The 60,948-nt window shown below is 43.6% G+C and overlaps 6 protein-coding genes and 1 non-coding gene across 11 annotated transcripts in view; 5 read left to right on the plus strand and 2 right to left on the minus strand.

The window, feature by feature from the left end:
• ptgfrnb (prostaglandin F2 receptor inhibitor b) overlaps window positions 1–3,806 on the plus strand; it is a 36,562-nt gene extending 32,756 nt beyond the window's left edge. The window contains exons 13-15 of the mRNA XM_068719859.1: window positions 65–183; window positions 276–326; window positions 1,007–3,806. Coding sequence (XP_068575960.1) covers window positions 65–183; window positions 276–326; window positions 1,007–1,119 — 283 coding nt within the window. The 3' untranslated portion in view covers window positions 1,120–3,806. The remainder of the gene's footprint in view (window positions 1–64; window positions 184–275; window positions 327–1,006) is intronic.
• A 16,604-nt stretch (window positions 3,807–20,410) lies between these two features.
• On the plus strand, window positions 20,411–23,570 carry LOC137878868 (sodium/myo-inositol cotransporter-like). Its single transcript, XM_068719331.1, has 5 exons — window positions 20,411–21,059; window positions 21,167–21,362; window positions 21,692–21,819; window positions 21,905–23,082; window positions 23,436–23,570. The coding sequence occupies exons 1-4, from the start codon at window positions 20,420–20,422 to the stop codon at window positions 23,014–23,016; spliced, it is 2,076 nt and encodes a 691-aa protein (XP_068575432.1). The 5' UTR covers window positions 20,411–20,419; the 3' UTR covers window positions 23,017–23,082; window positions 23,436–23,570.
• Window positions 23,571–27,101: 3,531 nt separating this feature from the next.
• LOC137878867 (ATP-dependent RNA helicase DDX3X-like) lies at window positions 27,102–41,722 on the plus strand. Of its 3 annotated transcripts, XM_068719327.1 has the most exons (20): window positions 27,102–27,419; window positions 28,431–28,482; window positions 28,848–28,895; window positions 29,315–29,371; window positions 29,543–29,749; window positions 29,853–29,955; window positions 30,083–30,208; window positions 30,400–30,499; window positions 30,591–30,726; window positions 30,840–30,937; window positions 31,080–31,178; window positions 31,259–31,419; window positions 31,582–31,726; window positions 31,815–31,959; window positions 32,360–32,410; window positions 33,519–33,700; window positions 33,876–33,993; window positions 34,097–34,250; window positions 34,337–34,461; window positions 34,544–41,722. In XM_068719327.1, the coding sequence occupies exons 1-20, from the start codon at window positions 27,375–27,377 to the stop codon at window positions 34,621–34,623; spliced, it is 2,232 nt and encodes a 743-aa protein (XP_068575428.1). In that variant the 5' UTR covers window positions 27,102–27,374; the 3' UTR covers window positions 34,624–41,722. The 3 variants fall into 3 exon arrangements, with proteins under 3 accessions (XP_068575428.1, XP_068575431.1, XP_068575430.1); XM_068719330.1 differs by lacking the exon at window positions 32,360–32,410; XM_068719329.1 differs by lacking the exon at window positions 28,848–28,895.
• A 72-nt stretch (window positions 41,723–41,794) lies between these two features.
• Window positions 41,795–44,804, minus strand: LOC137878869 (dTDP-D-glucose 4,6-dehydratase-like). The gene is made up of 12 exons (XM_068719332.1): window positions 44,621–44,804; window positions 44,203–44,269; window positions 44,011–44,079; window positions 43,814–43,904; window positions 43,566–43,714; window positions 43,391–43,489; window positions 43,238–43,297; window positions 43,113–43,156; window positions 42,871–43,036; window positions 42,747–42,802; window positions 42,571–42,668; window positions 41,795–42,231 (listed from the first exon to the last, which is right to left on the minus strand). The coding sequence occupies exons 1-12, from the start codon at window positions 44,665–44,667 to the stop codon at window positions 42,125–42,127; spliced, it is 1,053 nt and encodes a 350-aa protein (XP_068575433.1). The 5' UTR covers window positions 44,668–44,804; the 3' UTR covers window positions 41,795–42,124.
• A 569-nt stretch (window positions 44,805–45,373) lies between these two features.
• gpr180 (G protein-coupled receptor 180) lies at window positions 45,374–48,855 on the plus strand. Of its 2 annotated transcripts, XM_068719501.1 has the most exons (11): window positions 45,548–45,567; window positions 45,660–45,797; window positions 45,887–46,030; window positions 46,113–46,207; window positions 46,297–46,402; window positions 46,716–46,896; window positions 47,000–47,049; window positions 47,221–47,378; window positions 47,472–47,669; window positions 47,758–47,835; window positions 47,924–48,855. In XM_068719501.1, exons 3-11 carry the CDS (start codon window positions 45,970–45,972, stop codon window positions 48,077–48,079), a joined length of 1,083 nt encoding a protein of 360 aa, XP_068575602.1. In that variant the 5' UTR covers window positions 45,548–45,567; window positions 45,660–45,797; window positions 45,887–45,969; the 3' UTR covers window positions 48,080–48,855. The 2 variants fall into 2 exon arrangements, with proteins under 2 accessions (XP_068575601.1, XP_068575602.1); XM_068719500.1 differs by lacking the exon at window positions 45,660–45,797 and having other exon boundaries at window positions 45,374–45,567.
• Window positions 48,856–49,043: 188 nt separating this feature from the next.
• On the minus strand, window positions 49,044–49,125 carry trnas-cga (transfer RNA serine (anticodon CGA)). Its single transcript has one exon. It is a non-coding gene; the product is annotated as a tRNA-Ser (tRNA).
• Window positions 49,126–50,266: 1,141 nt separating this feature from the next.
• Window positions 50,267–53,589, plus strand: ccnyl1 (cyclin Y-like 1). 2 transcript variants are annotated; one of them, XM_068719708.1, is made up of 10 exons: window positions 50,267–51,009; window positions 51,138–51,212; window positions 51,352–51,386; window positions 51,563–51,666; window positions 51,799–51,834; window positions 51,988–52,039; window positions 52,154–52,273; window positions 52,379–52,545; window positions 52,655–52,817; window positions 52,908–53,589. In XM_068719708.1, exons 1-10 carry the CDS (start codon window positions 50,847–50,849, stop codon window positions 53,022–53,024), a joined length of 1,032 nt encoding a protein of 343 aa, XP_068575809.1. In that variant the 5' UTR covers window positions 50,267–50,846; the 3' UTR covers window positions 53,025–53,589. The 2 variants fall into 2 exon arrangements, with proteins under 2 accessions (XP_068575809.1, XP_068575810.1); XM_068719709.1 differs by having other exon boundaries at window positions 51,566–51,666.
• The last annotated feature ends 7,359 nt before the right edge of the window (window positions 53,590–60,948 follow it).

Genomic DNA, 60,948 nt, shown 5'->3' on the forward strand with positions numbered 1-60,948 from the left:
TGTGTGTGTGTGTGTGTGTGTGTGTGTGTGTGTGTGTGTGTGTGTGTGTGTCTGTGTGCTCCAGTGACAGTGGGGAGTATCACTGCGTCGCCACGCCCTGGTACCTGTCGGCCTCCACAGGAGCCTGGACTCAAGCCGGAGAGCTGACGTCACCTCGAGTCTTCCTTACGGTCCGGTTCGCCGGTGAGATAATGGTCTGGTTTTTACAACAGAACTAACACTACGTGATCTGCTCCTATTAACCAACACGTCTGTCTTTCTCTGTCCCTCTGCAGTGTGGGAGTCCCTGAAGCTGCCTCTCTTATACGGATTCGCAGCCTCAATAGGTAACCATCATGCATTTATTTTCTTAGTGACACAACTGAACGTTTGCAACCCACCAACATCCGGTTTCACGCCGTTCTGCTCAACGAAATGTCGAGTTAGACGACCGAAAAGTTTAAATGCGCCTTCCAGCCAACACCGAAGTGTCACAGAAAATGTCTAAAAGTGAGGGGGGGGGGGTTTTTTGGCTCACTGACGCTGATAGACGAGCTGACGGTGCTGTGCTCACGCTTATTTAGGACACATGTCTGACAGCTGGCACTGTCGGTGCACAGTGGAATTAAAAAAAGACAAGAACCTGAATTTGTTTAGGCTTAAAATAGCCAATAACAATCAATAAAAGATGCCTTAACTGGCACTGTAAACTGGGGACGTCCCTAGTTGCTATTCATAAGGACGGTCTTGGAGGCAGCTGTAGTTGATGTCGGAGTCATTCCGGTGCTGTAATGGCCTCTAATAACGATTCTAGTGCCACTTTTACCGTGTGGGGGAAGTTGTAGCAGCTGTAACTATTGTCTCAACTGGGCGGATGGATAAACTGTACATTAAGAAATAGTTCTAGCTTCCTGAAACTACAAATTGTCAGCAGTGGTTACAGATTAGCAGTAGCATTAGTAGAGGAACTAGTGGTGTAGGTAACATGGTGTCTCCTCCGTTGTTAACCTTGTCCCGTGTCCCCCAGGTGTGGGCCTCTTCTCTCTGGTCCTGGGTCTGGTTTGCGCCCAGTGCTGCTGCCGCAACACCACCCACACTCCGCGCTCGCGCAACAAACTGATGGACCTGGAGATGGACTGACAAACACTTTCCCCCGCACCCACCCACTGCAGCGCTCACAGGAAACACCAGGCACACGGCAGACACACGCCCACAGACGATTTCTGGGACACCCAGTTGTTTCCGTGCGATGGACGTTGGGAATAAAAAAATTTAAAAAAAAAACGCCACATCGTATCGGAAAACTGCAGCCTGACTCGTCAATCGCAGGGTTTCCTCAGCTCTGCAGTGGAGGAGCAGGGGAATTTTTTATACAAGCACCAATGGGACTTCAATTTCTATGAAGATCCGTTGAAATATTAACTAAAACCATAGCACTACAGGGAACTCCGAGGAGTTCAATTTTTGAGGAACGGGAGGCTTCTGTGCCATCACTGCCGCTTGGGAATAAAGGACCACTAAACAGATCTGCTGCCTCTGTAACCACTAGGGATAACACGTGGATGGACTACTTTTTGTTTTCTTCCGATGCCAAGCGCTCCCTGCAAAGAGCAACCAGACGAAGGGCACACCGGCGTAACCCCGCTGAGTTGTTTTTTTTTCCAGGAAGCACGGAAAATTCAAGGGGGTTTGGGTTTCGGGGTTTATCCCCGTTAAATCAGCAACCTGAGCCTTATCGCTGTCGCGGAGCGAACGCAGCGTTCGTACGGGCCGCTGAAGTCTGAGAAAACGAAAAGTGGTAGCGCACTACCGCCCCAGAGTATTCCTTCCTTACCGAAAGGACAAGATTTATCCTCAGCTCTAGTTTTTTGCAAATTAAGAGATTTTAAAATGACATTTTTAAGCTTTACAAGGAGATATGCAGTCGGTGTGTTTGTGTGTGAGATATACTCTACGTGGTGCCAATGTTTGAACTGACCGAGGTGTGCTTGGTCGGTATCGCCAGGTCAACACTTGAACAGCCACTCAAAGTGGTGACAGCAAGCACTCTTCTTTTCTAGATATTCAGAAATGTATCCTGCTGTTATTTTACCAGAGTCTTGTGTGTGTGTGTGTGTGTGTGTGTGTGTGTGTGTGTGTGTGTGTGTGTCAGTGTGAGTGCTCTGCTGCAGTATGTGAGACAAAGAGTTGCATGTACTGTTTTATGACGACAGACTGATGTCTTTCATGAGCAACACAAGCCTTTTTCCCGGGTCACGTTTTTAGGACATTAACATCCTGATTTTTAAGGTGCAAGAAACGTTTTAACAGGAAAATCACGCATGTTTCTCAGTTTTTAAACGTTTTTGGCAAATAAGTTTACGTGCCAAGATGAGACGATCTATATCAAGAACAAGTCCGTGCATTAAGTATGAAGCCGGAGTCAGGATGTGGTTAGCCTAGCTTAGCATAAAGACTGGAAGTGGGGGGGGACAGCGAGCCTAGCTCTGTCAAAAGTGAATTAAAAACTCTCCGCTTCGCCTTCATGCTAAGCTAAGCTAACCGTGTTCTGACTAGACGCACAGACATGAGATTGATCTTCTTATCTAACTCTAAAACAGGAAGCAAATAAGCGTATTTACCAAAACGTTGAACCGTTCTTTGAAACATGACTTCAATGAGTTTTTTTTGGTAAATCCTTTTGGTTTTGCGAGGCTCTCGCTGGCAAAACGAGCAGTTCTCAAGAAATGTCAGACTGTTAAAGACCTTCAACTAGCTCGAGACGTAACTAGAAAGCGGTCCAACACGAGATTGTTTGGACTTGAAGTTGTACCGAAACTGAAAATCACTGTAGAACAAAAACATCACCAGCTGATTTCATGAAAGAAGCGTTTTGCCCCGACGCGTTCCAGCTGACATCTTTTGAGTTTCTGTGGTGTTTCTACAGCAAACGGGTGAATCGTTGTATCACGTCGGCTGCTGTGTGAACGCACTCTCACAGCTCCAGCAACAAGTTTGTGTCCAAACAGACCTGTGTGTGTGTGTGTGTGATCCGATGTGCCAGGCTGCGTTTCCTCCCTCACTGACTGGGCATGGAGAGGCCTTTTGCTTGCTGTTTTTTTTTTTTTTTTGGTATTTTAAGCAGCGATCCGAACTTCATGAGCAATATCAGGCTGTAGTCAGGTCACAGCGCGTGTAACGCTGCACTCGGGACATAAAACGGGGGTCGATGACGCCCGCTCTGCTCCGACTTCCAGCACAAAACCGCCTCTTAGAACTTTAAGTTATTATCCAATCAGAACACAAGGCCCGAATCCATGAAGATCTCTGACCGATGTTCGTGTACCACCGTCAGCTGACACATGTGGCCATCCTGCTACGATTAAAGCAACACCCACTCATGGAAATATTGAGACGCGTGTGTGTGTGTGTGTGTGTGTGTGTGTGTGTGTGTGTGTGTGTGTGTGTGTGTGTGTGTGTGTGTGTGTGTGTGTGTGTGTGTGTGTGTGTGTGTGTGTGTTTTGCCTTGATTGATGGTGACGGTTGCTTCAGAAACTTCCAACATGTCTCCATAAAACCCACTCCACTGTATTCCAAATGGGTTTTCGGCACTGTCATGGACACACGTTCACCGCGCTGGAGCACACAGGTGAACGATAGGGCTCCGTGCCTGATGCTCTTAAACAGGAAACGACGCACACGTAGCATCGATGCGCACCACTGAACATGCCACTGCAAGCTTCCTCCAATGTCCTCTTTCATTTTGTCATTTTGTCGCAACCAGTATGATGAATCATGATGTTTTTTTTTGTTTTTTTGTTTTTTTTAATAAATAGATTTGTAAGATGTATGAATTTTGTATGTTTTTTTTCTTCACTGGTTCTGATTTAATTGTGTTTTTCTTTTAAAGGCGATGAGATGTTGATATAAGCTTAATAAGCGGAAATCTTAAAAAAAAATACTCGCAGCAGAGATTTAGAGACGGTAGAAAAACGGTGTTTCCGTCACTGCCGAGCTTGCATTTTTTGTGAAGTTCAACCCACAGAGCAGCTCTGATTATTATCACTAAGTTATTAGGCTATAGTGTGGGTTTCTTATGATCACGCCGCTTCAGCCAAAGCAACATTTCCGCGTGTTTCTGCTAAAGTTATTGTCTGAATAACGGCGGTGTAGATATTTTGGCGTGGCCCTGGCTGGCCCACATTTGCCCTCTTACTGTTGAGAATGGTGCTGCTGAATGTATTTTTTTTTTTTCCCCTCCACAGGATCTGATCAGAGTTCTTGCTGTGCGACTTGTGACAAATGTGGGCCAATTTGGTTTTTCTTCTCCGTCTCTGGGCAAGCCATCAATCAGCTTTTCCTATGCTTGCAAACAACTTCAAAAAACTTCTATCAGAATAAATGTTTTCTAATTCGACATTGGACCGCAGCTATATCTCTTCCTCTTCCCCCTCCATGTCTTTAATACTGTGTCACCCATCCCCTTGTTAGTCTTATGGGATTTATTTTCTGTCTGTTTATAGTCTTTCTCTCTCCCTCTCTGTTTGTCACCTCTCTCTCTCTTTCGCTCCATCTCTTCTTCTAAGATTCTCTTTCGCTTCCCGTCGACACGCTCGTCTCTCTTTCACTCTTCATTAGAAATGCAGATGAGTCGAATCCTTGGTCGCTCTCTTGGGTTTTGATTTTTTCTTTTACACCTCTTAAACAACACTCCATCCATGTCTCTCTCTTTCTCTCTCTCTCTCTCTCTCTCTCTCTCTCTCTCTCTCTCTCTCTCTCTCTCTCTCTTCCTCCATCACTCGTTCTCTCTCTTCCGCCATCACTTTTTCTCTCATCTCCACATGAGATGGAGATGAGAGAAAAAGATCCGGTGTTGACTGGCTCGGGTCTGTGGCTTTTCTAACTTGCACTCGTTCTCTCTCTCTCTCTCTCTCTCTCTCTCTCTCTCTCTCTCTCTCTCTCTCTCTCTCTCTCTCAGGGTCCATTTGACCCAGTTTCCTCATCTCTGTGTGTGTTCGTGGCCTCGTCACACCATTGTCTTCCTTAATTGACTGGGTGGTGTGCATGTGATTAAAAAAACAACAACAACACTCGATATTTTCTGTTTGCCACCGTTCACCCCTGCTGTGTCGGAGATGGCACATTTGGTGGCGTTGCCCACCGGCTCCGACTTGTCTCAGCTTGAGGGTTGCTCCACATAACAAAAGAATTTCAGATGGAAAGATTTAGCAGCGCGAGGAGAGCGACAAAGCAGCCTGTTTTTTCCCCAGAGTGTACCAGAGGCGACACGTTTTCTCGTATTCGTTGTAGTCAACGCCGATGTTTACAGCAGCTCCAAACAGCAAACAGCCTCGGCTCCATCACACCAGTCTGCTGTCTGCCTCTCGCGCGTTTAAACGCCGTAGTTTGGTGTCTCCCCCCCCCCCCCCCCCCCCCTCCCAAAAATACTTGGATCGGATACAAGCAGTTTATTAATCAGATTTGTCTCCTGATGTGCCAACGCTCCAAAACAGAAAATGCAAATGAATGATTCGATTTTCATCCAAAAAACTTTCACTTGTGATGCATCTTATCCATTTTTCACTCAGTTTTTATAGAGATGGTACTCCAGAGATGTACAGTAGTGTTGCGCTTCCATAAAGCTGCCAGAGTTACGAGAGAATGGGGTCATTATTGCAGCTACAATTGCGTGATCCCTCACTGGCTTCCCACATGTCAGCATTTACACGAGTTTCCTGCAGGATTCAACTCCAAAAACCTTCCGATAAATGTCTTCTTTCTATCATTGTCTGCTACTTTGAATAATACATATTCATTTTAATTGATTCCAGTATTTCCTTCGGGAAGTGGAAAGTGCTTTAAAATCCTTTTTTTTTTTCTGTCTTTCCAACACTCTGTCATGAGGCTGAGAGAGCTGGCGGAGCAACGCGATTGGCCCGAGGTGAGATCTCACTGACGGGGTCCATGTGGCCGAGTCAATCGTCACCAGCAGCAGGAGGTCCACTTCAATTAACTTCCAACTCCGCAGTGGTGAAGTCGTCGCTGTTCTTTGTCACACCAACGCTCATTTCTTCCTAAACCCCCCTACAGGTGCTTCTGCACCATCCGTTCTGGCTCTGACCGGTGGCCTCGGTTTACCCACAATGCTCCACTGTGGCTCCGAGGCATAAGGTGTGGGTCTAGTCTGGCTCTTATCGAACTATTTCCGGAGTAACTAAACAATGAGAGTTCAGCACGGTAGATGTATATCACGTTTCTGTTTTGCAGGCCTGAGCTCATTTCATCAACACTTCATCAGTTATTGCTGTAGAGAAAAAAAGAAAAAAAAAGGGCCCAAAACAAACAGTAATCCAACACTGGGCCCCTAAATATTCAGAGCCAGGAAACCACTCCCTTTACTTTATTAAAGTACTGTAAGTACAACTATTATTGTACTCCTTTGTTTAGATTAATAATAACAAATATAATCAACTTATACATTCTGATGTATTATCATAGGATGTGAGAGGTTGAAGATCACAGGCTACCCAGCAGCATAGTGATGCACACACTAATGCATTAATAGTTATCATCCAATAATATAATATACGTTATTGGGAAATCGGCCATCCATGTACCTCCGGGACACTACAAACCTCTGGGAAGTGTTTTGTTTCATTTTTTTACTGAGGCAGTCAAATATTGGACTGGGAGAGGGTGTTAACTAACCCCCCCCCCCGAGAGAGTGTGTGAGTGTGAGTGTGTGAGTGTGTGTGTGCGTGCGTGCACAGGAATGCAGCGATGACGCGTCAACACCTTCCTCTCACCATGGAAACTATGTCAACACATGGGTGGGGGATGGAGAGAGAGAGCTTGTATATGAGATGGGAGGGGGGGGGGCAGTGTGTGTGATTTATTATTAGGTAGAAGATATTTGATCTCACTTCTCCATAAATCTCTCATGTGCTTTCATTCTCTCTCTCTGTCTCTCACAGATACTTCAGCCCCTTTCATGTTCTGTAGACTTTCGCTCAGTTGATTTATAAAAGACGGACACATTAAGAGGGGAACGCGCAGGGAAGGACAAACGGTTAGACCGACCTGCAGGACCAGGATTGTGCTTTTATTACAAATCAGACGAGGCCCAGTCAATGCTGTCCTCCTCTGAAATGATGCATACGAGCCCTCGGCCGTGTTAGCTTCTAATGAGAAACCTTAAATACAGTATCGTCGATTCAGATCAGACTAAAGTAATAGATCCAGGATGTTTCACTTTACCATTTAACCGTCACGTCTCATTTTATTCATCCTCACCAGGATCCATGTGGCCTCTTGTTGCCACATGCACAATTTTAAGTATTGCGTTAGAAAAGCTGCATGGAAACAGCAACATTTGATAAAAAAAAACTTCCTTCAATTTTTGCTTTTGTTCGAAAAAGATTTCTGACGTAGGGAACACTTAAACTTCGCTTCACAGGTAAATGTAAACGCGGCTAATGACTGTACTCCCTGAGGAGGAAGGGCAGCGGTAGCACAACCTGTAGCATCGCACGGTAACGTTATCGGGCCTTCGATACGCCGCCTGCGGCGGTGCCGCCCTGCAGACAGCCCGGTCCTGCAGCGTGACTTGTCCTTGTATGGTGTCGTGTCTTAAACATGGCAGCGCTCCAGCTCTGCAGCGGGCACGCATCCACACAATGCAAACACCTCCAAGCATACACAGACCACTGGTGCCGTGACTCCACGCTACTGTCTTTTGCAGCTGTTTAATGAATACGTGACGTTAGTGTATTATTAGCACTGATGTGTTGAAGCGTAAGCATTTATCCCTGACGTATAACGCTCATTGGTAGACTTACACTAAGACCAGAAGGCGCCGTGTTTGATTTAGGCCCTGCGGACTCGGTTGTCGAAAATTTGTGTTTTCACAGCCCTTAAAATATGCAGAAATAGTGATGATGAGGACTCCAGGCACACGCGCACTAATCACTAACGATGTGTATTGACATCATCGCTGTAATTCTGAGGCTGCAGGGATCTGAGCTAATGCGCCACGAGGGAGCATTAAAGCTAAAAAAAAAAAAAAAAAGGGATAAGGGGAGTCAGAATGGCTGCGACATGTCCGTGTTTGAAGTTGTTGGAAGACGCGGCGAGTGTCGTTGCAGACGATGATGTCGCCCCCCCCACGATCTGCCGTTTACACGCTTTCCACACTGTTGAGTTCATGTTTTCGGGCATCTTGATTTCCAGGAGTTATTTCAAAATATGAGCCCGTCACTCCCGTTTTTTCAGATCTAAGGGATCTGAAGATGAAGCCTCCGAGCGGCCATGTCGGTTTTCATGAGTCGTAAACTTCCTCATGAAACTCGACTCGACCTTGTAACCCTCGATCACTTTAAAGGGCTCACAAGTCAGACTCGACCTAGATCGTTTCACAGGAGGTTCTGGTCTTTATTGGATCCTTTGCAGCGATTCATAGAGGTCGACCTGCTGCACTCGTGCGTTGTGCCTCCACAGAGCGGCCAGTTAAAAGTAAAACAGTAAAAAACTGTTTTTTAATAGTAACTTTTACTTCGTCTCGCTGTTTTTTTTTCCACACATTTGACAAATGAAGAGCAAGCACAACCTGCAAAGTGTGAGTTAAGCGACCGATACAGCGATAAAAGCAACACTCATGGCCCAACGGCTCACACACTGCTGACAATCGCTGCAATCAATCAATCTGCAATCATGCGAGAGCGCTGCAGGGCCTCGCTAATTTATTTGTGCAAAAATGTGCGTGGATATGACCATGTGTTACGGCACGTTACCATGGCTGCAGCAGTGTTAAGTGTCGAGGGGAGCGGCGGCTGCGAGCTGTGGGCACAATGGCGTCCGCTGAAAGACTCGAACAAAACGGTCAAATGTGACGCGTAGCCTTGTGGAGACAACTGATCTGGCCAGGATGTGAGTGAGGGAGTGAGGAGGAGGAGGAGGAGGAGGAGAAAACATGTCACACTTCAAACACAATCACCAACCATTGAATCCTGCGTGTTATTACACTCACTACTGGCACTCCCTGCTCATGAGGGCAAATATGTAAATATGTAGACATGCAAGAGCATTCAGACCCGCGTGTGAGAAATCATTCAAGTGTTTTATTGTCAAAATAGGGCTTGAACAGAGATGTGTATATATATATATATATATATATATATATATATATATATATATGAACGTGAAACATGAAAATAAAACAATAATTATCAAAATGACATCTAACCAAATACAACATTTTAATACACTTATTTTTAGTTTGAATACATTTTAAATATTCAAGACAATAACCAAATCTATTTTTTATGTTCTAAACTATTTAGCTCCATTAAACAGAACCAGCAGCCTGTTACTTGTTTAAACTTGTATTCACTTTATTCAATTTAAATATATTTATTTATTTTTCTGCAAAGAACAAAAGGAGAGAAGAAAAAAAAGCATCACTTTTAATACTTCACAACAATTTTATCCTCCGCTGAATGTTGCTCGGCCGCTTCCTTCGTCCGCTCCGGTTTACACCTCACAGAGCAGTGTTCATGTATTATACACACAGAGTGTCAGATCCCATCATTATCATGCTGACCCTTCGTTATTCTGGCTGTAATGATGCTCTGTGGATGCTCATATCCAGCCTGAGGCCAACTTACATTAACTTCTTCTCCACGGAGAGTTTGACCCGGCAGTCCTGCTTCTTCTCGCAACGACTTCTTTGAATCTGATCTTCAAATAGAATGAGGAAAGAGGTCAATTGATGGCAACTTAAAAGCTGCAACATTTCGTATTTGCACGTTTTCAGTGTTGCAGTGTGTTTATTAAGACTCGGGCTGATTCTATTCTTTCTCTTGACACTTAATACTGAAAAGCAAACAAACCTTTTCGTGAGCTAAAATCCGTCTTCAGTTGTCCAATTAACGTTTGCAAGTTGTTCGTCTTTTCATCTGTGTCATCCGCCCTGCATCCTGTGAACACGCATCATTTTAGCCAAAGACGGCTTCATTGAGCAAATCGCAACATATTTTGGATCTCCAGGCACAACCTTTTCACATCGATGTATCCGCTTAACGAAAAGCTTAAGAACTGTGTTAAAAAGTTGACTTTCTCCTCTGACAAACCAAAAATTGGCAAGCAACTCGGAACAATTAGTTCTAGGATTAATCATCTGGAAATCCTAATAAATCTAAAGGCAAGACGTCCAATATTTGGCATGACAGCGCGGTTAATGATGCACAAAACTAGTAGCTGAGTGTAAAACGTTTTCAAAATAAACTTGATAGAAACACTGTGCAGTGATCAAGGGCAGCATCTTGGAGAATTCCTTTCTTTTGGGTCCTTCGCTTCAGAATAGAAGTCAAACTGTGCCTCGGGTTTATAAGGCCTCCTTCCCTCACTGTGCTCTCTCCTGTCCTCCTGGGTCGTCTCCTGCGACACGGCACCAGCACCGCCTATGGCTACAACTCAAACGAATCTCAATGTTTCAGCCTCCGTTTTTATTTTCTGCTAAACCCAAACCAGTCTGGAGTGATTTAAAACCATGAAAATGACTTGTAATATGGTTCTCCTGGTGCTTATTCCCTCTGTGGTCACTTCCTGCAGGTCTGGAGGTGCAAAGATGTCTCCTTCAGAATAAGACTCCTCATCCAGCTGCTTTCTGTGGTTTATTGCACTAAACACTCTTAGATCACTCTTTGTAACCAGCTGTATTTACAGCAAAGGCCTGGGGCAATAACTGCTGTAGTCTTATGTTGTTAGCAGATGGAGGTCCACTACATTTTCACCAAAATGCCCAGAGGACACGCTCTAAACATGACGGAGACTTCAGTGATGCTCGGAGACCTGGACGCTTATCCCCCCCCCCCCCCACATCCGCAGCATTTCACTGCTGGATATGAATCATTCAGACGGCGAATGCTAGTTTTATGTCTCTCAGAAGTATTCCTATTAAAACGTATCGAAAGTGTGAGTCACACTCGAATGCTACGCCGTTCCAGGTTTGCTGTATGGTAGTTTATTATAAGGTTATTAAACTCACATTTGTTTACGGATAGGCACCATGTAATCTTAAAATATTTAGAGCTAAAACACGGCTCCACAAGGTAGAAATACTGCTTACTATCTCAGTTTATATTTAGCAGTTCATCAAATTGGAGCTAATTCTGTGATAATAAAGTAGATATAGTGTCTTATTCCTGAAGTCTGGCGGAGCTATGGTCAAACTTCTCAATGATGGTTTGATTTGTTTAAAGTTACTGCAGTTCACATTCCATGTTTCCACTAATGTCTGTGATACTGATGACTGATGCACTGATGTTACAACGTTCCACATTAGAGCCTTTGTGTTTATAGTGGAGTCGATGTGTGTATCACGGAGAGGAAGCCGCCGTTAAAGCTGTGGAAGAATCGATTGGATTCAGGAATAATAACGCACGTTTGCAGCAGGAGCTGCTGTTTACATTTAACTTTTAGCTTCTTTTTTTTGTTTGTTCTGCAGACATCTAAGTTTCCAAGATTTAGGGTTTAGCGTACGCACTCAAAGTATCAGGTGATGTACGGGGATGACGTGACAGAACAGCAATAGGCCGTTACTCTATGGATGTAACATGCAGCCGTGAGGTTATATGAGTCCACACTCATTCTGGGTGACTGAGGTCAGGCGTTCTGCATTCAGCAGCTGACTGCCCTTCATCACTCACACGGTCTGAATGACGGTCTGAACCAGGACTTACTGGATTAACCCGCCCCCCCCCCCCCCCCCTTCTTTCTTGCTGGCTTTGCTGTTGCCAAACCACCGTGCATTCTGTGTCCGTCTGCCTTTACTGTGAAATACCTTCACATTACACATAGTCATCCGATTCTTTGTTAAAGTGAGCCCCAAAAACACACCTGCAGTTACTGATTATTCCCACAGGTGTCGCCTAATTGAAAAAAACAGTTACAATAATGTTACAATCTGCAGATTGTAACATTAATATGAAAATATTTATTTGTAGATTTAATCTTTTTTTATTTCCTTATGATGTTGCCAATTACGCTTTCTTTGACTACTAAATTGCCATTTTATGATTTTTAATGTTTAATTTCAATAATCAAAATCCCCTTTTCTGATTTCTGTGAAACATTCAATTATGCCCTTAATATCTCTGGTAGAAGAGCGAAAATAACTCATTAACTGTTTTATGTTAATTTTCCTCCTGGGTGAAATTATCATCCATATATTTGAGCTATTGACTCATAAATAAAAAAAACCTCTTACTACAACAGAATGTGTTTCCAGTAGAGGATGGAGCCCTGCAGTGTAGAAATGTTATTGATTTAGAAACTGGATGAGCTTTTTTTTATTTCATTTGCTCACAAAGGTTTTCATTTATGGTTAAATCTCCACATTGTGTGTTGAAGAGATGAAATCCTTGTTGACTGTCGGTCACTGACTGGATGTGAACCGCAGCCTCCAGCACATTTTTTATTAACTATATTTTTCCCAATGGTTTTATTTGCTGTCTCTTAATTCCATTTGTAACAGAAGAACTCTTGTATTGTTGTATACAACACAAGGGATGCCCTTCCAGTTCTTGTTTCTTGCGGAGGTACGTATAATGCACTTGTTGACATAAAACATCGGCTAAATGAGATGTCTTCTTGACATTTTTGACTTTGGAAATCTTTGCATTCCATAAATTTACAGCTCAGAGTGCAACTCAAGAGTAGAACATCTCATCTTCAAATAGGCGTGTGACCAACGTCGGAAGCTTTACTCTCTCTCATTCAAATGGAATGCAATTTCTAATCTACTTTCAATGACTCACAAAGTACTAATGTTACCAAGTTAGATACATGTAAGCACACACACACACACACACACACACACACACACACACACACACACACACACACACACACAAGTTACATAAGAGCTGTGACTGCATCGGTTGTTACTTCAAGGAAAGAAAAACAAAGAAAGAGAGAGGATGATGGGGTTTATTCCTCATTCATCCGTCAACTTCTCTCTCTCTCTCTCTCTCTCTCTCTCTCTCTCTCTTTCTCTCTAAAAAAGCTGAGCTAGCGTTTGGTGTCAGCATGTTTAGGTGTGTGTGTGTGTGAGGGAGGATCAGATGTCCCCCTAGACAATAAGACGTCCTTATTTAAAAAGTGGGAGAAACGGAGAGAAGAAACAACCAAGAAATGGAAAAAGTTGAGAGGCAGAATTTAAGAGAGAGAGAGGTCCGATTGAAGTCTCTCTCTCTGCCACATGTTTATTCTCAGGATCATTTCATTCAACTGAGAGTTTAATTAAAGAGGGAAAGCTAAGCTAACAATCTTGCTACCTGACAGTTCCTCCAAATAAAGTACTTTAGATGATCTTGTGTTTCTTGACGCTTTTTTGTGCTCCCGGATCTCTGCACAACGTTATGATAAATGATGCAAATGATGAACAAAAACTACAAAAAGTAACAAACTGGAGCTGTCCTTGGAGAGGATCTTTAAAGAACCTCCCTATCATCTTTATTCACAGCGCTGGGATGAGCTTGAGCCGTGCTCTGCTAAATATTTAGTCTGAATCAGGGTTGTTATGACCATAAACAATTTGAAGACTGTTCTTTCCGCTCTGTTGATGAGACCTAAAGTCTAAGAGCTGGTTCCAGAGCAATCCTTATTTGGAGCTTTTCAGGTATGTTCTTAAAGAGACACTGAACTTTGTTCTATTATTTCTAAGTGGATTTGTGAAGGTTTATTAGTGACTGAAATCACACTGACTCTAAAAAAACATGTGTTTCATGTCAACGTGTGCAGATTTGACTTCATTATGACTTCTTACTAATACTACTGTTATTTCAACTACAACCACCACTACAGCTATTACTACGACTACTGATGCTACTACTTCTACTACTTCTTCTAATGTTACTACTACTACCACTACAACTACCACTTCTACTACTAATACTACTACTACAAATACCACTACTGCTACTACTAGTACTTCTTTTAATGCTACGAATACTTCAACTACTAATAATATTTCTACTACAACTACCACTTATACTACTACTACTACAAATACCACTACTGCTACTACTAGTACTTCTAATGCTACTAATACGTTTACTACTAATAATATTTATAGTACAACTACCATTTCTAATACTACTACTAAAACTGCTATTGCTACTACTATTACTGCAACTACTACTAAAACTACTACTACGACAAATGCTATAAAGCAAAAATAACTACAACAGTCGAAGCCTCCACTCTTGATTTCACTCTCCCTGCCACACACACACACACACACACACACACACACACACACACACACTCAGTCAGCAGACCATGTGCTTCATCCTGTCAGCGGTGTGTTTGCAGAGGTCACAAAGTCATGTGTGGTTCTCAAGTTTCTCAGCCGCCCCTCGGCCCTCACACATACATATCGCCATAGCTACAGCTGTGATGTACTGCCTGTGGCAACATCAGACTGTACATGTGGATTACAACTTCAGCAGCTCAGGACGATAAGTTCTTAAAGTTGCTTACAACTTGATATTATGGAGAATCATATTGATATTTGCGGTTTATTTTGCAAGATTTCCCTTTTGTCAAACTACAATTTCTAACGTCTACACGTTACATTCAGTGAGCAGACATATTGAGAGTGATAAATATTTAGCTGATGTTATTATGATTTAATATAGTTTATCTATCTAAAATATCTAAAATGTGCTCATGAAATATTGTACATAAACGTTATTCAGGTGCATGCAACATACAACGACAAATACGTAGCATAGCTTTTGTATAAATCATACAAACAATCGAATACATAATCATTACAATGTATAGCCTCTCTCTCACAACAGCGTGACTTTGTGTTCCTCAAAACTCAGTCACATTTCTCATTAACCCCGGGGAATCATCCCTCCTCACACACACACACACACACACACACACACACACACACACGGTACACACTTCTTGACGATGATAAACATGTTGGAAGTGATTTTTCCATCTGCCTTTCCTTCCTTCCACCATCTGCCATCGGCAGCAACTCTGGGAGCTTCAGCTCTGTTTGCGTTAGAAGAATAGCAGCCTCCTTCTCCTCTTCTCTCTGCTCCTCCTCCTCCTCCTCCTCCTCCTACCTCCTTAGTCTCTACGCTGCAGAGAAATCCCTCCATCCAAATCTGGCAAAGTGGCACCAGGGCTTCCCCTCGTGCGCTCTGTGCGTTGTATATATACCATGTTTAATTAAACATATATATATATAGTAAAGTGCATCATGTAATCACAACAAAGCAATTCAATTCAAACTGGTGCTTCACTCTGCAACATAAACTCTTCTAAACAGAGTTTTAAAGCCCAAAAAGTGGGCTGTCAATCAGCTGTGGTAGACTCATGGGCATGCTGAGGGATGAGATTAAATATAGTCTGCAAAAAAAAAAAAAGCCTTTTATCTGATGTTTTGGTTTCGCTCAGCAGGGATACCCGTTTTGTGTATGTTTGATTGACAGTGTGGGTTCTTGAAATTTCCAGTCGGTATTTCGCCACAAAAATGGTCTATTAATATTTGATGGGTGAAGAAAAGAGGCGCGCTTCTCTTCCGTAGTCTTTGTGAAGAGAGATTTCAAGTTTGAAGGGACGTGGGAGAGCAGAAAACCCTTTTAGAGCTACGAGGACCAGAGAGGAAGAATTTACATTAAATCTGGTCATAAATTCATGCATTCAAGAAGCTAAATAATCTACAGTGCAACAGGACCGCTCTGTTGTAACATGCGTACTGTGAGGCTGTCAGTTTAGTACATAGAAGTTGATTGATAGAAGAGACGTTTCAGCTCTTTAAATGAATAAAACAGGAGAAACCCAGAGGAGACAGATGGAGGTGCTGTTTGTCCAGTGGAAGAGTGGCGCCATCCACAGTTTAAGACTTTAAACAGCATTTTGTTCCACAGTAATAAGAAGCTGACGTCTGACTTGTTCTGCACAACTTAAAGTGTCTTTGTAAGAATCAAAACGGCTTCAATGCTCCTTCCTGACATGGATTTGAGATCCAATGCAGACCGTTATTCAATTCAACATTTAACTCCTCACAGAATCTTAAACATGAAGTCCATCACAAGGCATTTATCTTTTTTTAGTATATTGTGTGCTCACATGATACATATAGCATCATGTAGAAGAAGAAAAATGCATTGAAATATTCAAAACACTGCTTTTTTAAAACAGTTAATGCAAAATTTGACTTGCAGTGAGATTGGAGAATGGTGCTTTGAAGACGTCATCAATGCGCCTCAACTCCTCCAGATCAGAGGACTGGAAGCAATGGGCCTTCAGTATTACTTCATGCTGTTACAACAGTTATCTGCACCACACTGTCTCTTGATAAAAAGGGATCTGGTGCTGTGATATTATACAGTTTGAACATAAAGTCAGTTCCCCATCGTCTGATCAGAAATGCCTTCAGATGAGCTCCTGCACTGTTTAATGGGTACGAGTGAATAGAAGACCTCTTTTCTTTCTGCTTTGTTTTGTGAGTGAGCTGTGCCCCTCTGGATTGCAACGAGTGGTGAACATGTTACTGTTCTGCTGTGGAGGTTAAGGGGAACCAGCTGAAAACGGCTGCTCAAAATGACTGAAACAGAAAGTGACTCCAGAGAGAAGGATGTTTAGCCGAGTTTGGTGGAGAAGTCCAGCGGTGGACAATATGATGCTGTCACTTTGCCACCATGAAGGACAGTGGACTTCCCACACATGGTGAGTGCTTCAAATGTTTTTTTGCCTCCATGCTGCTGCTTTGATTACAGCCCATTAGCACCATCTCGTGGTTGAATAGAGCAACAGCAGCAATATTCTGTAGGGTTTTTTTTTTCTTTAAATGAGCTTTATTTGACATTTAGAGCATTAATATAGCAGCAAAAAACGATTGTTTATGTAAAATAGTAGTTTGCGCTGGTAGCCTCGTTAGCTATGAGTCGCCAGCTCCCCGTCAACATGTTGAGAGCCGTTGAGAGGCAATCGAAATGCTCCCAATCTCAGATCTTGCACCTTTAAGTTGAAAAACCCCAAAGCACAGACATTTAATAAAATCATAACACCTGAGACTAAGAGAGACAGCTTGAAGACATTCATGCTGACAGGTCTCTAGAAATAGAGAAAAGGCTCGAAGTGACGTGGTAAATATGTGATAGTGAACGCTTGCATTCAAAGCAAACATGAATAATATCCCAGAAGTAAATCAGTCAGTTGTAACTTCACCTTCAGGTTGTGATCCGTCAGAAGTCCTCCAACTCGGGTTCACACAAGTTGATGAGAAGTGCAAAATCATGGTGTGTGTGTGCAGAAAGTAGGATTTTGCTGTTGTTGGAAAGTTAACCCCTTCTTGGTAATGTGTAATGAGGTGTTCATGGTCAACACACACACACACACACACACACACACACACACACACACACACACACACACACACACACACACACACACACACTAAAACACCTGCATTTGAAATATTTTACAGGCATTCATGCATTGACCCAATACAATAAAATAAAAAATTGTGCAGGCTTGAATTAAAGTTGCATACATTTATATTTAAAAAGAACAGAACGTACAGAGTCATGCAGCGACCACGTTCTCATGGCTCAGTTGAGTTTATAAGTAACAGTGTGTGCGTTAGTGTACCCGAAGTCCAACAAGCTGCATATATGTTTATAACTGATCGGGAAAATGTCAGTCATCTTTGGGTTTAATCAGCAATCTATGTGTTCAAACTATAACGAAAACACCCTGAAGAGTAACAGAAGACGTGATGAAGACTCTTTAGCTGTATTTGTTGGATATAAATATGTGTGACAATTTGAATGCAGGTTAAGATTTTTTTAAATATTCCAGACAATTTAATATCATACTAATATCACTTTACAATGTGATTATCCTCAATCACTCACTATAGGCTGTTCATATTTTCATAAACGCACTACCTAACTATCTAAAATATTATAACTTCATGTTACACAATATCCATAAAGTGAGATTATTTCGTTTTTGTGCGCAAATAGTTAAATTTGATTCAGTGAATTAGATTCCCTAAACAGCAGGTACGTTCACCTGATCATCCTCCTCCTCCTCTGCGTGTTTTTCCGCTTCCACCCCACCAACCAACCGCATTCCTGCTGTGGGCGGAGGATCCCGCTCCTGTTAATAGCCGGAGGACCCTGCCGGTCTCCAATCAGCCCGGGACTCAAATCGCCCACAACTCTCCGCTGCAGAGACAGACTGGGAGATGACACGGAGGAGACCAGCCGCCCGGCAGGTGAGTCGCATGTTAACGTTAGACATTGAAACGGCCCAGTTTTTGTGACATGCAGTATTTAATTACTGACAGTTGTGTCTCATGTGTTTGTGCAACTCTTGTCACGATTTGAGTACAACATTAATGTCACTGATATTCAATGAATATTCTAAGAATATCATAAGAAGCTGAAAAAATACATTGGAAAACATCACTTTGAGCCTATATGATTTATAATTCAGAATTAGTAATTTATTGTAAATGCGTAAGAATAGAAATATTATTGGAAACGGTTGATTATATTCTCACCTGCCGCACAGCAACCATGTATTTTTGCCATATTTGGCATAAAACACACACACTTCATATGATACTTTCAGTACCACAACAAGTTCATCTGAAGTATAAGAATACTAGATGAATCGCAATTGAAAAATAAAAAAAAAATGTTTATGGCAAAACAAATAGTGAGCAGATGTCTAAGGGGTTCAGGACATTTAATACATTTAGGTTTCATCACAAGACAAACATTGTATTAAAATGCATTTAAATTCCATATTTTGCATTGAATCCATAAAGTGGAGAGAGCATAGAGAATCCCTTTGTTATAGAATCGTCTTGTAAAAAGCGGTAGGCTATAATTAAACTTTTTAATAATCCAACTTGTTTGACAGGCGTGCCCAAAAAGCTAGATGCTTTAATTAAACTGCAAATGACAAAACCTCTGTTTGCATTCCCTTCAAAACTTCAATCAATATTGACTCCAATGTATTCTGGTGAGGAAATGTCACTAATGCTGCCGTTCCCAGCCGTTTACACCAGTGAAATATTTTCATGCTGCCTGCACTGAGCCAAAATAAAGCGAAAGAAGCTGTGTGAGTATTTTTCAAAGACTTGTACGCATTCATGCAGTCGACCCCAGCTGTCCTATAAAGACCGGCACGCTGTGCTCAGCAACAAACACAAACACCAGCCCCGATGCAGGACCCTCATACCATGAGTCAATCATGGTAAAGCAAAATAAAGCTAGTTATTACCAGAGAGCAGCTGGAACCAGCTACGTTTGGGTCGGACATAACGACATTTGAAGATATTACCTTCTGTTTATGAGAATCTATGACTTTATAAAGTTTTTTTAATACATTTTTAACCCAAGTGCTGAATGGTAATCATGCTTCATGATGTTAAAGGGGTAAATTGACTTGTAGTATGGGCCACTTCCCCATAAACTTGACATCTTTCAAACTACATTGAAATAGAATATGGTGTTTGACAAGATTTGCAACTTCACTCACAATTTCCTTCTGAAAACTTATGACTTGATTTGAGAATAAGTGGTCCGAGCAGCCCAGTCTGCAAACTGGAGGAGTGACAGCACTGAGCTGTGGGCTCTTACATAATCTATTTCCCTTTAACAGCACTGACCCTGTCACTGTTTTAAGGATGGCCTGGCAGAAAAGGGTTAAGCGCTCCACTGCCCTTATAGTCTCAGCACAGACAGCTGTTTGTCATTCCCAAGCTCCTCCACGCTCCGATTAAAAAAACAGAAATGAGGAAACAGCAGGCTTCATGAAAGGATCCGCTGTGCAGGTGCATCAGAAAATCAAGTCAAAGAAGACGGTTTTTGTGCGTTTACACAGCTTGCGGGGGTCTTGAGTGAATCTCGACTTTTACTTTATGGACCAAATTTTAAAAAGCCGTAGAGATCAACTGCCTCAAACTTGGTTAGAGGAAAGAAGAATAATTTTGTTTGTACATTTGTGTTTGTTGCAGGATCCAGATGAGCATGAAACTCAACGATAATCCACCGCCATTTTTTACGCAGCCAGCACTGATTCCCACATCTGAGGGTCACTACAAAGGAACAAGGAACATTTATCTCAGACTTCTGACTGCTTTATACCGTATATATGACAAAGTGCAGATGACTGTATGTGATGATTTTGTTGCTCAGCTGAATACCACTGTTTGACACCGTAAAAACAGATAAAAACAAGAATCTCTGAGCCTGTGAATTAGTGGAAATTTTAGAGCTCCTGCACTGAAATTTTATATTTAAGGTCATAACTAGATATTAAGATATTGCACTTAGACAAAACTGTGCTAGTCTTAAAAAAAAACGCAGCAGTTAGTTAGTTCTGTGGTGTTAAAGAGCTACAAAAGTGCTCGAACATGGCCGCCGCCGCCACCATGGAAGTGGTGGACATCATCGTCGTAGTAATCTACTTCATCCTGGTGCTGGTGATCGGTTTCCTTGCCATGCGGAAAGCCAATCAGGGCACAGTGAGCGGCTACTTCCTCGCTGGCCGCTCCATGAATTGGGCGGCTGTGGGAGCGTCTCTGTTCGTCAGCAACATAGGAAGCGAGCATTTCATTGGACTTGCAGGATCGGGTGCTGCTAGCGGGTTCAGCGTGGCTGCATGGGAATTAAATGCTCTATTGCTGCTCCAGCTGTTGGGCTGGATATTTATCCCCGTGTATATTCACTGTGGAGTCTACACCATGCCGGAGTACCTGTCCAAACGGTTCGGCGGGAACCGACTGAAAGTGTATTTTGCAGCGCTGTCTCTCATCCTGTACATCTTCACCAAGCTGTCCGTAGACCTCTACGCCGGGGCCTTGTTCATTCAGGAATCCTTGGGGTGGAACCTCTATCTGTCCATCATCATCCTCATCACCATGACGGCTTTGCTGACAGTCACTGGAGGCCTGGTCGCTGTCATCTACACGGACACGGTCCAGGCTTTCCTCATGATCGCCGGAGCACTCTGCCTCACCATCATCAGCCTCGTCAAAGTGGGAGGACTTGAAGGTCTCTATTGATCTCCTTTATGCAATGAAGTTAAACCCATAATACATCAGTTAAACTGCAATTTGATCTGCATGCTATACCTTTTGCTAAACTGTGTCATTTTTAAGGGGTGAGGACCAAGTACATGCAGGCTTCTCCAAACATCACCGCCATCTTGCTGTCTTCACCCAACCTGACGTATTCTGAATCCTGCCACCTCCACCTCCACCCGAAGCCAAATGCTCTGAAGTTGCTTCGAGGCCCGAGAGATCCAGACCTGCCTTGGCCCGGTTTCCTACTGGGCCAGACTCCTGCCTCTATTTGGTACTCGTCCAAGTCTTTCCACATAGACAGTCTTCCTAACTGCTTCAGTTCCTTGTTGTCAAGCTTGTACAGAACAACAGTGAAAATATATTGAGATTGCCATGAGGTTTTCTGAGCATATCCACGCTTCCCAGAGAAGTTCTTGGCAATCCGTCTAATAGTTATTTTGACCGACATCCATAGAGCCACATGTTTACAAGTGTCCCTAGACTATCAGTATGCCTGATCCCTGCCCACAGAGTCAGTACAGGAAATAAGAGGCGACCTGGTGTCCTTGCTATAATGCTGTCTAAAGGACTAAGCGTTAACGTCCTCCCTTTGTGTTGCAGGTACTGGTGCACAGATCAAGTGATAGTTCAGCGGGTTTTGGCAGCGAAGAACATTGCCCATGCCAAAGGTTCTACTATCATGGCTGGCTTTCTGAAAATCCTCCCCATGTTCATCATCGTCATCCCAGGTAGAGCCATTCATTGCTTTTGAAGTGACTCACTTTAAGGATCAGGCTGATTGGATAACTGATTCATGCATCATGATGATTACAGGGATGATTTCCAGGATCTTCTTTGCTGATGAGTTGGCGTGCATCAGCCCAGAGCACTGCCTGGAGGTGTGCGGCTCCGCGACCGGCTGCAGCAACGTGGCTTACCCGCGGCTCGTCATGTCCGTCATGCCCACCGGCCTCCGCGGCCTGATGATGGCTGTCATAATCGCAGCTCTGATGAGCGACCTGGACTCCATCTTCAACTCCGCCAGCACCATATTCACGTTGGACATTTACAAGATGCTGCGAAAGCAGGTGTCATCCAGGGAGCTGGTGATCGTCGGCAGGTTGTTTGTGGTTTTCATGGTGATCGCCAGCATCGCCTGGGTGCCAGTCGTCATCGAGATGCAGGGAGGCCAGATGTTCTACTACATCCAAGAAGTAACCGACTACCTGACTCCACCCGTAGCTGCGATCTTCCTGCTTGCCGTGCTGTGGCATCGCTGCAATGAGACGGGGGCCTTTTGGGGCGGGTTGGTGGGGTTTGTCCTCGGAGCGGCGCGTCTGATTTTAGCGTTGGTTTACCGCAAGCCTCCCTGCGACCAGCCTGATGAGCGGCCATCTTTCATCAAAGATGTTCATTTCATGTATGTGGCAGCCATCTTGTTTTGGGCGTCTGCTTTGGTGACCGTAGTTGTGAGTCTCTGCACTCCTCCGCCCAGAAAAGAACAAATCAGAAGCACCACACTATGGGGGTTAAACAAGAGAAAGGGATTAAAACATGACGATCATAAAAAGGCCCAACCAAGCAACAATCATGCTATCGAAGCCAATGACATAGAAACGCACCTTCCAATTCACTCACCGACTTCTGACCTTAAAATGGTAGACGGGGGGGAAGGGAGAGGAATGAGGGTTGGGAAGGAGGAAGAAGGAGGATGCCTCGGAGGAGGAGATGGAGGAGTGGAGGGTGGGAGGTGTATGAAGGCTTTGGTGTGTCTCTGTGGCTTCAAGGAGAAGCCGACCAAAGCTCAGGTCGTCACAGTCCAGGAACAGGAAAAGATTGTGGATGAGCTTCTCCATGAACCTCCTCGAACCAGAATCCTCCTGAACATTGCTCTGGTGGTGATCTGCTCTGTCGGCATCTTTCTCTTTATCTATTTCTCCTTATAGGCTCCTTTTTAATTCCAAACTGTGGGACACGTTTATCCATAAACTACAAGCAGGAATGGTCTGCAGGTAAGCTATCCTTCAGTTTTCTCCTCACGTTTGAATAAAAGCGAGCATCGTGAACAGGACATTTAAAAGGCCTCCTGTATAAACACTTATGGCTTCTGTTCGCACATTAATTCACATTTTCTTCCGCAAATTTTCATAAATTGTGCTACATTTGGATAGAAACCTTGCTAATTTATGAACTTACCGTCCATCGATCAAAGATGGCGAGTTTGAAAGTTACAGAAATCGATGCAGCCCAGTGCTTTGTTTTAGGCGTACTAACACCCTTTTAGGAGACACATAGTCTTTACTACTGCAGATAGTATTGCATTTTATGTTCCACTGAATTAAATAAAGTATTCCTCTTTTTACAGGGGACTATCGGGAACCAGGTCAACAGCACAGAGGTCCACAAATCTCTGCCTCTTAGGAGATTGGTGCAAATGTTTGGTGGTGGTACGGCTCGCTATGGTGGAGGTAGTTATCACTGAATAAGTTCTTTCCTCTATAATTGCATTATTGTGATTGTTTTTAACACTGAATAAGTTTAAAACCTATATTCTATGCCAGAGCAACTGATTAACATTCCAAAACATTCAATGAAGCTATTGTGAGGATTTTCATTTAAGTTTCATTGGCTGTAAAGTGCTTGTAGAAATATGCTCTTTTTAACTGATGCTTGTATGATGTAATCCTTCGTCCCTTTCCTACATAACACCAAATAAATCACTGCTGAACTTCACACAATTAATGACGCAGTTATCTCTTAACGGAAAATGACCAAACCGGTCAGTCTGGTCCACTGACAATTCCTGTCATCATCGCTATCCGTGTAAACACACCCACCACAGTGTCTTCAGACATCTACGAGACGGATTGGAACAACTTTTGAGACTGACATTCATTGTTCCCAGAGGATGAATCCTTTTGACTTTGGTGATCCTCTGACTGTTGAGTCACTTTTGAATGGACAAGAAATTTGGTGCAAATATTCTCCACAGTATGAATGTTCATACTTTTCATCATCAATTGACTTTTCATCCCGCCATCATCAATTTCAGTTTGCCCAATATTTTGGTTTATGACTGATGACGTTTCCATCAGCCTCAGCTGGACTTTGAGTTGAGTCCTGATCAACAAATGTTAGCAGGCTAACACGCTGAAACGGTGTAAATGGTTCATTTTATACCTGCTTAGCTAAACATTAGCATGTGCGCCTTGTGACCGTTATGCCCTCAGTTTGTAAAGCTGGTTTTCTTTTATTAAACTTTTCCAAAATACAAATGTTGGCTTCCTATCAATGCTGTCTTATTAGTTTCTCTTTCCCAGAGAAGCATGTGCAGGGCTTTCATAATTTACAAAAAGAGGCAGCGTTGTTGGTTAACGACAGACACATCTGAACAAGTCAGTAATGTATTCTTTACAATGTTGCAATCTTTATGAGAGACTACTTGATTCTGATTTGCCAGAAAGAGTGCATTATTATTCCCATATAGTAGCTCAGACAGAATGCATTGATGTTATTATATGACTATCAGTGGCCATGTTATAAACACTTAACTCTGAGATTACTATAAATAACGCAATACCTCCTATATTTAGTGCTGATTCTCTTTACTCTTTACAATTACTTGCGATTTACGAGACATATTTTAGAAACCCATGCAGCTGCATGTATTGCTGTTAGTTGTTCACTGGAAATCTCTATATGAGCTACAATAGAATGCAGCACAAGAAGCTTTATAAGAAAACAACTTATAATGCAAGGACTCATAATGACACATCAGTCATGGTATTGAAGCAGACTTCACATCCTCCAGTAAACGGCACCACAACATGCAAACATTCAACATGCCACTCAACTCTTGTCAGTTAAGATGACATTAACAACAACCTCTGCCACAGTGGAAAGTTACAGACTTGAAGTGGAAAGTTACCGGTTAGACACATACCACACATATCTGTTTTGTTTTTTCTCTAGCAGTGTCTTGGAACTTCAAGTTCATAATCGTACAGATCAGGCTGCTGCAGAGCTGAGCTGTGTTCAGGAAATGTCACTTTCAGCTTTTCAGATGTTTCACATAAATAAAGAATGGTTAGCAGTGTAACAGGTTAGCTGTATAAACACAAACCTGCTCTTCAACAGCAGCTTTGATCAAGCCACTGTATACACTTCTTGTGTGTGTGTGTGTGTGTGTGTGTGTGTGTGTGTGTGTGTGTGTGTGTGTGTGTGTGTGTATGTGTATGTGTGTGTGTGTGTGTGTGTGTGTGTGTGTGTGAGGGAGGGAGAGAGGATAAAATGAACGATCCTTGTGGTTGTGGGTTTCAGTTTAAAACCAACAACATGCTCAGAATTCATATAGTGTTTAATTTTGGTAGACCACAACCCCCAACCAATATGGAGAGCCAGTTGATGATATAAAAAACATTTAGGACAAATTTGAAAATCAGTTTCAAACACGGGCTTAGTTTATATTTGTAGTGTGCGGCCTAAACTGAGATGACCCTGATGACATCACTGTGGCATCAGCAGGGTTTTTACAGAAGACATTAGAAGTTCTCCTTCTGTCGGTAAACTGACCTTTATGAGTCAAATTAGAGTGGAACCTTAAACTTGAACGTAAGAGACTTACTGTATGATAAAAGATAACACTCAAACATGATTGCAGTGTTCATCTGCATTTATTTTCTGAATATTCATAAAGAAGAAACTGTTCAGCGGTGCAATGGCCCTATGAACACGTGAGATCTTTGAACTGGTTCTGAGAATTTGTTTAGTAAATTAATTGAAATAGCAACAGAGTGGAAACTGTTATTATTCGTTTCCACCACAAGTGGGAAGCCTTGTTCCAAACCCACCCACAACCACTGACAGGGGTGAGATCCTGACATGAACAGGGAGTTTCCATTCATAAAAAACCCACAAGTTCAGTGGATACATCTGTTATGAATCCTATGAAGAGGGAGCAAGTAAAAATAATTAAAATGACAAGTGGACTTCGGCCAAAGAATGAAGGATCAGGGCAGCAAAACACCTGTATGCTCCAACACCAAAACACAACAGGGCAGGCAAAGAAGAAAAAGTTATGGTGCACTGAAATACCACCACCGTGAGTTGGAAAGGGGAAGGCACATCCAACCAGACAACAACTACAGTTACTACAAATTACCAAGGCAGCCAGCATGCACATCAACCGAAACCAATAGAAAAGAAGGCAACAAATAACAGCAACTTAAAGTACAAATCAAAAGCTAAACAAGCCAATGAATTATGCTGACAAAGCTAAACTAAAGTCAAAGCATCAGTGGTAATGTCCAAAAATGTGGATAGCACAGCCAGAAAGGCCGTTCAAAGTCATATTAAATGCTTTATATTTATACATAAACAATGTATAAATTCCTTAAATATAAAGTATTTTTAATGGGGCTTGTAATACAATGTACGGTATAGGAATTCCCATATAAATTATTTAGTATTCATCATCAATATATAAAAAAAGGCAAGTGAAAATAGAAAGAAGGAAACTGATAATCTACACGTTGCTGTAGTGGCGATATCGCGACAAACTATGAGTAAAGTCTCGCGTTATCTGGATTAATAACATTTCCGATGGGTCGGTCAAGTTAGAGAGTGTTAGCAAGCGGCGGGCCGGAAGTAAGGAAGTTGAATTGTTTGTAATGTTATTTGAAGGACGTGTTACCTGGTAATGGACAACAATGACCCTGTGTGAAATGTTCAACATATGATTAAGACTGCTAATATATGACTAGATGCACTAGTTTTTAATATACATCCCTTTAAATTCCCTCGCCTTTACGAGTTTTAAACTCATACAAACAACAAAACTAGCAACTAGTAAACATAACATAACATAAAATAATGTATTTCTATTTAATTTAGCAAAATGCTAATTTTATTATGCAGTTGAAGTTATATTTGTCACATACATAACACCATTTTACATTGACTTGTGTTTGATGACTTTTAGTTTGGCGCGCTACCGGATATAGTTTCCTTTGTATTCGAACTAGCTTAACTAGTGCATGACGGCTTCATCTCAGCTTCAGCTAAAGAGCAAACCGACATCAGCTGAGTTTGCATTAAGTACCATCCTTGTAGCTAAAATACAGGAATTTATCATAACGTAAAATTCAAGATTAGCATTTAACAAAGCTGTTGAACCAATGAGATAACTGTCAGCTGTCGTGAATACAGAAACAAGACAGAAGGAAAGGAGACATAACACATCAAACCCGGCTAACAAAGAGGTCCTTTTTTCAACGACAACATTTTTCCTCCATATTCTATAGTTATGAGTCACGTGGCCGTCGAGAATGTCCACGGTCTAGAGCAGCAGGTAAGTCGCCTGAGTTGTCAGTTTAATGTGTCCTGCAGCGTCAGTTGGTGAAATGTGTTATAACCGCCGGTTTAAATGTTAGCTTACCGGCTATAGCCGAAAAGCTAACCGCTAACGAGATGCTAACGTGCTAAGCTAGCGTTGGGTGCGCTTCATTTCGACACCCGTCTATGACCACGAGTGGGAACGAACCAGACGATGTGGAAACCATATTGGTTCTTCCGTCTTTTTGATCTGTTGGTTTGTAGCTAAGTTTGCTACATCAAACATTGTCCAACAATTATTTACGAAATCTGTAACTGGTGGAGACAAACGAGAAAATTACGCCCGAGTGGTTCCGTTGGCTCTCCCGTGTAACCATATGAAACGCACTCATCGACTAGTTATCTTCACTGCGTTTGTTCTTGCAGCTTGGTACAATAATAAAATGGAGGTGCAGAGACACACAAACAATGCGGTGTTTTGACCGTTTTAGCCCACTGTCTTTCACATCATTGCATAGTTCGTCTTGACTGCGTCCCGCTTAGAAAAAGGCTCTTTTCGTCTGCGTCACTAGCAACTAACGTCTAACGTTAGCTGTGTCTGGCTGGTCAGACAGTAGGATGCACTGTATGTTCTCAATAGATATTTTGGGAAGATTTAATCATCAAATTGTTTAACAAACATTCAAACAAAAGCATATCGTTTTCTTCAGCTAGGATGCAGCAAATGCTGCAGTATAAATAAAGGTTTTTTTATGGAGAAATCAATCCCTCTTATTAGCTGAGTTGAATGTTGCTGCAGAAAAGCATACTAACCCCAATACTGAAAATTAGTTTCTGCAAATAAAAGCATAAATTCAAAAGTTGTTTCTCTGTCACATTACCTATTCTGACGGATGATTCGTTTTTGAAGTAGGAAGCAGGTTTTGGTGTCACCTGCTGCAAGGAAAATCATTCTCTTGACTCCTAACATGTATAACAAGGCTAAATAATATGTTGTTTTTCTGACCATTTGTGTCTGTTTCTCCAGCTCGCTGTCCTAGACTTGAGTGCGGCAGATGGACAAGGTGGAGGCCCTAACCGTAAGCAGCAGCCAGAACTTCACATTTTCTCTAGACACTCACACACCTGAACATTTTACCTGCACACGTAATAAACTATGGTGTTAAGGCTGCAAACAAGGAAGTACTCCACAGAGAATGCACTGGGAAGGCCAGGAAAGCAGCCACGGGAATATTTCCTTTCTTATCCCTTTTCAACAATTATAAATCTCCAATTTAGTACAGTTTAAATGTGTCACTGACACAAGAAAAACGAGGAAATATATATTAGATTTCCATGGTTCCTATCTTGAATGTTGGAGGTGCTTCAAAAGTTTTTAATAATTTAAAATCAAGTCCTAATAATTCATTAAATGATGTTGGACACTGTCTCTCTCTGTCTGCAGGGCGATACATTCCTCCACATTTACGGAACAAAGACGCTTCCAACAATGGTGTGTAGCATCATGTTTAAGCTGTCCTGTGGAGTTTTCTAGTAAACAAACTAAAACCTTATGTTTACATTTAGTTTTGATCACCAAAATACATTGTGTGAATCTTTTTGAGTCCATTTCCTTCCTCCTAAAACAATTGCAAACCGATTTATTCTGGATATCTTGCATTGTTTACGTCCATGTTAGCTAGCTCGCTAGCTAGCAGTCGCCTTCCTTTGTGCCTTTGCTGGTGCAACGCTGTGTTTCTTTGCACAAATACATATTACTGGCGTCCACGGTTGATCGCGTCGCCCGCATGCTGGAAAACCATTGCTCCATAATGCTCCCAGGGGTCAAAAACTCCACAGGGTACCTTTTTATTAACTGCATTTGTTTCCAGATAAAAGCCACAACTGAAACACTGTGCTCCTGTCCATCAGGAAATGCCTTTGCTGCAGGTCGACAGGGTGGCTACACCATAGCACCCGCAGCCAACTGTGAGTTCAATTTTGCTTTATTGGCATGAAAGTTTAGAAACCGTATTTCTCTGTCTCTCTCTTTCTATCTATCTATCTAATCTGCATTCACAGCAGTGATGAGTAATAATCCGATGTTCTTGGTTTCTAAGATAACAAAATGTAAATTATTGTCCTTTTCTCCCTCTGCAGATGGTTGGGACGGGGGGCGCAACAACTTTGTCAACGGCTACCACGATAACCGGATGGCCGGCGGCAACTCCTTCAACCGCGGCCCGCCGCCTCGCATGGATCGGGGCCGGGGCGGCGTCGGAGGGGGGTACCGTGGAAACAGGGGCGGAGCCTTCAACCCCATCAACCCAGCGCCGCCCATGGCTTTTGGTGGCTACGAAAATAAAGGTTTTACTGCACCAATCAGTCCTAAGACGAGCTGTGGTTTTCCACGCCCTGTTTAATTCTGTTCTAACAATACTGTATGTATGAAACCGTTATTGTCCGTCAGATGCTGGCGGCTGGAACACTGCCAAAGACGCCTATAACAGTTTTGGCAACAACCGTGGGAAGTCTGCCTTCTTCAATGACAGAGGCAACGCTAACAGAGGGAGGTAAGGAGATGAGGCCCTTTTAACTTCTGTCACTGTACCTGAAACACCTTCAGGTTGCGGCGACGTGTTCAACATGAAAGGTGGAGCGTGAACCTCTCGTGATACATCGACTGTGTGTTGTGCTCAGGTTTGAGCACGGTGGATTCAGTGGCGGTGGTGGTGGAGGAGGAGGAGGAAACAGCCGCTGGGTGGAGGAGTCCAGAGAGGAGGGAGACTGGTCCAAACCAACACCACGCAACGAACGCCTTGAAAAGTGAGTCTGTGTTTTTACTTTTACGACAGGAAATATGAGAGGAGCTATTTTGATACTTCCTGCTTTACTCTGTCCTGGATGCTGTATTTTTTATGTATTATAAACTAATAATCTTCAGGGTTTTGTCCTGTTGGTCTGATTCATAGACAGTGCTAATAATTACTGTATCATTTCTTTGTGATCCTCTCTAGTGAATTGTTCGCCGGCAGTAACACTGGGATCAACTTTGAGAAGTACGATGACATTCCTGTTGAGGCCACAGGACAGAACTGTCCTCACCACATCGAGAGTGTAAGCTGCTGCTGTTAACTATGGATCCAACAATATTCCACGGTATATCCGCTGCTTTTTTGTAAATGTGTATATATTTTGTGCTCTGTAGTTCCAAGATGTGGACATGGGTGAGATTGTCATGAATAACATTGCCCTGAGTCGCTACACCAGACCGACCCCTGTCCAGAAATATGCCATTCCTATTGTCAAGTCAAAGCGAGACCTCATGGCCTGCGCACAGACAGGTAGGACACACACACACACACACGCACACGCACTGTACATCGTTTTTCAGTTAGATTCTTGAGATGATCCTGAATGCACGAGGAGATGGATGAGGTTGTCTTTGTGTCTGTAGGTTCTGGGAAGACTGCAGCGTTCCTGCTGCCGATTCTCAGCCAGATTTACAATGATGGACCAGGAGAAGCTCTCAACGCTGCTAAAGCATCTGGACAGGTAGGGAAAAATGACCTACTGGCCTAGTACGTCCTGTTGTCTGGTCACCTGTGCCGTTACATTTTAGTTAATCATGGCCAGCTGAAACCACGGTCTCCCTCCTGTGAAGCCTTGACTTTAACTGTACATGTTGTCATTTCAGGACAATGGAAAGTATGGGCGTCGTAAGCACTACCCCATCTCACTGGTATTGGCTCCGACCAGAGAGCTGGCGCTGCAGATATACGATGAAGCCAGGAAGGTATGCAATCGCATCAGCATTAAATCTGGACAAACGTTTATCGATGCGTTCCTTCAACCTTTTTTCGTCTTTGTCTGTAGTTTTCCTACCGCTCCAGAGTGCGTCCCTGCGTGGTGTATGGAGGAGCCGACATTGGTCAGCAGATAAGGGACCTGGAGAGAGGATGCCACCTGCTGGTGGCCACACCTGGAAGACTGGTGGACATGATGGAGAGGGGCAAGATTGGACTGGACTACTGCAAGTAAGACACAGAGGATAGAGTTAGAGATTCATTCATTTCAATGGACTGGTTCAATTTCTGTCACTCGTCTTCTGGAAAGAGATCCATTGTATATGATCACGTTCCAGTTTTAGCTTTATTTTAAAGATTACGACCTCTTCCTCTGTGCCCTCTTCACTTCAGCTACCTGGTCCTGGATGAGGCAGATCGTATGTTGGACATGGGATTCGAACCCCAGATAAGACGCATCGTTGAACAGGACACCATGCCGCACAAAGGCATCCGACAAACCATGATGTTCAGCGCAACCTTTCCGAAAGAGATCCAGGTACGTTTGCTGTAGTAAAGCGTCGATGTCAAAGGCACCTGAAGTGCTAAAAATGTATTCATGAGCACTTTTTCTGCTCCACTTCCAGATCCTGGCCAGGGACTTCCTGGAGGAGTACATCTTCCTGGCGGTGGGCCGAGTGGGTTCCACCTCAGAGAACATCACTCAGAAAGTTGTGTGGGTGGAGGAGAGCGACAAGAGGTCCTTCCTCTTGGACCTGCTCAGTGCTACAGGTGAGACCGTCGCATAGCGGCTCATTGCCTTCAGATGTGTCCCAACACTGCAGAACGACGACACACAAAACATAAACACCGGTTTAGAGCTACTGCTAACACACACACACACACACACACACACACACACACACACACACACACACACACACACACACACACACACACACACACACACACACACACACACAACGCGGTTTTATTTCCCCAGTCCTTTTGCCATTATCATATTGTCGTCCTCCCATCTCAGCTCCTGTGTCCTCATGTTTAGCGCAACACATTTCCGTGAACTGACGCATACCTCGGGTACATCAGGAACATCAAACATACAGAGTTGGTTTTCTGCTGCTGATTTGAGTGCAGTTGACATGTTGGTGGTTTGGTGTGGTTTTATCCTAAGTCATCCCCAGCGAGGTACAGGACAATACTGGAGACAACATAGAGAAACCTGGTAAGATCCTCAATGGGAAAACTTGTAATTGTCATTTCACATTTTAAATAATTTTGCTTGCCCTTTGATGTTCTTCTCTGTGGATGGAGACTCCTTTTGTTTATTCCGTTATTTTTTTGGTTCTGTGTACCATTTCATGGGTCCAGTTTGCTCAGCCTTAAATCAAACATGCTTGTTGTACTTTGTTTTTTTCCCTCAGTTGTCGAGTGGTTTTTTTTCCCGTGGCATCTTTACGTGCAGTATGTCGCTGTGGTGTCTTCATGTCGGACCCAGAGCCTTGATGGAGAGAGTCTGGTTATGTTGTAGTCTCCACCGCTAACGAGGGGATCCAAGTGTCACTTCATAATCAGAAAGTAAAGTTCATCAGAGCGATGACCGAACTCTTTCCATCAGCGGCTCAAGTCACAACAACACAGTGCTGCTGATCCTGTTAGCTATTATTTCTTGTAATTATGTTTTTTTCCCCCCACACTGCACTCCCCGCTGCCTGTTGCACTATTCTCTCCATAGAAACATGTATTGTGATGTGAACATTTTAAGCTAATTTGAGTGCATGTTATCAAGATTTATGTATCTCAGTAGGGCTGAAGGAGTATCTGATATATTCATTTATTCATCGTCCGTATGATGCAACATATTCTGTACCTGCAGCTCTTTTATTTATTTATTATTGCACATGAATGAATAACATACAATTTCCTCTCAAATGTTGCACTTTGACCAACATATTTTGTGTTTGCCAGCTGTAGGAATCCAGATTTATTCTGACTTTTGGATACAAGGGATTGTGTATAAGAATGAAGTGGTGGTTCTTCCATGGTACCACAATCTATTAGATACAAGTCACATCCTCATCATGGAAGTGAATGTGATGCGTTTATCTCTTAGGTTGAGAGAAAGATACCTCGTCAACAAAAGACCAGTGTGAAGTTTCATATGCGTTCAATTTTGTATAGATTCACCAAAAGATTCTTCCTCATGGTTTTGGTGACCCCCTGACTTTTCTTCTTTTCAGTATTCAAATGTTTTAAAACTCTGCAGCTACTTAGTTTAAATCGGCGCCTGTGTTGTGATTAACCTCGGGGCGTCTTTTCTCTCGGCTCATCAGGTAAGGACTCGTTGACCCTGGTATTCGTGGAGACCAAGAAAGGCGCCGACGCCTTGGAGGACTTCCTGTATCGGGAGGGCTACGCCTGCACCAGCATCCACGGCGACCGCTCCCAGAGAGACCGAGAGGAGGCCCTGAGCCAGTTCAGATCAGGAAAATGCCCCATTCTGGTGGCCACGGCGGTCAGTAACAATGAAATCCCGCGAGACACACCGTTAACATTTCGTCATGGATATTGTTAAACTTGCTATCGCACGTACGTGGCAGCAAATATGAGAAAGATGCTGATCTTGGCATTCAAGATAATGGTATCGCTGTGTTTGAGTGACTTTTTTTCTTCTTATTTGTACAATTCAGGTAGCAGCTCGCGGTCTGGACATCTCCAATGTGAAACATGTGATTAACTTCGACCTGCCCAGCGACATAGAGGAGTATGTCCACCGTATTGGACGTACAGGCCGAGTCGGAAACCTGGGTAAGACGACAGCTAAAGTTAGTCAGTGGTATGAGGCGTTTTGACCCTCACCCCACTAAACATTGTGGTTTACTACTTTCAATTACTACTTTTTTACCTGTAGGATTGGCCACATCGTTCTTCAACGATAAAAACGGGAACATCACTAAAGACCTGCTGGACATCCTGGTAGAGGCCAAACAGGAAGTTCCCTCATGGCTTGAGAGCCTGGCCTATGAACACCAGCATAAGAGCAGCAACAGAGGACGCTCTAAGAGGTAGACATACAACACCGTCTCCTCTTAATTGATTACGTTTTGTCCAAAAGCAGTGAAGTTCACGGTGTATTTGGTTTTGCCGCCAGGTTCTCCGGTGGTTTTGGAGCACGTGATTATCGCCAGACGGCCGCCGGAGGAACCGCCGGAGGGTTCGGAGGACGCGGAGGTCGCAACCAGGCAGCACACGGAGGAACCCGCGGGTTTGGAGGAGGTGAGGATCTGGAATGAGCTGCAGCTCAACTTGAAGTTTCTCGTTACTTTTGGTTCACGTTCTCCCGTTTCCTCCCTCTCAGGTGGTTTCGGCAACTTCTACACCAGCGACGGCTACGGAGGAAACTACTCGCACTCTCAAGTTGACTGGTGGGGCAACTAGGTTCCTCCTTCCTCCCTTTACTCATCCCTCTCTCTTCTCACTCATCCTCCTTCCTTTCTCCACAATGTTGTCTGCACCCCATCCACCTTCTCCCCTTCATTAACCCCAAGAACCCACGTGCATGTTATTAACTATTTATACTCATTTATATAGCCCTCTTTCCATCCCTATGCGCTCAGATCTTTTAATTCTATTCCTTTTCTCGTTCTCTCCATCCCCACCTTCGTCTTTACGTCCCCCATCTTTTCTTCTGTTGATTTCTTAATTTCTGGTAAATGTCACCTCTTACAATAGGCCACATTATAAAGGGATACTTCAGTTTTAGTTGGTTACTTTTCAACACTAGCATCATCCTTTAGTGTCAGTGAGGACATGTTGAACTATCCTTTGTGGCAAGTGCTTGAAGAATAATAAGATCTAGGTGTTACTTTAACCCCCGAAGATTATGGACATTTAATATTTACAGTGAGTTAGTCCTACAAAGCAGCTGTAGAAGAGCAGGGGGAAATCTGTTTTTTTTTGTTTATTTTCACTTTAGATATGAGTTTTGGCTTCATTGTGTTTTCGTCTGCATTCACCCAAAGCCAGCCAGGCGTCCTGTGTACCTTCACATGTCATCTTTGTATGTAATGCATGGCCATGTTGTAAAAATCGCCGGCCAAAAACTTTTCTAAAATAGAGCGCAGAGATAGGCAAGATGTCAAATCTGAGCAAAATATGTCTGCATACAAATTCCAAAACGGGGGCTGGCTGAAGGCTCCTTCATTCACACGATAGATACTTAAAAGCAGCCACAGAAACAGAAGATGTTTGAGTTATTTTTCACCTTTTTTTAAACGTAATGAAGTCTTGATTTCCCGAGATCTGAGAAAGATGTCTAACAGAGACGAGGGAAGGAGGGACAAGGGGCTGGACAAACTGAGACACCCAGCCAGTGGGACGCCAGCAGACGCTGTCGCCCATTAGCAACGATGCTAGCAAACAGCATTTTCTTTGTTTGAAACAAAACATAATGGAGGATCATTTGTTTCTGTACTGTGCCTTTAAGAATTTGAACTTTGTCTCTTATTTCCGTTGTTTTAATTGCCATAATAGGTGAGTGGCTACAGGTATTAGCCAACTGTGACTAAAACAATATGTATTTAATGTCATGTATGGGTTTAAACATGTTTTTCTTTTATTTATATTTGGAAGGAAACAAACTAGGCTTGAACTAAATCAAACCTTGGCAAAAAAAAAAAAAACTAAACACAAACCGCGATGAGGAAACTCAAAACAATTCCTTGTCTGTCTATTGGAGTTCAAATTCATCAGGTCTCTGATGAGCTGATTCCCAAAAGCAAATTACCACTGTAACCATATTTCTAGATTCTTTTTGATAAACCGTCAGCCAGAGTGACTAAAAAGACATTTGTCTCCTTCAGAAACGGAAGACTTCTTTGCTTTACGACCCAGCGAGCAGAGAAAACAACAGTGGTTTTCTGCTTTTGGGAAACCGAGTCCTACTTATTGACCTATATGTCACATCTGCAGCTCTGGTTTGAGCTTGAGTTTGAGGTTTCTCAAAGGCATCTTGTCGCTAATCGTTGGGTCACGTTGCGTCAGTTACAGAGAGAGAGAGAGAGACGTTGGCCTCGTTGTGCAGCAGCAGTCATGTTGTGTTACTTCTCTTACCCGTCAGACGTGTGGTTGTAAAATAGAGATTCGCTCCTCATAACGCACGTCAGAAAGAAGTCATTTTTACCTTCACGATAACTGGTGAAAACCCATCACTCTGTCACTTTTTACATGTAAGATGCACGTGGCAGAAGTCTTCTGTAGACGTTATCTCTGCTTTGAAATGCTACATAGCTGCTGCTGCTGCTGCCGAGAACCACAGTGATTAAATGTAGCCGTGTGGCCGCTCGGCTGACTCTTTAGCGCCACCATGCTTTTGGGAAACGGGCTCCGCTTCCACCACAAACATTGAAAACCCTTGTTTGCCAAAAAAAAAGCTTCAAGGGGGATACACAACTTTAAAAAAAAAAAAAAAAAGGCTTAAAAGAGTTCAAAAATTTCTCGCTCACTCTATCCTGGAGAGTTACATGAAGAGTCTTCTCTAAAATAAGTCATTCCAGTTTATTTGTTAGGTCCTTAAGATCTGTCGAGGTCGGATGATAAAAGTAATCCACCCTGACCCGTTTCACAGCAGAGACTGGTGAAGCCACACCTCCACCGCACGTTTCGGCCGCGCTCCGTCTCACACAGCTGATGTGAGTGAAAGACGACCAGCAGTAAGATGCAGGACGGAGGACGGGCAGGATGTGCGAGTGGAGATGTGGCACAACAGAACAGAACAGAGAGGCCTCATGTGACGTGTTGCGGCGAGCTCTACTCTGCTGTTGAAACAGACGTCCATGTTTCATCCCTGATTGAACTTTTTAAAAAAAAAAAAAAAGGAACACCACTGTATATCTGAATGGCTCAGTGGTAGAGGTCCCCACCCAACCCCCACCCCCACTGTGTTAATGAGCAGCAGAATAAACCAAAAAGTGCTCTGCTGCTACCTGGTGGGGAAAATTGTTAATTTCCATCAGGGTCTTAATTTGTTGTTTTTTTTGTTTTTTACATGAATAACTTTGGTGAAGTGAAAATATAGATTAAATGTAAATAGTTAAACTCTTCTTAAGACAAAAACAAGAGAAGAATCTCCAGTGAGAATGTGAATTACAAGTGAAACAGCACTTGTTGTGTAGAAAATCACGTTGGATCACTCGACGTTGGACCAGGCGGTGTCTGGTGACCTCAGCTCAGTGGGCAATTTGAACCGAATTATTCTTTAAGAGATATTATTTAGGGAAGTGTTTACACAAATCTAAACCGATAATGGGAGTTGATTTACCAGTTGTTGCCGAGGCAGATTCCCTCAAATTGCCCACTGGCTTTGACAAATGACAAGGCCGGACCAAGACTATAAAACATATGCAAGTGTTGTTGTTTTTTGGTCAAGGAGTTAAAAATGCCAAGCAAATAGATACAATTCTACAGCAGGCTTTAGTTATGTTACAACTCTGATTTATTCCCGTCATCTATGATTTATTTTTTTTGTAATGAGAGGCGGCGTTCAGGTCCAGAAACTAGTTGGCTTTTACGTGACGTTTTGAAGAGTTTCAGGCTGAGTAATGCTGGAGGACTCAAGCAGACAGTGCTGTACTATCTCTCACTAAACCTGGTTCATAGGAGGGGCCGGTTTACCTTACACTTGTCATAGGATGCAATGTTAGCAGCAAGAATGAACCTCCACCGTGTCCGACTGCTCCCCCCAAAACACACCACTGCTCCGCGTGGCCCAGCTGTCATGTGTCGTCGCTATTGTTCAACTTGCAGTCAAACTGAGGCTGAAGCGGTTTTGAAGACCAGAACTGTGTTGGAGGTGTCCCACTAGATGGTTTCAGCACTTCTCTGTGGTCCATGAAGTGGACACCACACTTATTGGTTAGAGGCAGCTGGAAGCAGGAAGATGGAAGTCAGCAACAGGACAATAAGTTGAAGATAACATTGCATATGACAATCAAATATGAAGGATTTGCTTAGTTTACAACTTAACACATCAACATAACTCCTAAAGTTACTTTTTTTTTTAATAGTCTCGGGGACACCTTAACATGGAGGCGTTCTCTTAATCGGCTGTGTCGATGGCAGCTGTTTCTTAACTGTCCAGTTTTAATTAAACCGCCGACATGGAGGAGTCGGATCTCCGCAGGCAGACGAGTGCCAAGCTGAAGCTCTTCACCTTACGGTTGAATACACGCGCTGATTTTGTTACAAAACTCAGTCCACCTTTAAATATTGACTGAATAACCGTTGTAATGCCATGTTCCCCGTGTGAGAGGAGGCGTCGTCAGCGTTTGTTACTTGAATCCACGGCTGTTGCCGACCAGAAACTTAGCATGCAGCTAGTGCGGTCTCTTGTGTTTTAGTAATAATGCTAAGTATGCTGTTCTCGCTGCCTAAATTGAAAGGCGTACTTCTTTATTTTTTTTGTGTGTGTTTTTGTTTAAAGGACAGTGGGAGTCAAAGCTGCGTGAATGAATCTGACTGTAGACATTGCGGTGCCTTCTAGCAGCCACTACAGGTCGAGTAACGGAGGACAAATGAAGGAGCGACTGAGCGTTTCACACGCAGTGATGGAGATGTGGGGAATGGCTGATTGCGAGTTGCTGATTGGGAGTTTGTGAGTTACACAGAAGGGAGACGTGGAAGGTAGCGCTTCAGGTTACCTCACCTCTCGTCTTCTTTGTAGAGCAATCCTGTCAAGTAGTGTTGTTCAGAGTACGCACATTTATATATGCAATGTATTTAGGTCTTTTTCTAAGGCGGACGGATCATATCTGTCGGCTGTAATTACCATTGAACTGTGTTTTGAGCAACGCGTAACTACCACTGTGCCCCAACCCCCCAAATCCCACCGCTCCTGCAGTACGTGCAATAGATCAATTACTTTTGCTGTCAACGAGATTCTCTGCGTGAGCTTTTGTTTGGGCCACTGGGATTAGAGCAGGAAGTGTGACGCGTGCGCGGTGCCTTGAAGTGACTGAATCACTGGTGAACTTGACAGTGGAAGGTGTTGGCTATAGGGCTGGGTATTAGAACACATCTCTGTGCTGAGCATCGCGGGGTGAGGACCCGCCATTAAAGCGTCGCTTCAGACCAGCATGCTGACGTTAGCGTTTAGCTGTGCCGTGTACAGCCTGTGTAGTCTCCAGCTGTTCGTCGTTCCCCTCTGCAGCTTCAACGTCACATTTGTTTGGACCACCAGCTCAGTTTATTTACTCATTTAGAAATTAAGCGCTTTTGTTTTTTTTTTTGGCTTTTTAATATTTTTAATTCCTTTTTTTGATGCCTTAAAGTGAAGGGTGATACCCAGCCCTAATGGAGTTGGTAGTTGGTCACACTGCAGACAGCATGACCACGGCGGTGACCGACCTTCCAGCAGGAGTGCTCTGATCGTCGGTGAACAACTACTGGTGCTATGCTCCCATTGCTGCGGCCTGCAGGCCCCTCTGTCGTAGAAAGCCCATCGAGTTTCACAGATAAAATACTTTGGTTGCTTAGTTTGATGTTCAACTAAAGTCTTCTGTAGTACAAGTACTTCAAAAACCTCAGAGAGGCGTGAAGGAGTGAGTGAGAGTGTTTGAAGTGTAGCGCAGCCAGGTCAAAAAGAGAGGTTTCTCCACAGTTGGTGTGTGTGTGAGAGTGTGAGTGAGTGTGTGAGTGTGTGTGTGTTGTATAGAAAGGTTCTTCCAGATATGAAACCGTTTTTTGTTTTTTTTTTGGGACCAGGTGGAGTTGTAGTTAACAGCAAACATAGGAATCAGCTGTTTGCACAGAGTTCTCGAGTCTACTTTCGCTGCTAGTTTGTGTAATTTATCAAGCATTTTTGAGAAATATTTATTTTTATAAGCCTAATACAAAAGTTGATATTTTACAAAGTGACTTGACCAAAAGACAGTAAACAAAAACACTGGCACTTGAATGTTGAATGTCATTGGTATGAGTGAAAATTTCTATTTTTCTGGGGTAGTGTGAGCTTTTTAATGTTAAAGACGCAGCGTGTAGGGATTTCTCCTAAAATGTGTCACCGCAAAACATCCCGAAGTCTGTCACCGGTGCCAAAACCCGTTCAAATCATGTCTGTCAGACCGATGCAGCCAATACAAAGCAACTCGTGCTGCGTGAACATCTTTTCGTGTGTAACCAGACCCGACGGTTTAAACCTATGTCAAAGCAATCATGGACCCTGAATTCCTCTGAAAGTTCTCTTACAAGGTAGCAGTAGTCCTCCAATCCTTTCTCGGTAGAAACATTTTGTTTTAAAGGTAGCATGTACCGTGTCCGCTCCAACAACATGAGATGTAATAAGAGAATCCTTTAGCAGAGTGAAGCCCTGACAGCTAGTTACAGGTGATGCGTTTGACATATAAGGAGAAAGGTCCTACACGGGTTACCTTTAAAGTCACATTGGACTCAGTATCAGATCCATAAACCTGTTTGTGCGACAGGTTTCCATTGCAAATAAAGAAAATCAACCATAAACAGCCATTTTTTAATTGGCAGACAAAATTTGAGACAATACCACCATATATGCCAAGGTTTGGATTAAAAAAAATAAATAAAATAAAATTAACAAAACGTTATGATCAAAGACCATTTTGTAAAAAAAAAAACATGCAGTACAAAAAACAAGTGTCCAGATTCTCTCCAAGTCAGATGTTTGTTTTGTTTTGTTCATTTGAGTCTTTACACTTTTCCTTCCCGTTAAATACCCTTGTTGTGAATGTCTGGCAAGTGGTGATCTTTAAAGTCTTCATAACACAGAATTAACTGTGGTTCTATTGCTATGTTGTTGTGATTTGCATATTTTCAGGCGCCCGTGTGTGTGTAATGCTCATGTGTGGGAGCTGCTGGCCAATCAGGAATGGAGGGGGAGGGGGGGAGGGGAGAGATCACCTGATGACGTCCATCCAGGTGTCTTTTACGTGTTTTTATTGCCGCCTGTAGCCGATCCATAGAACATATTACACAGGGACACATCCACTGTCCAGTAACGGTAGCCTCAACGGACCAGAATGCAATGCGGCGCCAGCACAGCCACAATCAGTGAGACGGATGTGGTGCGTAGTGGAGTTATCACACCTTTTTGTAAGCACATCAAAGCATTTTGGCAACAATAAGCTCACGGCTCGTCTCTAGTTTATGACCAAAGGCATTCTGGGGAACAAAGTGGGGACACCAAACAAACGCAATACTTTGCAGCTTTCTTTTACTTTCAATTCAATAAACTTTAGAGGGTTATTATGTAGTTGTATTTAGGACTGATTGCTGTTTAGTGACTGAATTGAAGTGAGATAAAGCCCGGTGTTGTCTCCATTGCTGACTGGTCAGACCCCTCGATGTGAACACGCAGCACCTCCAGCCTGGTAGTTAGTATTTGCTTTATGTATTAGTTTAGCAGATGTGCACGAAGAGGAGCACTGCACGAAGAAAAGAAAAAAAAAAAAGAAACTGTGCATCTATTCTGATTTTACCACAAATAAAGGTTTGGATTTGCAAATGTAAACACTGTGTTGACTTTTTTTTTCTGTCTTTTTAAAAGTGTAGGATTTTAAATGAAAAGCACCGTAAGTTATTAAATAATCAAGTTTATTGCAGTTAAATACAGAATTCTGAGAAAACCGTGTATAAAAGGAATGATTTGACTTGGCTACAGTTCCCTCCATGAGGAACTGCGTTAATATCATCTTTGGTCTTTGGATTTAAGAGCTACATGCTCAAGTTAAACTGAGAAGGAAAGAAATGAGAAGTTCAGTCACAAATGTCATCATACATTCAGGATCTGTCACATCAGCTGAATCAGTCAGTCATATTATAAAGTGCATCATTTCCAGTTGAAATGCTTTGGTTGAAGAGAGGCTCTGCCTTCCTGTTGGTCCAACAACCGGTGAGATACAGTTAAGAAGAATCATCCGCTCTGCACAGCGCTGCTGTCTTGTTCCAGCCCGCTTCTGATCTGTTCTTGGTCCTTTCTCGCGTTGAACCAGAAGTCTGGGTTGTCTTGGTACCATTTGACTAAAAGACACAGAACACAGAAGTTGAGTTAGTCTTGTTGAGAGGGAACCATCACGAGAACTTCTCCTAATCTGGGCTGAAACATGCACCTTATGTGGATTAGGGCTTCAATGTACTGGCTTTATCGTCTGTGTGTCTCTCTATCTGTCTCTGCCTCTCTCCGTTTGGCTCTCTTCGTCTGTCTCTGTCTGTCTCTCTCCATTTGTGTCTCATCTGTCTCTCTGTCTGTCTCTGCGTGTGTGTCTCTGTTTGTCTCGCTCTCTCTGCGTGTGTTTCTCTCTCTCTCTCTCTGTCTCTGTCTGTCTGTCTCTCTTCGTCTGCCAAACTGTGTCTCTGTACCGGTCTGTCTGATGCCTTCAGCCCAGGACACCTCCTCTCTCCAGCCCAGCTGCTGCAGCTTCTCACATGTGATTGGGTAGCGCAGGTCAACTCGCGGCCTACGGGAGCAGATGTCAAAAGTCAATTAGATCACCGTCCCGATCGAGTCTCGAAACGTAATGTTTCTTAATACTCGCCTGTCGGGCACAAACTCGAGCCAATCGTTCACCTCGGAGTCCGGCACATTCTTGACCTAAAGAAACGGACACTTGAGTTTTCTGGACATTTGCTCTATGTTTCAATGAGCAGAACGGTTCCCACCATCTTAACAAGTTCCCTGGCCAGTTGCACGATGGGAATCTCGCAGCTTGTTCCCACATTGTAGATTTCTCCCACAATGCCTTTCTCCAGAACCAGCAGGAGGGCGCTGATGGCGTCGTCGACAAACAGGAAATGGCGCGATTTTGGGAGGGTTCCCTGGACGGTGCTTATGGAACGAGATTAACTGGGCTTAGTTTTTCTGTCAGTGAAACCTTTTCAAAATAAAGTTCAAACAAACCTACCATTTCTTGTTCATTTGCAAGAGGGTGAGAAACCTCGGAATGACCTGGAAGACCGAGAGGACTGTTGGTTTTAGAATGTCATTACATGATTCCCACTGTAAATAAAGGGCCCATTTGCGCCGTACCTTCTCTGTGAACTGTCTGGGCCCGTAGATGTTGTTGCTCCTCGTGATGATGATGGGAAACTTAATAAATACACAGAGCAGTATTTCACAAACACAGAACTGTGAGGAACACAACCTGGATTAATGTGTGTGTGTGTGTGTGTGTGTGTGTACCTTATATTTGTCCCAGTAGGATCGGACCTGGTACTCTGCAGCTGCTTTCGTGGCAGAATATGGGTTGGAGGGCCTCACTGGACTGCTCTCATCAAACACCTGCACACATCATAGGTATTCTAGTCCCTAAATGACTCAAAAACCATAAAGTCCAAACATCCATCAGTCCACCGACCTGGTCCAGACTGGCTCCGTACACCTCGTCAGTGCTGACGTAGACGAATCGCTGAGGCTGGTGTCGGGCCTGATGGGCGGCTCCCAGTAAAGCTCTGGTCCCGTCGACGTTGACATGCTGGAAAACAGACGGGGTTTCAAACGACGACTCTGAGCGAGGGGAAGCACAAATAAAAAACAGGAAGCTTATTAACACAACTGTACAATGTTTAGACGAGTGGAACCTCAGTTTGAACAGCTGCTGCTCACCGACATGCGTTTTGGCCGCCAGGTGAAAGATCACGTCGATGTTTTCTGTGTTGAAGATGTGATTCACCAGCTGTGAGTCACACACATCTCCCTGTTGAAGAGAGGAGATTTAAATAGTGAGACCTACTAGTTATGGTGAAAGTACCAATGTCACTGTGAACATGAGCATCTCTAGTTTTATAGCACTAACGGCTCACCCTGATGAAGGTGTAGTTTGCTCTGTCTTCAACGCTCTCCAGACTCCTGGGGCTGCAGCAGTAATCCAACTGGAGGAGATCAGACAGAGAAATGCTACAGTACACACACACACACACACACACACACACACACACACACGTACTGAGATATGTGCAGCTATGTGTCCACTCAAGGACAGTGTGAAGACTCACGTTATCCAGGTTTATGATCCTCCAGTCAGGGTGTCTGTTGACCAGCGAACACACAAGATGGGAGCCACTGGAGAGAGAGAGAGAGAGAGAGAGAGAGAGAGAATCAAACACTGTAATTAAGAGGTACTTATACTGTGCTTGAGTATTTTAATTACCTCCTGCTTTATACTTCTAATTGGCAAAAGTTGTACTTTTATTTGACAGGTTAAAATATACTTAAAAACACATACATTGCAAATGCTGCACACTGCTGATCATACATGAAATGTATTGTTAAACAGTAAATAAAACCAGCCAGTATAATATGAAGTAGGCAGCATCAGCTCCACCACTGCCAGCTACAACATGAAACTGCTGCTTACATGTTAATGCACCAGTGATATGAACGTAATGGTGTAATATGCATAAATAAACTCACATGAATCCAGAGCCTCCAGTCACCAGAACAGTCCTGTTGAAGTCCATCTTTCATATTCATATTACAGTCTCCTACAGACATAACGACATATTAATCGTTTTCATATTTCGTTATAGCGCCTGCTAGCTAACGGGGAGCAGAGACGTTTCTCTATTTGCCTCAGTACACTAGATGCGTTGTGTGGTTTGCGACAGTCACTTGTCGTTTTACGGCAGTGTTGACACGTTGAAAAGGAGGCGGGATATTTTACGCGTCCAGACTAGTTTCTACTCTCTGATTGGTTGTCCTATCTGACGAGAGAGGAATTTGCGCTGTTTGATTGGGTGAATTGCAAATCAATCAACCTGTCACCAGTGTCCAGTGAGTTACAAGGGATATGCAACACTTGGAAAATATTTTCAAAATAAAAGTGCTTTGGTAACATTTTGGTCAAAATGAATAGGTGTTTTTCGAAGGGTTGCGTAGTTTTGATTACAAGTCACGTATTACTGGTTAAAACCTGACATATACTGAACTACAGTGCTATTAGTTTGCAATTCGGTGGTATATTATTACAACCTATCATCTTTAATTGTATCCCTAATTTTTATTAAATTCCGAAAAATTGGTCCATGTCACTGTACACACCATACATTGTTTTTATTATTCTAATAGTCCACAAAGTGAGACGTATATGAGCTTTTATTTTGTGTGCAGAAACACCCAATTTCCGGTCTCATCCTGGGTAACTTGACGCAGCTCGTTCACTTCTGGCTTCGTGGCTTCATTGAATTCATGAGCTGGCGTTTATTTGTCGATAACGTGAAAAATGTCGCGTGCATTAGCCACACTCGTGGTCGCAGTGCTGCTCACTTCGGAGGCTTTTGGGAAAAGTGTGACGGGAGTTTTTAAGAGCGAAGCCGCGAGACAGCAGAACGGCCAGTTCATCACTAAATTCATGTACCAAGGTAACGTTAAAGATGCAGATGTAACGACGCACATATAACATCTGCACTGACTGATGGTTAACGTCGCTTTTACTCGTCTTTCTCTGTTCCAGTTAATTTGTTCCTGCAGTATCAGAGTTGTTATTGTGTTGGACTTTCTTGCTGCAGGACACTTTTTTGTGGGCTCCAGATGTGCTTCCCTGTCTGCTCAAGAGTGAGGTCAGAGGTCAGCTACAGGCCTCGTTGACCTGGTGTGTCTGGCCCTGGATACTTACTGCAGGAATCTGTTTTTTTAAAGTGTTGAAATGCTGACCCACGTCCCGTTTCTGTCCCTCTGTAGGGGATCACGGTCTGTTGGTGTGCAGGCTGGACAACTCCGCTCTGGCTACGGAGAAGGAGTCCAGATTGCTGCTGTATCAGGACATGGACTCGGACCTGGACAACCTCAGCTGCCCCGAGAGGCTCGCCAAAGCCCAATTCACCAGTAAGAACCAGCGTTCACTCAACACAGAGGGGCGTGTTGTGATTCCTCCACGCGCTCACCGTGTCTGTCCTCCTGTCCTCAGTTTCTCTCCGCGAAGACGAGCACAACCAGTCGATCCCTCGTCAGTCGTCCCCTACCACCTGGCAGGCCCTGTATGCTGACAGATACACCTGTCAGGTAACACCGTCTTAATCCCCACCTTCACAAACACATACATGGACATACAACCTGAGTTCTTCTTCTCTGTTTCCTGTCCGTGTGTCCAGGGAGGTGCAGTGATTCCTCACCACGCTGATCTCAGTTTTACTCTCTTGATGCTCAACCCCGACTCGGCTGGAAATCCTCTGGAGCACTTCAGCGCAGAGGAGGCAGGTCAGAGATATTGGGACATTTCATATTTCATTATTAATGCAACAAAGTAGGGAATCCCAAATCCGCTTGAATTGAGAGTTCTTTCCACCTATTTCCCGACTATACGCAGTCGTCCACATCCACTGCTTTGTGTGTGCGTGGAGCTAATAAAAAGTTGTTAAATATTTAAGTGGTTGAAAGTGCGTAATGGTTTTACCTCATGTCAGATCTTTGATACTCAGAGTGTTTTGGAAGATGTAGGGATTGGGCCCTGAGTGATCTGCATCATTCATGTGGGACAAAATGTGACTCGTTGTGTTGTCTCGCTCCCCAGGTCTCCATGGCTTCTACTTCCTGCTGCTGCTGGCCTACTTCATAGCCTGCTGCATCTACTGCCAGCCTCTGTACCAGGCTCTGAGGAAAGGGGGTCCCATGCACACGGTCCTCAAAGTGCTGACCACGGCGCTGGCCTTACAGGGCTGCTCCGCTCTCTGCAGCTACATCCACTTGGCCAGGTGGAGTCCATGCAGTCGATATTATACAATTAAAATATACGCACACCGGTTTTGTGACCAGTTCAATAACAGAGTTTCTTATGTGTCCTAATGTGTTTTACAGGTATTCCAGAGATGGGACTGGTATTCCTCTGATGGGCAGCCTGGCAGAGTGTATGTTCCTCTCTCTTAAATACGTCTCGTGTGTGTTTGTAAATGCTTTTTAAGCTCGATTTTGTTAACGCAGCTGTCTTTTTTAATTTCAGATTAGTTTGTAAACGGACACGAAATGAATTGCCGTGGGGGTTTGCCCCGTTCTTTTCCATTTCCTGTTTCCCTGTGCAGTCTGGGATATGGTGTCCCAGGTGTCCATGCTGTACATGCTGCTGAGCCTGTGTGTGGGCTGGACTCTGAGCCGCGGCAGGAAGCCTCAGTCCAGACCTCTGCAGTGGGAGCAGACTCCGGCTTCAACGGCTGTCGCTGTCGGTGGAGGCGTCGTACAGGTAGGTTGATTTTAGTAAGAGAAGCCTACGTGTGGTTTTCACATAAATACGTCATCGGCAGAGCTATTGAGAGTGAAACTGTCCTCGTTTTAGGGAGCGTTGCTGCTGTGGGAGCAGTACTCGGAATCAGAGAGCCAACACCACAGCTACCACGTCCAGCAGAGTGTTGCGGGCCTCCTCCTCATCGCTCTGAGGGTGGGCCTGGCCCTGCTGCTGGCCTCTGTCCTCTACCAGATCATCTCCACCGAGAGGAGCACCCTGAAGAGAGACTTCTACCTCTGCTTCGCCAAGGTACCGATCAACAGATCACGCTAATCCTCAGCCTCGCAGTTCTCCGGGTGGTCACGCGGTCTTCCTTGTTTCCTTGTGTCCTCTGCAGGGATGCTTCCTGTGGTTCCTCTGTCATCCCGTCCTCTTCCTCCTGTCGGCCGTCTTCAACGAGCACCAGAGGGAGAAGGTTCGCACGCGAAAAGTTATCTTTATTCTTCAATATTTCAGTTTTCACTTTCTAGTTTCTCTCTCTCTCTCTCCCCCCCCCTCCCTAGATGGTGACTGTCGGTGTGATCCTCTGCCAGTCCATCTCCATGGTGGTCCTCTACCAGCTCTTCCTCTCCCGCTCCCTCTACTGGGAGGTCTCCTCCCTCTCCTCCGTGTCTCTGCCGCTCACCATGTCCCGGACGAATTACAGGGGGCGCTACTGAAGCACGAAAAGGGAGAACGGGACACCCGAGGCTGCACCTCCCTTCACCTCCCGCTGTGAGGAGGGAGACGTCCTGAGCATGAAGAAGCAAGTTACCAGGGAGCTAAAGCACGGGTCACAAAATGACCAGAGGACGATATTTACCGCAACACCCTACCTCTACGTGGTGGAAACGTATACTTGCAGGCCGGAGGTAGAGAACAGGAGGACACAAGATCAGCATGCTGATCAGAGAGGTTTGTCGTGTTCAAGGAAGCTTCTCTGCAAGCACACCGATGTGTGCTCTTGACTTTGATAATCACTGCTACTATTAAAGGAAGATGCAAAGCACAGGGAAGCGTTGCACCACTGCTCAGTCAGATTTAGGGATGGAGTGTTACTGAACGCATCCTTGTCATTCAACTCGTCTGACATGCAAGCGTTGACGTATTTATTCATTGTGTATTTATTTTGTAGAGTGAATATTTGGAAAGTGGATGTTGGTGTGCATTAAAGCAGTGTGTGTGTGTGTGTGTGTGTGTAATCTGAGCAGTATGTACATTGTATGTCACTGTCTATTTTGTCCCACTATGGCAATCTTATTCTCACCAACAAAATATGAGGCCTAAACATTGACTCCTTGGATTGTTAGATATGGTTACAGTGCAAGTTAATTAAAATAAAAACAACAAACAAGTGTCATTCCTTTTTTTCTGTACATGCACATTGCTGTAAAGGTATTGTGAAATAAATGCAGTTATGTGACGGTGCTGCAATCTGCGAGAGGTACTAATGTATGACGACCACAATTTTTTGATGAATAAATATATTTGGAAATGCTTTAATTAATCTGTATATCCCATTCACCCAGTGACAACGGTGTTATTTGGGGTGCTTAGCGTCATTATAAAACTGTCTGTTATACATATATGGTGCCACGTTGTCAGTAAAATCAATACTTCCCACGTAAAGCAAAAACCAAAACACGTCACGAACAGGATTCGAACCTGTGCGGGGAAACCCCATTGGATTTCGAGTCCAACGCCTTAACCTCTCGGCCACCGTGACTACGCATGCTCAGAGATATAAATACTATATCTAATAATACAGATTTATACGGATGTCTGCGACGTCATTTAACCTGTAGTTACCTGTAATTATCATTATTCAACTTGACCTGTACCTGACACCTGTAATTATATACGTTACAGATTAATAAGTAAATTTCTATTTTTGTTTGTCATTCATGTGTATGACAGCAAGGACGCTTCGACATGCAGACATTAGGAGCCGGGGATCGACCCGCCAACCGTGTGGTTAAAGGACTCCCCACACCAAACCCGCCCCCATAAAGCAAGTTTTGGTGAGGCAGAAGGTCGTCAGTAACGCCATTTCGAAGAGTCAAACTGAGTTTGTTAATATCTAACATTTAACTGTATACTCTTGACACGTCATTGAGCAGTTTCATCCAATTATGTAACAGCTTGGCTCAAAGGTGACCAATAGGAACGTCTGGATTCATGGTGGGCGTGGCCTAAGAAGGTTGTCCTCAACGCCTATATTTTCTTAATAATTGAGGGGGCGGTACCTGCAGATGAAAGCCCACCAGATGTGTAAAGCTCACAACACACAGCAGCAGTAGAGCTTCCGGTTAATTTAAATCATAAATAATAATAATAATAATAATAATAATAATAATAAAAGCAGATAAATTAACTATTATGGAACAAATAAATGAGGATGAAATAAAGTTGAAATTATAAAATAATTACAGAAAAAAACTAATAAAGTCAGAAAATACAGATTTCTTTTGAGAAAATACAGATTTGTTTGTTGTCACTTTGATTTTGTTTATCAGAATTGTGATTTTATTTTCACAAGTCTGACATTTTCTGTAATTGTTTAGTATTAAATACCATCTGTGATCATCTTTTTATTTTTATTTTAATTTGCATAAATTCAAGCTGAACAGTTGCAGTTTAATTATATTTTCAGATTTTGATTTCATTTTGATTACTAATCATGTTTTGTATAGGCATAATGTCCATATAATGTGTTGATCTATTTACATTATTATATATATAATATATAATTGCTAGCAGCTTGACATTCTACTCTGTGTTCATAACAACGCCATACAAATCCACAATGAGGACATTTATTTTGAAAAGCAACAGCCGGAAGTTACCTCTGAACTTAACTTCTTCGGTGGATTTGACAACCAAGACGTGTCTCCCGTAAATGCGACGATATGAAAGCTAGTGCTGGCTATCTGTGTATAAATCCCGTACACGCTACCTTTGCGCTTCCTTAGTTGCACGTCGAGTTGTTTCCGGTTCGGGAATTTGCACGAGAGCCTTCAATTGTGACAAAAGACTTCAACCGCAGTGGAAATGGACTGAGCCATGCCGCCGAAGAGCCAAGAATGGATTGAGGTGCGGAAGCTAGCGTGGAGGGAGCTAGAGGAGCTCGTGACTTTGTATTGTTAGCCTCTTGTTCCGTGAAAAGAGTTGATATTACATATTCACCGTGCGGAAGTATTCAGCCCGACGCGTGTTATTCGTATTTTACGTGCACGAGTGCTATGCTGCGCACACGCCCTGAATATGTCAGCTGTCCTGCACATACCGCAGACACCCGGTTGGCTGTCATGACATAGATCGCACTCTACTCTCAAGCGCATCTGAAACCAGACGCAGACGGATCCGCATTTACTCTGGTGCTATTAAGTTGCCCCGGTGTTGTCATTAGTTTTATGGCTGCAGCACGACTGTTATAGGTCAACAACGATGGGAGGTTCGGTGTCTTGCTGCATCTCTCCCGGAGAGAGTCCCAAAATCCACAGGAGGAGGGAGGTGGAGCTGGACGAGTGTCCCATCACCACCGCGGAGGACGTGAGCGAGGACACCGGGACCTACCTGCAGCACATCAGCGACAGGGAGCTCCCAGACGGTGCGTGAGGGAGACATTTGACATTATGGAGACGAACACATTCTATATAGATACGACCCAAGAGTCTCCACTTGACTCCTCTAAAAATGCTCCGCCCCCCTTTTCACTTTCATATTTGCATATTACAGAACTGGCCCAAGAGTCCAACCCATCAGACCACCCCAGAGCCAGCACTCTCTTCCTCAACAAGTCGCAGACAGACGGTCAGTGTTTCTCTGATAAAGATGCTTTTTTTTATTTCTCTCTGAATCTCCTAAAACTCTTTTTCTCTCTCTCTCTCTCTCTCTCTCTCTCTCTCTCTCTCTCTCTCTCTCTCTCTCTCTCTCTCTCTCCCCATTTCAGTGCGTGAGAAAAGGAAAAGCAACTACTTGAATCATGTAAGTGACAAAGATGCACACACACACACACACACACACACACACACACACACACACAACAAACTGGATCCATAAATGTTATATTTAGACGCTCGGCGTCTCTCCAGTCATGTGCGTTATTATTATTATTATTATTATTATTATTATTATTATTATTATTATATGTCTCTTTGTAGCAGATGTCCCCAGGGCTCCTGACCAAAAAGTACAGTTCCTGCTCAACAATATTCCTCGATGACAGCACAGTCAGCCAGCCCAACCTCAAGAGCACCATCAAATGGTGAGTGACTCCTTTTAGCAGGTTACGGTCATGTGAACTGCGGACCTCAAGATCCTCCTTCACAGCAGACGTGATCTCTACATGTCAGCCCGTTAAAATCACATCGTCTGTGTCGGTTTCTCTTTGTTCCAGCGTCACATTGGCCATATACTATCACATCAAAAACAGGTAGGAAACCTTTGAAATGTTGTAGATTTGACCTCACAAATTGTTGTCCTGTTTTCCACATTTCTGTGTTCCTCCGGGTTTTTGTGCAGTGTGAGAGAACTCTGATAGTCTTGCACGTTTAACAGCTGGCTCCTTAATGTTCTGCTCCTGCAGAGATTCAAACCGCTCGGTGGACATCTTCGACGAGAAGAAGCACCCTCTGTCGGTGAGTTTCGGTCCTTTCACCGCACGAAGTAGCCGCGTTTACTGTTCGCTCTGTGCCCATTCCATAACGCCGATGACCCCCCCCCCCCCCCCCCCCCCCCTTTCTGCCCGACAGAGAGAGAAGGTTCCAGATGACTACTCTGTGGTCGACCCGGAACACAAACTCATCTACCGCTTCATACGGACGCTCTTCAGCTCGGCGCAGCTCACGGCCGAGTGCGCCATCGTCACTCTGGTAAGTTCACGACGACGGGTTGAGACCCTCTTGTCTCTATCACTGCTGTGCGTGTGCGTGTGCGTGTGTGTGTGTCCTGTGTAAAACCTGCATTTGGGTTGTCAGGTATACCTGGAAAGGCTGTTGACGTATGCGGAGATGGACATCTGTCCTTGTAACTGGAAGCGAATTGTCCTCGGTGCCATCCTGCTGGCCTCCAAGGTGTGGGACGACCAGGCTGTGTGGAACGTCGACTACTGCCAGATCCTCAAAGAGATGACGGTGGAGGACATGTGAGTGTCGCCGCGCTGTTCTTTGAGCTAAAACCAGCTGAGTAGACGCGTCGCAGCCCAATATGTTGAACCCCGATTCTACGGATTTGTTCCCCCCCCCCCCCTGCAGGAACGAGATGGAGCGTCACTTCCTGGAGCTGCTCCAGTTCAACATCAACGTCCCGGGAAGCGTCTACGCCAAGTATTACTTTGACCTGCGCTCGCTGGCGGACGACAACAACCTCAGTTTCCCTCTGGAGCCGCTGAGCAACAAGCGGGCCCAAAAACTGGAGGCGAGTACGCCGCGTTCACGCCGCATGTGAAAACGTCTCTCCTTGTTTTTGTGGGTCAGGTAGTAACAGTGTTCATGGTTTTGTCTGTAGGCCATCTCCAGGCTGTGCGAGGACAAGTACAAGGACCTGTGCAAGTCCACGATGAAGAGGTCTGTCAGTGTGGACAACATGGCCGGCATCAAGACCTCCCAGGCCGTGCTGTCGTAAGTCTGCGGCGGGCTGAGAGCGACGCTCCAGGACGGGGACGCCACAGCATTCGACAAGAGACGTCTCCAAAGTAGATTAGGATGATATCAGTCACTAAAAAGTTCCATTACAAAACGTGAAATGACGACTTTTCGGGGGAAGGGAAAGAAGTTTACCATACAATATCGCTAAAGTATAACGAATCCAGTCTCTGTGTCGATTACAAAGAACTTCAGCTATCTGCCTTTAACGCATGATGATACGGTGAAATGTTTTGCAGACTGTAACTTTTTATTAATCGTTGGATGTGTAACTTTGGAAGGAATCAGCATGAAAGTGCTTCCTGAAGGACTTTTTCTTTTTCCTCTTGAGGAGTCACTTCTCTGGCTTTTGGCCCTCGTCTCTCCACCGGCCGCGTCCCCCTCACCTTTATTCACACAACGGCGGACTGAACTACCCTGTGGTGTAGTTCTGCACATGGACAAAGAGTAAACTTTGTTTTGCTTACTATGTAGGCCCCTATAGCTGTGAAATGTACAAGACTTTATTTAATTCAAATAAATTTCAGTCGCTGTTTAAAGTTGAAGCTGCTTCGGTGGGAGATGTGGTCTGTGTTTGGTTTTGGGAAGTCCCCTTGTGTCCACAGCGTTGCCTTGTTACTGCTCAAAGACCAATACTATTTATTCTTTCCTTCGTCCTTTTTCAGAAAGGAAAAAATATGAGTTGATATTTCATATCGGGTGGATTCATGTACGAAGACACCAAGACCACTGGCAAATGTGGAACACGTACAAATCCTAAATAAGTATCTTATAAAGCACATTATGAATCAGTGAATTCACTTTGTAACTATTCACACATACATATATCTCCAATGAAAACTACACACAAGTAGAATGACAAGCAGACAGATTTTCAACTTGACTTAACTTGACGACTTTATGGTGGTTTATTAAATTAATAAAAAAAAAAATATATATATATATATATATATTTCTTTATATATATAAATATTCTAAATATATATTTTATATATATAAATATTCTAAATTATATTTTATATATATAAATATTTAAATATATATATATATATATCTTCAAATTTATTTATTTTGTATAGCTCAAGATCACAAGTCACAAATTAGCCTCAGAGGGCTTTACAATCTGAACAACATATGAAAAAATAACCTTTAATGGGGAGAAAAATAAATAAAAGGAAGAAAGCTTATAGAGCAGCATCTCTCCCAGGATGGACAGACATGTAATGTGTAATGCATAGGACAAATGATTCATATATTTAGAGTAGTTGGCAGAAGAGGAGCTCAGTGTGTAGGAAGCTCCTCATGATATGACGGCGCATGTCTAATTAGGGCTTTGAAGTCGAGAAGGATTTTAGATTCAATTTGTGATTTTACAAGGAGCCGGTGCAGAGAATACAGGAGTTATATGATCTCTTTTCTTAGTTTTTGTTCGTACACGTGCAGCATGTATTCTGGCTCAATTGGAGAGATTTAAGAGATTTATTAGAGCAGCCTGATAATAAGGAATTGCAGTAATCTCGTCTCGACGTAACAAAAGCATCAACACATTTTTCTGCATGTGCCTGATTTTTGAAACGTGACATGTGGTGAATAAAGGCAGTCATTAAAATGTCTTTCAGCAGCCTAGTCGAGACTGGCAGCTGTGCGTTTAAATGATTACCCTTTGTTCAGCTCCATTGTTCAGTGCTTGCTAGAACAGATTGACTTGATTGTCCACCTTGGTGGAAATGTTACATCACGGGGGTTTTTGATTTGACACGAATGCACTTCAAGATCCAACAAACTAGAAGAAACATTGTCTCCCAAAATATTCATAGGGATGGTAATTCTAGTAGTCAGGCAGCCAAGCACCGTGGTCGTCATGTAATTAAGGAAGGAAAAATATAATGTACCTGTAATTCATGTCCTGCTGTTTTTTTGCGCTGAGCCATAAGTACCTCTATGGGTATTATTCTGATAGTTGCCAGGTAACCTATTTCAACAGGAATATAGAAACTGCTTTTTTTATTTTTATAGATTGCATATTCCTTCCATTTTAACTAATGGATGAAGTCTGTAGATGAATAAGATATGATACAAACAACATATATAATCAACATCTGGACGGAATGTCCAGATGTCTTTCCTGGGACTTGTCTTATTCAGAGAAAACGTTCCTGTGAGCTCCTGTGCGACGCCTTCACCATCAAGGAGCACGAGGTCATGCTGGTGTTTGCCCCCCCCCCCCCCCCCCCATCTGTCATAATGACTTTTTTGCGTATTGTCCATCTGCTGCTGCTATGGGTGCATGTATCACGCAGCTCTCAGGGTGAGCGTGCCTCTTAAGTATGACAACCACCGAGCCAACCGCACGGTGCTCTTGCACTCATAGTAGAAGTGTTTTGGCAATTGTTGGCCCTAAATCATTTGATTTCCTCTTTTTCTTGCCTCTGTAGCTGCATTATTGCAGTACCCACGTGTGACCACACGGAGGCAGTGCTGCAGTATGTGAGACGGTCCGGCCTGACTGCAGGTGTGAGATTAGTCCGCGTGTTAATGCGACATCCTCTCCACTCTCCCGAGCTCTGGTGCAGCTTTGCTTTGTATCACTGCCAGCCTGGAGGATGGAGATGAACACAAGCCTGTTTCATCTGAGCTTCTTATTAGATGACGACTCAAATCCTTTATTATTTACAACATAACGCTGAAATGACAAGCAAGGTGCCATTGAAAACCCATCCTAGATATTAGCTTTTTAAATTGGAGCTAGAATTCTCTGATGGGGTTACAAGACATGATGGAAAAGTAAATCACACTATGAGACGTACTTACTTGACGTACGTGAGTGCAGGTCTGTTTGTGAGAATATTTGTCGAGCGTGTGCACCTGAATCGTGTAAAGCTCATATCAGCGCAGGTACATGAAAACTGTCATAAGGTGAAATGGATAGTGTGTGTGCATGTACGCCTGTGACTGTGTGTGTATATCCTGTAGGGATCACGGTGTCAGTGCAGCTTCATTAATCTCCCAGCATCGTGGGACTTGTCTGAACTCTAAAAGAGGGCTGGAGAGAACAAGCTGCCCCCCCGGGGAGTCACTCCGTTTACCCTCCGCACACTCAGGTCGCTCCTCATATCACACACTCTTCAACGGTACAATGTCAAACCCTCCGGTAGGCCTGAAAACACGGAAACTGACGCTGCAGAATGTGTGTGTGTGTGTGTGTGTTGCGCGTGCATATCTGCGTCTGTCCATGCATGAAGAGTGATAGGCGGCGAGAGGTGCATATTAGACAGTGAGACCTTACCAGCAGTATGTGGGTCATACTGAATGTGCATGATTTCTTCAAGTAACAAAAGGCAAAAGTGTGCCACCACGACTGTATCATAAATATTTATTTCATCTCAATAATGCATAGGAAAGCACATATACTGATTACATTACAAAACATACCGCGATAAATATCTCAAGACTCTCACATAGGGATAAGATTCACACTCAGCTACTATAGAGTCAGAGTGATTAGAGTTAGATCAACGTAATAATATCAGGACAATATTTGCCTTTTAATAAAAACTGGATGTCTTTCAATCACCCTGATCAAAAACAATGAAAGGAAATATTTATAACAGCTTCCAATATGATGGCTGACAAAGTGGGATTCATATGAATAGATCAGTAGCTGCTGTAGTCCTAAAATCATGATCCAAACTAATCAAATCACCTGTTTGCCTTCCATTTTAAAGCGCTGCACTCTGCACCGCAGAATTGTCCCGAGTGGATTCACCACAAACGCATCTCCCAACAGAAAAGTTCCCTTTGTGGGAGATGAATGGAAAAATACATGGCACTTAGAATTAAATGAGTCTGGAAGGATGTAACACGTTTGGCTTCCATGCTGCTCTGATCCACCAGCTAGTCCCCGAAAAAAAAAAAGGCCCCTCCACCATTCTCACGTGGCGTGTCACAGTGTACAATGACAGCTTTGTTTAATGCCATTTACATCAGAGCCGCATGTGTTTTGAGTGTTAAATGCTTTGAAAATTGTATCAGATGGAAATTTACCTTCAAACTGTCACCCAGAGAGAGAGAAGAGTCGGGCAAGGTGGCGCTGAAAATTGATTTGCAAGTGCTTTGTTACGTTCATATTACAGTGGAAGCACAAGTCCCGGTATTCCCCGATATCAAGATTGTACTTTTCTTATGAGTTGTTAATAGGAAACACATCATGCTGCTGCCAGGATTGGTGCTCTCTCTCTTTATGAGTCTGTTTAGGTCAATTTCAAGGCCCTTTCGCGTCTTTTTTCTAAGTTGGGCCTAAGAGCTCAATGTTTCAGATGCTCTTCTAACTTTGTTTTTGCACGAAATCGGTCGAATTTACAGCTAATGCGCTGAAAAGGTGTAGCACACAACATGATGCTGGTGCATATCATCTTATCATCTTGATAGCTAATTTAAAGAAGTCAAAATAAAGATGTGTCGCTATTAACTTCGCTGCATGTCCATGCCTGGGTCTCTGATATAAGCTCCTACCGTTTCATGGCACGGCTTCCATCTCAACTTCGCTGCCCCACTGTTGCGACTGCTGAGCTGGCACAAAAATAGTGGTTGACTGCTGCTGGTTCGTCTCTCCTCTAATGAGCGCGGTGTACGATTTAAACCTTGTTTTGCACCCCTGGCTCCTGGCATCAGGGAGAAATACCAGGACAGCCAGTCTGTCAGTGTTAAACCAGACATTTGGCAGATTAGCCAACTTGATTCAAAGAGGGTCAAATGCACTTTGGCCTTTAATGGGAGCAGGTTTCTCCTCACCGCTGCAGGCTTCGCCATTAAACTAGTAGGTGCGGGACACAAGGTGATTCATAGCGCGTGTAGTCGTGATGTTACATGGACCTCTACGATTGAAAAAAACGTCATACATGACTGAGCTGCTGCGCTGGCTGTTAGGAGTCAACGGCCCTTTTTGCAATCGCTCTCATCGAAAACACAAAACTGCTAATCCGCGTACGTGTTTTCGTTTGCACAGCAAAAAGAGAAACTTGTCCTGCAAGCTGAAGGCATTCAGATGAGATTTTGTCCTGAGTTTTGCTTTTTATGGTGCAGAGCGTTCAATATGCAGTCACGCGGTGTTCTCCGGCCCGTGGCGTGTGTAACAGCAGTATAGCGTGCACTGATGGTGTTGTGTTTCTGGGTTAGGGTTAAGGGAGGAGGTTCGTGAGGCTTGTGATGAGGCCGAGGCCCTGTGCTCCCCCGGTGACCGCCGGAGCTTATGTTTTAATGTTCCTCTGCGCGGCGCGATCAGCAGATGCATCAGAGTGATGATGACGCGCTGAGTAGAACAAAACTGTGTTTAATGGGCTACAGGCCCGGCTGCTGTGCGGTGCTGCCACACAGCAGAAACGGGAGGTGGGGAGTGAGGGGAGCTGTGTGTGTGTGTGTGTGTGTATGCTTGTGTGTTTGAGAGAGGTTAAAGGGGCAGTCCTCAGAGTTAGCTTATCAAGATCAGCTTAATCCTCACGGAGAGTTCCACTCATGCATGTGAAATGGTTGGATTGTAGGTTCTGTATCGAGGAAGCGTACATAAACCCCTTGTGACGTCATCAGGGCTTGGACACTTTTTAAGCAGCAGAAAGGAGTTGAAAAAATGCGGGTGTTTATCAGGTAGGGAGGCTCGAACAAAAGACTATCGTGTTGCATTATGGGAAGTGTAGGAGCTGCTGTTTTTGGCGCGTGACATAGATGACGTCTTTTCTTTTTAATAGCAAATTTTGCACGCAAAAAGTGGACAGTAAAGTATTTTCCATTCTATATTCTGTGGGGCGTTTAGCAGGTATAATGTTTTCACCACCTTAGTTTAGGGGTTAGCATGCAAACATTTAGATAATAACACTATATACAGCCGAAGCTAAATGAAATGTCATTAGTTTAGTGCTGGTGGTGTAAGATGAAGTGGTTCATCCTCCTTCATGACTTCATTCATCTAATATTTGTTGAGGTATTTCAGTCTGGACCAAAGTAGTGGAACGACAGATGCCATGCCGAACAATCCACCTCAGCCTAAATTTAATCACTATAGATTGTCTTTGCGGTTCATTTATTTTACAATATATTTATAGCACTGGATGTAGCTAAGAGCTCATCCACATCTGCGGTCCCTCGGTAGGGGCCACCAATGGCTTTGGGGAAACCTTAATACTCACTGCAGGGCAGAATCAAACCCACAATGGATCGTTTGTTGACCTTCATGATCAAGTAGCTGTACAATAGCCTGATTCCTCAGCCAAGAGACTGATACTAATAAAGCTAATGGAGCAAAAGAGAGTGGAGAGAATGGGGGGGAGGGGGGAGGAGCCCAGCGACGCATAGGTTCCCTGTTCAATCTCCTTTGTGAGGCTGTGTAGACTGCATATATGTGACTTCTCATCAGCCACGTCAGCTTCTACATGAGCTCTCCCATTTCTCCGTCGCCCCGCTCCTCTCCCGCTCTCTCTTCTTTCATGTCTGCATAATCCTCTTTTGTACGACTCGTTCATACTCTCTGCTTTTTAATCGGGATAATTAGGCTTAGACCTCTCCCTTGCCGTTCCTTTCCTGCAGAAGATGGTGGAATACCTAAATAATGCTCCTATTGTTGAAGGGCAATCATATGAAAACATTGAAAGGTTATATTTTTATGACAGTGGTGAAGGTTGAAGATAAGACAGTCAGGTGGGTTTATAGTCCATGATGCTTTAGGTTGTCCTCTACTGTAGGAAATGAGATGAGGATGCTTGTTTCACTTGTTTCAAGGCAAAAATAAAACTCAGCACTCAATGGAGGGACTTAAGATAGACATTTTCTTTTTTTTTTTGCAGTGCAGCGTTGCCGAACTGCTCAGCAGCCGCAGTAACAGTTAACAGGATTAGGCATGGCTTACATAAACATCTCCCATGGCAACAGTGCACCGGCGCCAGGCAAAGGCAGGGAGAGGAGCCGTCACCGGGAAACATCACCGGTCTGGTCAGCTGAGTGTCAGCTGGCTTTGATGCATGATGCTTACAGCCATGTGTTTCCTGTGCATGCATGTGTCCGTCTTAGCTGCTTTAGTCAGCTATTGAGCAATGACGTCTTGTTTTGCAGCCTGTACCGCCATCAATTCTGGTCACTAAAAAGTAACCCTACAAATGGAGTTATGTATATTTGATATATTTTGCAAAATTAAAATTTTACCTTTAAGAAGTCAAGCCAAATACTACAGCCTGAATGCTCCTCGTGTGGTTTTGTAGCATCTGCGCAGTGTGTCTTTGTTTGTGCGTGTCAGTGTTTTGTGGCCTGCCAGTGTTGTGACACTTTGGCAGCGATGCCTGAAGTTGCGTCCCGTTGGATATACTAGGCCTTTAGACCGGTTCATTTCCCATAATTCCCTCAGGAGAGACGCATTGCTCACTGCCTCTCATGGCTGTGGCTCTGAAGGAGAGTAGAGGTCTCTGCGTCTCTCGCTGTGTTCCTCGAAATGCCTCTGATAATATGTGGTCGATGTTTTCTGTCCACGAAAGACAGCAGGTTTGCCAGAAGAGGGACGGATGAGAATCTGGCCTTTTCCCTTCTTACCTGACCTACATAGTTCTGTGCTAAATGTACACCCTGTGTTAGAGTCTAACTGGCTGTTCAGACTGTCGGTAGAACTCAAAAACAACATTATATTTCAACTCAGAACTTACATAAACATGCTAGGGTCACCTTGCTTTGTTCTAGTGAGTTGTCCAGCAGTCTAAGCCCCCCTAAAATGTTCTTCAGCCCCCCCCAAATAATTTGGCATTATTGGCTTTAAAAACTTTTTAAATGTTTTTATTTTGGTGATGTCATTAAATTAAACTATTGTTTCTTACATGGACAAGTTATTCATAACTCTAACATGCTACATATGTGCGTGCGTTCTGGTTTGT

This window comes from Cebidichthys violaceus, unplaced genomic scaffold, assembly GCF_023349555.1.
Source record: "Cebidichthys violaceus isolate CVI_PGR_0920_01 unplaced genomic scaffold, fCebVio1.0.p SCAF_24, whole genome shotgun sequence".
Lineage (NCBI taxonomy): Eukaryota > Metazoa > Chordata > Actinopteri > Perciformes > Stichaeidae > Cebidichthys > Cebidichthys violaceus.

What these genes read in the sequence shown, in the direction of transcription:
- LOC137878868 (XM_068719331.1), top strand. Translation starts at nt 20,420, where the DNA reads ATGGCCGCCGCCGCCACCATGGAAGTGGTGGACATCATCGTCGTAGTA. An exon ending in CAAAGTGGGAGGACTTGAAG is followed by an intron (nt 21,060 to 21,166) that starts GTCTCTATTGAT and finishes GTCATTTTTAAG; the next exon opens with GGGTGAGGACCAAGTACATG. An exon ending in CAGACTCCTGCCTCTATTTG is followed by an intron (nt 21,363 to 21,691) that starts GTACTCGTCCAA and finishes TTTGTGTTGCAG; the next exon opens with GTACTGGTGCACAGATCAAG.
- LOC137878867 (XM_068719327.1), top strand. Translation starts at nt 27,375, where the DNA reads ATGAGTCACGTGGCCGTCGAGAATGTCCACGGTCTAGAGCAGCAG. An exon ending in CAAAGACGCTTCCAACAATG is followed by an intron (nt 28,896 to 29,314) that starts GTGTGTAGCATC and finishes CCTGTCCATCAG; the next exon opens with GAAATGCCTTTGCTGCAGGT. An exon ending in GTCCTCACCACATCGAGAGT is followed by an intron (nt 30,500 to 30,590) that starts GTAAGCTGCTGC and finishes TGTGCTCTGTAG; the next exon opens with TTCCAAGATGTGGACATGGG.
- LOC137878869 (XM_068719332.1), bottom strand. Translation starts at nt 44,667, where the DNA reads ATGGACTTCAACAGGACTGTTCTGGTGACTGGAGGCTCTGGATTCAT. An exon ending in ACTGGAGGCTCTGGATTCAT is followed by an intron (nt 44,270 to 44,620) that starts GTGAGTTTATTT and finishes CTCTCTCTCCAG; the next exon opens with TGGCTCCCATCTTGTGTGTT. An exon ending in CTCGAGTTTGTGCCCGACAG is followed by an intron (nt 42,669 to 42,746) that starts GCGAGTATTAAG and finishes CTGCTCCCGTAG; the next exon opens with GCCGCGAGTTGACCTGCGCT.
- gpr180 (XM_068719500.1), top strand. Translation starts at nt 45,429, where the DNA reads ATGTCGCGTGCATTAGCCACACTCGTGGTCGCAGTGCTGCTCACTTCG. An exon ending in TCGGTGGAGGCGTCGTACAG is followed by an intron (nt 47,379 to 47,471) that starts GTAGGTTGATTT and finishes TCCTCGTTTTAG; the next exon opens with GGAGCGTTGCTGCTGTGGGA. An exon ending in ACGAGCACCAGAGGGAGAAG is followed by an intron (nt 47,836 to 47,923) that starts GTTCGCACGCGA and finishes CCCCCTCCCTAG; the next exon opens with ATGGTGACTGTCGGTGTGAT.
- ccnyl1 (XM_068719708.1), top strand. Translation starts at nt 50,847, where the DNA reads ATGGGAGGTTCGGTGTCTTGCTGCATCTCTCCCGGAGAGAGTCCCAAA. An exon ending in AGTGCGCCATCGTCACTCTG is followed by an intron (nt 52,274 to 52,378) that starts GTAAGTTCACGA and finishes TTGGGTTGTCAG; the next exon opens with GTATACCTGGAAAGGCTGTT. An exon ending in GAGATGACGGTGGAGGACAT is followed by an intron (nt 52,546 to 52,654) that starts GTGAGTGTCGCC and finishes CCCCCCCTGCAG; the next exon opens with GAACGAGATGGAGCGTCACT.